A 70,647-nucleotide genomic window follows, 5' to 3' on the forward strand; every position below is an offset into this window, starting at 1 on the left:
AGACACTTTGCAAAAAGTACATACTGACAAAGGCTAATAAGCATACATCTAGAACATTTCCTAGAAAAACATTAAAAAATCAATAATCTGGAGAGTTTTTGTAAGATGTTTCTTCCATCAACCAACGAATAAACACATTGGTACTTTCCCATGATGAGTGAGTGCTTCAGGATCTCTTGCACTTACATGTGCAGCAGAGTACTGCAATGGAAGCATGCTGGACCCATAACCCAAAGGTAGGCAGATTGAAACTATCCTCTGCTATATGCATTTTTTTTTGTTAATTAAAGTAATCCAAAACTGGGATTGATATTTTGGCTCTTTTATTTTTACTTAAAGTACAATAACTTTTACCATTTTAATTTGTTTTAATAGTATATTGACAGTATTGTTTTCTTTCAAAAATCCACTTCATTTTCTTTACCCTATTATTAAAATGGTAATTGACAAAAACAAACTACATTGTCACCAGAAGAGCAATACAAAATGTACAAGTGATATATTAAAATCATCTTTCCAGCTTGAATTTCAATGATGCATTGGGGCAACGATTTTGTGAGAAACATCTTCACCCTTAAATAAAGATTTTCTTAATTCCTTACCTGTGTGCTAATTAGATATCACCTTGTTTTCACATTAAACAGACTTCCACATGAGAAAGCAGCAAGGATGCAGTGGCGTTAATGTTTCCTGGTGTCAACCTGTATTATTTCAGTAGACATTGAAATGAGGATGCATCTTGCTGCCTTTCCAATGAAGCAAGTTTAATTTAGTAATAGGTGAAAAACCATCCCTACAAAGGTGTTAATCAGAGACTTTGCTTTGTGGACACTTTTCAGAGAACAAATTTGTTAGCATAAAAATAAAGCCAGAAAATGAAGAGCTGTTTAATCACTCAATTGGATTTTTCTGCCAGCATATTTCTTTTTCTCTGCAACCCACTGCTAAATTGTGCTTCCTAGCTGTTTTTATAAAATCACTGAATCAAATCTAACTCTGATTACATCAGAGAAGGCCAGGTACCCTACACCATAACAGGGGGTTTGAAATTTTGACTTGTCTACTTAAAGATCACCAAAATCTGATAACAAGGTCAATTACGTACCTGGGTGGGATTGAACCACCAACCTTTTGGTTAATAGCCGTACACACTAACTAATTGCGCCACAGAGACACATTGCAAAAGTATATACCGACAAGGGCTAATAAGCATTCATCTAAAACGTTTCCTAGAAAAACTTTAAAAAGTCAATAATCTGGAGAGTTTTTGTAAGATGTTTCTTCCATCAACCAACGAAGAAACACATTGGTACTTTCCCATGATGAGTGAGTGCTTCAGGATCTCTTGCACTTACATGTGCAGCAGAGTACTGCAATGGAAGCATGCTGGGCCCATAACCCAGAGGTAGGCAGATTGAAACTATCCTCTGCTATATGCATTTTTTTTTTGTTAATTAAAGTAATCCAAAACTGGGATTGATATTTTGGCTCTTTTATTTTTACTTAAAGTACAATAACTTTTACCATTTTAATTTGTTTTAATAGTATATTGACAGTATTGTTTTCTTTCAAAAATCCACTTCATTTTCTTTACCCTATTATTAAAATGGTAATTGACAAAAACAAACTACATTGTCACCAGAAGAGCAATACAAAATGTACAAGTGATATATTAAAATCATCTTTCCAGCTTGAATTTCAATGATGCATTGGGGCAACGATTTTGTGAGAAACATCTTCACCCTAATATAAAGATTTTCTTAATTCCTTACCTGTGTGCTAATTAGATATCACCTTGTTTTCGCATTAAACAGACTTCCACATGAGAAAGCAGCAAGGATGCAGTGGCGTTAATGTTTCCTGGTGTCAACTTGTATTATTTCAGTAGACATTGAAATGAGGATGCATCTTGCTGCCTTTCCAATGAAGCAAGTTTAATTTAGTAATAGGTGAAAAACCATCCCTACAAAGGTGTTAATCAGAGACTTGGCTTTGTGGACACTTTTCAGAGAACAAATTTGTTAGCATAAAAATAAAGCCAGAAAATGAAGAGCTGTTTAATCACTCAATTGGATTTTTTTTGCCAGCATATTTTTTTTCTCTGCAACCCACTGCTAAATTGTGCTTCCTAGCTGTTTTTTTATAAAATCACTGAATCAAATCTAACTCTGATTACATCAGAGAAGGCCAGGTACCCTACACAATAAGAGGGGGTTTGAAATTTTGACTTGTCTACTTAAATATCACCAAAATCTGATCACAAGGTCAATTACGTTCCTGGGTGGGATTAAACCACCAACCTTTTGGTTAATAGCCTTACACACTAACCAATTGCACCACAGAGACACTTTGCAAAAAGTACATACTGACAAAGGCTAATAAGCATTCATCAAGAACGTTTCCTAGAAAAACTTTAAAAAGTCAATAATCTGGAGAGTTTTTGTAAGATGTTTCTTCCATCAACCAATGAAGAAACACATTGGTACTTTCCCATGATGAGTGAGTGCTTCAGGATCTCTTGCACTTACATGTGCAGCAGAGTACTGCAATGGAAGCATGCTGGGCCCATAACCCAGAGATAGGCAGATTGAAACTATCCTTTGCTATATGCATTTTTTTTGTTAATTAAAGTAATCCAAAACTGGGATTGATATTTTTGCTCTTTTATTTTTACTTAAAGTACAATAACTTTTACCATTTTAATTTGTTTTAATAGTATATTGACAGTATTGTTTTCTTTCAAAAATCCACTTAATTTTCTTTACCCTATTATTAAAATGGTAATTGACAAATACAAACTACATTGTCACCAGAAGAGCAATACAAAATGTACAAGTGATATATTAAAATCATCTTTCCAGCTTGAATTTCAATGATGCATTGGGGCAACGATTTTGTGAGAAACATCTTCACCCTTAAATAAAGATTTTCGTAATTCCTTACCTGTGTGCTAATTAGATATCACCTTGTTTTCACATTAAACAGACTTCCACATGAGAAAGCAGCAAGGATGCAGTGGCGTTAATGTTTCCTGGTGTCAACCTGTATTATTTCAGTAGACATTGAAATGAGGATGCATCTTGCTGCCTTTCCAATGAAGCAAGTTTAATTTAGTAATAGGTGAAAAACCATCCCTACAAAGGTGTTAATCAGAGACTTGGCTTTGTGGACACTTTTCAGAGAACAAATTTGTTAGCATAAAAATAAACCAGAAAATGAAGAGCTGTTTAATCACTCAATTGGATTTTTTTGCCAGCATATTTTTTTTCTCTGCAACCCACTGCTAAATTGTGCTTCCTAGCTGTTTTTTTATAAAATCACTGAATCAAATCTAACTCTGATAACATCAGAGAAGGCCAGGTACCCTACACAATAAGAGGGGGTTTGAAATTTTGACTTGTCTACTTAAATATCACCAAAATCTGATCACAAGGTCAATTACGTCCCTGGGTGGGATTGAACCACCAACCTTTTGGTTAATAGCCTTACACACTAACCAATTGCACCACAGAGACACTTTGCAAAAGTACATACTGACAAAGGCTAATAAGCATTCATCTAGAACGTTTCCTAGAAAAACTTTAAAAAGTCAATAATCTGGAGAGTTTTTGTAAGATGTTTCTTCCATCAACCAATGAAGAAACACATTGGTACTTTCCCATGATGAGTGAGTGCTTCAGGATCTCTTGCACTTACATGTGCAGCAGAGTACTGCAATGGAAGCATGCTGGGCCCATAACCCTGAGGTAGGCAGATTGAAACTATCCTTTGCTATATGCATTTTTTTTGTTAATTAAAGTAATCCAAAACTGGGATTGATATTTTTGCTCTTTTATTTTTACTTAAAGTACAATAACTTTTACCATTTTAATTTGTTTTGATAGTATATTGACAGTATTGTTTTCTTTCAAAAATCCACTTAATTTTCTTTACCCTATTATTAAAATGGTAATTGACAAAAACAAACTACATTGTCACCAGAAGAGCAATACAAAATGTACAAGTGATATATTAAAATCATCTTTCCAGCTTGAATTTCAATGATGCATTGGGGCAACGATTTTGTGAGAAACATCTTCACCCTTAAATAAAGATTTTCTTAATTCCTTACCTGTGTGCTAATTAGATATCACCTTGTTTTCACATTAAACAGACTTCCACATGAGAAAGCAGCAAGGATGCAGTGGCGTTAATGTTTCCTGGTGTCAACCTGTATTATTTCAGTAGACATTGAAATGAGGATGCATCTTGCTGCCTTTCCAATGAAGCAAGTTTAATTTAGTAATAGGTGAAAAACCATCCCTACAAAGGTGTTAATCAGAGACTTGGCTTTGTGGACACTTTTCAGAGAACAAATTTGTTAGCATAAAAATAAAGCCAGAAAATGAAGAGCTGTTTAATCACTCAATTGGATTTTTTTGCCAGCATATTTCTTTTTCTCTGCAACCCACTGCTAAATTGTGCTTCCTAGCTGTTTTTATAAAATCACTGAATCAAATCTAACTCTGATTACATCAGAGAAGGCCAGGTACCCTACACCATAACAGGGGGTTTGAAATTTTGACTTGTCTCCTTAAAGATCACCAAAATCTGATCACAAGGTCAATTACGTCCCTGGGTGTGATTGAATTACCAACCTTTTGGTTAGTAGCCGTACACACTAACTGATTGCGCCACAGAGACACTTTGCAGAAGTAAATACTGACAAAGGCTAATAAGCATTCATCTAAAACGTTTCCTAGAAAAACTTTAAAAAGTCAATAATCTGGAGAGTTTTTGTAAGATGTTTCTTCCATCAACCAACGAAGAAACACATTGGTACTTTCCCATGATGAGTGAGTGCTTCAGGATCTCTTGCACTTACATGTGCAGCAGAGTACAGCAATGGAAGCATGCTGGGCCCATAACCCAGAGGTAGGCAGATTGAAACTATCCTCTGCTATATGCATTTTTTTTTGTTAATTAAAGTAATCCAAAACTGGGATTGATATTTTGCCTCTTTTATTTTTACTTAAAGTACAATAACTTTTACCAATTAATTTGTTTTAATAGTATATTGACAGTATTGTTTTCTTTCAAAAATCCACTTAATTTTCTTTACCCTATTATTAAAATGGTAATTGACAAAAACAAACTACATTGTCACCAGAAGAGCAATACAAAATGTACAAGTGATACATTAAAATCATCTTTCCAGCTTGAATTTCAATGATGCATTGGGGCAACGATTTTGTGAGAAACATCTTCACCCTTAAATAAAGATTTTCTTAATTCCTTGCTTGTGTGCTAATTAGATATCACCTTGTTTTCACATTAAACAGACTTCCACATGAGAAAGCAGCAAGGATGCAGTGGCGTTAATGTTTCCTGGTGTCAACTTGTATTATTTCAGTAGACATTGAAATGAGGATGCATCTTGCTGCCTTTCCAATGAAGCAAGTTTAATTTAGTAATATGTGAAAAACCATCCCTACAAAGGTGTTAAACAGAGACTTGGCTTTGTGGACACTTTTCAGAGAACAAATTTGTTAGCATAAAAATAAAGCCAGAAATGAAGAGCTGTTTAATCACTCAATTGGATTTTTTTGCCAGCATATTTCTTTTTCTCTGCAACCCACTGCTAAATTGTGCTTCCTATCTGTTTTTATAAAATCACTGAATCAAATCTAACTCTGATTACATCAGAGAAGGCCAGGTACCCACACCATAACAGGGGGTTTGAAATTTTGACTTGTCTACTTAAATATCACCAAAATCTGATCACAAGGTCAATTACATCCCTGGGTGGGATTGAACCACCTACCTTTTGGTTAATAGCCGAACACACTAACCGATTGCGCCACAGAGACACTTTGCAAAAAGTTCATACTGACAAAGGCTAATAAGCATTCATCTAGAACGTTTCCTAGAAAAACTTTAAAAAGTCAATAATCTGGAGAGTTTTTGTAAGATGTTTCTTCCATCAACCAACGAAGAAACACATTGGTACTTTCCCATGATGAGTGAGTGCTTCAGGATCTCTTGCACTTACATGTGCAGCAGAGTACTGCAATGGAAGCATGCTGGGCCGATAACCCAGAGGTAGGCAGATTGAAACTATCCTCTGCTATATGCATTTTTTTTTAATTAAAGTAATCCAAAATTGGGATTGATATTTTAGCTCTTTTATTTTTACTTAAAGTACAATAACTTTTACCATTTTAATTTGTTTAATAGTATATTGACAGTATTGTTTTCTTTCAAAAATCCACTTAATTTTCTTTACCCTATTATTAAAATGGTAATTGACAAAAACAAACTACATTGTCACCAGAAGAGCAATACAAAATGTACAAGTGATATATTAAAATCATCTTTCCAGCTTGAATTTCAATGATGCATTGGGGCAACGATTTTGTGAGAAACATCTTCACCCTTAAATAATGATTTTCTTAATTCCTTACCTGTGTGCTAATTAGATATCACCTTGTTTTCACATTAAACAGACTTCCACATGAGAAAGCAGCAAGGATGCAGTGGCGTTAATGTTTCCTGGTGTCAACCTGTATTATTTCAGTAGATATTGAAATGACGATGCATCTTGCTGCCTTTCCAATGAAGCAAGTTTAATTTAGTAATAGGTGAAAAACCATCCCTACAAAGGTGTTAAACAGAGACTTGGCTTTGTGGACACTTTTCAGAGAACAAATTTGTTAGCATAAAAATAAAGCCAGAAAATGAAGAGCTGTTTAATCACTCAATTGGATTTTTTTGCCAGCATATTTCTTTTTCTCTGCAACCCACTGCTAAATTGTGCTTCCTATCTATTTTTATAAAATCACTGAATCAAATCTAACTCTGATTACATCAGAGAAGGCCAGGTACCCACACCATAACAGGGGGTTTGAAATTTTGACTTGTCTACTTAAATATCACCAAAATCTGATCACAAGGTCAATTACATCCCTGGGTGGGATTGAACCACCTACCTTTTGGTTAATAGCCGAACACACTAACCGATTGCGCCACAGAGACACTTTGCAAAAAGTTCATACTGACAAAGGCTAATAAGCATTCATCTAGAACGTTTCCTAGAAAAACTTTAAAAAGTCAATAATCTGGAGAGTTTTTGTAAGATGTTTCTTCCATCAACCAACGAAGAAACACATTGGTACTTTCCCATGATGAGTGAGTGCTTCAGGATCTCTTGCACTTACATGTGCAGCAGAGTACTGCAATGGAAGCATGCTGGGCCGATAACCCAGAGGTAGGCAGATTGAAACTATCCTCTGCTATATGCATTTTTTTTTAATTAAAGTAATCCAAAATTGGGATTGATATTTTAGCTCTTTTATTTTTACTTAAAGTACAATAACTTTTACCATTTTAATTTGTTTAATAGTATATTGACAGTATTGTTTTCTTTCAAAAATCCACTTAATTTTCTTTACCCTATTATTAAAATGGTAATTGACAAAAACAAACTACATTGTCACCAGAAGAGCAATACAAAATGTACAAGTGATATATTAAAATCATCTTTCCAGCTTGAATTTCAATGATGCATTGGGGCAACGATTTTGTGAGAAACATCTTCACCCTTAAATAATGATTTTCTTAATTCCTTACCTGTGTGCTAATTAGATATCACCTTGTTTTCACATTAAACAGACTTCCACATGAGAAAGCAGCAAGGATGCAGTGGCGTTAATGTTTCCTGGTGTCAACCTGTATTATTTCAGTAGATATTGAAATGACGATGCATCTTGCTGCCTTTCCAATGAAGCAAGTTTAATTTAGTAATAGGTGAAAAACCATCCCTACAAAGGTGTTAATCAGATACTTGGCTTTGTGGACACTTTTCAGAGAACAAATTTGTTAGCATAAAAATAAAGCCAGAAAATGAAGAGCTGTTTAATCACTCAATTGGATTTTTTTGCCAGCATATTTCTTTTTCTCTGCAACCCACTGCTAAATTGTGCTTCCTAGCTGTTTTTTTTATAAAATCACTTAATCAAATCTAACTCTGATTACATCAGAGAAGGCCAGGTACCCTACACCACAAGAGGGGGTTTGAAATTTTGACTTGTCTACTTAAAGATCACCAAAATCTGATAACAAGGTAAATTACGTCCCTGGGTGGGATTGAACCACCAATCTTTTGGATAATAACCGAACACACTAACTGATTGCGCCACAGTGACACTTTGCAAACGTACATTCTGACAAACGCTAATAAGCATTCATCTAGAACGTTTCCTAGAAAAACTTTAAAAAGTCAATAATCTGGAGAGTTTTTGTAAGATGTTTCTTCCATCAATCAACGAAGAACATTCAAGCTGATTTCTTGCAGCAGCTGGGCACTGTAACAGCTCCAGAGCTGCTCTGTAAGGCAACTAAAAGGGTGTGGGCCCTGCAGCACTACCTGTAGTTCGCATTGTGCGTTGGAAGGCACAAAGTAAGCAGACGGGAGAAGTCAGGATAGTGCGCAAGGGCATAGAAGGGAGCGGCTCAAGAAAAGAGAAGTGGAAACAGACAGCAAACTAGGCTGGAGAAAGACCTGAGACAAAGAGATCTGAATTATACGAGAGCCGACCAGGGGAAACACAAATTATGCAGTCGAGTTTCCCACATTTGGGGAAATCGCTGGAGCAGCACACACAGAGTGCAATGGGTGAGCCTTGCCCTGGGAGAAGCACCTTCATGATCATAGTATCTCACCTGGCAGGTAAGTAGGAGTTGGGCAAGAGCTGAGGAGGGTCGCTGCTCGGGCAAACCCCTGTCAAGTGAAGGAGATCCAACTGAGGCAGCACAAGAGAACTCTCGAAAGAAGAACAAGGCTAGAGGAAGATCTGAGACACAGAAATCTGGCTTTTGCCAGAGCTGACCAGAGGAAAGCACAAACACAGTCCCCCACTACCACAAATAATGCAGTCGAGTTTCCCACATTTGGGGAAATCACAGGGGTCAGCATACCCAGAATGCAATGAATGAACCTCACCCTGGGAGAACAATCTTCATGACCATGGTATCTCCTATGCAAAATAAGTATGATTTGGGATAGGGCTGGGGAGGGCCGCTGCTCAGGCACATCTCTGTCAAGTAAAGGAGATTCAACTGAGGCAGCACAAGGGAACTCTCATCTGGGGACAACAACTGCAGGTAGAACACATATTTTCAGATGAACATGGGAGGGCAGAAGGCTGCCTAATACTGAAGCACCCCCAAACAACAAACCAAATGCAACAACTAGTACAAGCATTCCTGGGGGAAGGCCTGCAGCAGATGGATTTGCATATGGTGATGTCATCCAAGCAGTGGGTCAAAGTTGGCTTCAACCCTCATCTGCATATGAAAAGAAAAAAGGGATGTGCAGGGCATGGCATCCTTTTGTGGCGCTTGGATGACCCTTAATTCGCATTAAACATCTCCACCCTCCTTCGGTGTGGGGCTCATGTTGGCTATGCCCCAGCCCCTGAAGCATTCAAGATGATTTCTTGCAGCAGCTGGGCACTGTAACAGCTCCAGAGCTGTTCTGTAAAGCATGTAAAAGGGTGTGGGCCCTGCAGCACTACCTGTAGTATGCATTGTGCGTTGGAAGGCACAAAGTAAGCAGACGGGAGAGGTCAGGATAGTGCGCAAGGGCATAGAAGGGAGCGGCTCAAGAAAAGAGAAGTGGAAACAGACAGCAAACTAGGCTGGAGAAAGACCTGAGACAAAGAGATCTGAATTATACGAGAGCCGACCAGAGGAAACACAAATTATGCAGTCAAGTTTCCCACATTTGGGGAAATCGCAGGAGCAGCACACCCAGAGTGCAATGGGTGAGCCTTTCCCTGGGAGAAGCACCTTCCTGATCATAGTATCTCACCTGGCAGGTAAGTAGGAGTTGGGCTAGAGCTAGGGAGGGTCGCTGCTCGGGCACCCCCCTGTCAAGTGAAGGAGATCCAACTGAGGCAGCTCAAGGGAACTCTCGAAAGAAGAACAAGGCTAGAGGAAGATCTGAGACAAAGAAATCTGACTTTTACCAGAGCTGAGCAGAGGAAAGCACAAACACAGTCCCCCACTACCACAAATAATGCAGTCGAGTTTCCCACATTTGGGGAAATCACAGGGGTCAGCATACCCAGAATGCAATGAATGAACCTCACCCTGGGAGAACAATCTTCATGACCATGGTATCTCCTATGCAAAATAAGTATGATTTGGGATAGGGCTGGGGAGGGCCGCTGCTCAGGCACATCTCTGTCAAGTAAAGGAGATTCAACTGAGGCAGCACAAGGGAACTCTCATCTGGGGACAACAACTGCAGGGAGAACACATATTTTCAGATGAACATGGGAGGGCAGAAGGCTGCCTAATACTGAAGCACCCCCAAACAACAAACCAAATGCAACAACTAGTGCAAGCATTCCTGGGGGAAGGCCTGCAGCAGATTGATTTGCATATGGTAATGCCATCCAAGCAGTGGGTCAAAGTTGGCTTCAACCCTCGTCTGCATATGAAAAGAGAAAAGGGGCGTGCAGGGCATGGCGGCCTTTTGCGGCGCTTGGGTGACCCTTAGTTCGCATTAAACACCCCCACCCTCCTTCGGTGTGGGGATCATGTTGGCAATGCCCCAGCCCCTGAAGCATTCAAGCTGATTTCTTGCAGCAGCTGGGCACTGTAACAGCTCCAGAGCTGCTCTGTGAGGCAAGTAAAAGGGTGTGGGCCCTGCAGCACTACCTGTAGTTTGCATTGTGTGTTGGAAGGCACAAAGTAAGCAGACGGGAGAAGTCAGGATAGTGCGCAAGGGCATAGAAGGGAGCGGCTCAAGAAAAGAGAAGTGGAAACAGACAGCAAACTAGGCTGGAGAGAGACCTGAGACAAAGAGATCTGAATTATACGAGAGCCGACCAGAGGAAACACAAATTATGCAGTCAAGTTTCCCACATTTGGGGAAATCACAGGGGCAGCACACCCAGAGTGCAATGGGTGAGCCTTGCCCTGGGAGAAGCACCTACATGATCATAGTATCTCACCTGGCAGGTAAGTAGGAGTTGGGCTAGAGCTGCGAAGGGTCGCTGCTCGGGTACCCCCCTGTCAAGTGAAGGAGATCCAACTGAGGCAGCACAAGGGAACTCTCGAAAGAGGAACAAGGCTAGAGGAAGATCTGAGACAAAGAAATCTGATTTTTACCAGAGTTGACCAGAAGAAAGCACAAACACAGTCCCCCACTACCACAAATAATGCAGTTGAGTTTCCCACATTTGGGGAAATCACAGGGGTCAGCATACCCAGAATGCAATGAATGAACCTCACCCTGGGAGAACAATCTTCATGACCATGGTATCTCCTATGCAAAATAAGTATGATTTGGGATAGGGCTGGGGAGGGCCGCTGCTCAGGCACATCTCTGTCAAGTAAAGGAGATTCAACTGAGGCAGCACAAGGGAACTCTCATCTGGGGACAACAACTGCAGGGAGAACACATATTTTCAGATGAACATGGGAGGGCAGAAGGCTGCCTAATACTGAAGCACCCCCAAACAACAAACCAAATGCAACAACTAGTGCAAGCATTCCTGGGGGAAGGCCTGCAGCAGATGGATTTGCATATGGTGATGTCATCCAAGCAGTGGGTCAAAGTTGGCTTCAACCCTCGTCTGCATATGAAAAGAAAAAAGGGATGTGCAGGGCATGGCGTCCTTTTGTGGCGCTTGGATGACCCCTAATTCGCATTAAACATCTCCACCCTCCTTCGGTGTGGGGCTCATGTTGGCTATGCCCCAGCCCCTGAAGCATTCAAGATGATTTCTTGCAGCAGCTGGGCACTGTAGCAGCTCCAGAGCTTCTCTGTAAAGCATGTAAAAGGGTGTGGGCCCTGCAGCACTACCTGTAGTATGCATTGTGCGTTGGAAGGCACAAAGTAAGCAGACGGGAGAGGTCAGGATAGTGCGCAAGGGCATAGAAGGGAGCGGCTCAAGAAAAGAGAAGTGGAAACAGACAGCAAACTAGGCTGGAGAAAGACCTGAGACAAAGAGATCTGAATTATATGAGAGCCGACCAGAGGAAACACAAATTATGCAGTCAAGTGTCCCACATTTGGGGAAATCGCAGGAGCAGCACACCCAGAGTGCAATGGGTGAGCCTTGCCCTGGGAGAAGCACCTTCCTGATCATAGTATCTCACCTGGCAGGTAAATAGGAGTTGGGCTAGAGCTGGGGAGGGTCGCTGCTCGTGCACCCCACTGTCAAGTGAAGGAGATCCAACTGAGGCAGCACAAGGGAACTCTCGAAAGAAGAACAAGGCTAGAGGAAGATCTGAGACAAAGAAATCTGACTTTTACCAGAGCTGACCAGAGGAAAGCACAAACACAGTCCCCCACTACCACAAATAATGCAGTTGAGTTTCCCACATTTGGGGAAATCACAGGGGTCAGCATACCCAGAATGCAATGAATGAACCTCACCCTGGGAGAACAATCTTCATGACCATGGTATCTCCTATGCAAAATAAGTATGATGTGGGATAGGGCTGGGGAGGGCCGCTGCTCAGACACATCTCTGTCAAGTAAAGGAGATTCAACTGAGGCAGCACAAGGGAACTCTCATCTGGGGACAACAACTGCAGGGAGAACACATATTTTCAGATGAACATGGGAGGGCAGAAGGCTGCCTAATACTGAAGCACCCCCAAACAACAAACCAAATGCAACAACTAGTGCAAGCAATCCTGGGGGAAGGCCTGCAGCAGATTGATTTGCATATGGTAATGCCATCCAAGCAGTGGGTCAAAGTTGGCTTCAACCCTCGTCTGCATATCAAAAAAGAGAAAAGGGGCGTGCAGGGCATGGCGGCCTTTTGCGGCGCTTGGATGACCCCTAGTTTGCATTAAACACCTCCACCCTCCTTCGGTGTGGGGCTCATGTTGGCTATGCCCCAGCCCCTGAAGCATTCAAGCTGATTTCTTGCAGCAGCTGGGCACTGTAACAGCTCAAGAGCTGCTCTGTAAGGCAAGTAAAAGGGTGTGGGCCCTGCAGCACTACCTGTAGTTTGCATTGTGCATTGGAAGGCACAAAGTAAGCAGACGGGAGAAGTCAGGATAGTGCGCAAGGGCATAGAAGGGAGCGGCTCAAGAAAAGAGAAGTGGAAACAGACAGCAAACTAGGCTGGAGAGAGACCTGAGACAAAGAGATCTGAATTATACGAGAGCCGACCAGGGGAAACACAAATTATGCAGTCAAGTGTCCCACATTTGGGGAAATTGCAGGAGCAGCACACCCAGAGTGCAATGGGTGAGCCTTGCCCTGGGAGTAGCACCTTCATGATCATAGTATCTCACCTGGCAGGTAAGTAGGAGTTGGGCTAGAGCTGGGGAGGGTCGCTGCTCGGGCACCCCCCTGTCAAGTGAAGGAGATCCAACTGAGGCAGCACAAGGGAACTCTTGAAAGAGGAACAAGGCTAGAGGAAGATCTGAGACAAAGAAATCTGACTTTTATCAGAGCTGACCAGAGGAAAGCACAAACACAGTCCCCCTCTACCACAAATAATGCAGTCGAGTTTCCCACATTTGGGGAAATCACAGGGGTCAGCATACCCAGAATGCAATGAATGAACCTCACCCTGGGAGAACAATCTTCATGACCATGGTATCTCCTATGCAAAATAAGTATGATTTGGGATAGGGCTGGGGAGGGCCGCTGCTCAGGCACATCTCTGTCAAGTAAAGGAGATTCAACTGAGGCAGCACAAGGGAACTCTCATCTGGGGACAACAACTGCAGGGAGAACACATATTTTCAGATGAACATGGGAGGGCAGAAGGCTGCCTAATACTGAAGCACCCCCAAACAACAAACCAAATGCAACAACTAGTACAAGCATTCCTGGGGGAAGGCCTGCAGCAGATGGATTTGTATAGGGTGATGTCATCCAAGCAGTGGGTCAAAGTTGGCTTCAACCCTCATCTGCATATGAAAAGAGAAAAGGGGCGTGCAGGGCATGGCGGCCTTTTGCGGCGCTTGGATGACCCCTAGTTCGCATTAAACACCTCCACCCTCATTCGGTGTGGGGCTCATGTTGGCTATGCCCCAGCCCCTGAAGCATTCAAGCTGATTTCTTGCAGCAGCTGGGCACTGTAACAGCTCCAGAGCTGCTCTGTAAGGCAAGTAAAAGGGTGTGGGCCCTGCAGCACTACCTGTAGTTCGCATTGTGCGTTGGAAGGCACAAAGTAAGCAGACGGGAGAAGTCAGGATAGTGCGCAAGGGCATAGAAGGGAGCGGCTCAAGAAAAGAGAAGTGGAAACAGACAGCAAACTAGGCTGGAGAGAGACCTGAGACAAAGAGATCTGAATTATATGAGAGCCGACCAAGGGAAACACAAATTATGCAGTCAAGTTTCCCACATTTGGGGAAATCAAAGGGGCAGCACACCCAGAGTGCAATAGGTGAGCCTTGCCCTGGGAGAAGCACCTACATGATCATAGTATCTCACCTGGCAGGTAAGTAGGAGTTGAGCTAGAGCTGGGGAGGGTCGCTGCTCGGGCACCCCCCTGTCAAGTGAAGGAGATCCAACTGAGGCAGCACAAGGGAACTCTCGAAAGAAGAACAAGGCTAGAGGAAGATCTGAGACAAAGAAATCTGACTTTTGCCAGAGCTGACCAGAGGAAAGCACAAACACAGTCCCCCTCTACCACAAATAATGCAGTCGAGTTTCCCACATTTGGGGAAATCACAGGGGTCATCATACCCAGAATGCAATGAATGAACCTCACCCTGGGAGAACAATCTTCATGACCATGATATCTCCTATGCAAAATAAGTATGATTTGGGATAGGGCTGGGGAGGGCCGCTGCTCAGGCACATCTCTGTCAAGTAAAGGCGATTCAACTGAGGCAGCACAAGGGAACTCTCATCTGGGGACAACAACTGCAGGGAGAACACATATTTTCAGATGAACATGGGAGGGCAGAAGGCTGCCTAATACTGAAGCACCCCCAAACAACAAACCAAATGCAACAACTAGTACAAGCATTCCTGGGGGAAGGCCTGCAGCAGATGGATTTGCATATGGTGATGTCATCCAAGCAGTGGGTCAAAGTTGGCTTCAACCCTCGTCTGCATATGAAAAGAAAAAAGGGATGTGCAGGGCATGGCGGCCTTTTGCGGCGCTTGCATGACCCCTAATTCGCATTAAACACCTCCACCCTCCTTCGGTGTGGGGCTCATGTTGGCTATGCCCCAGTACCTGAAGCATTCAAGCTGATTTCTTGCAGCAGCTGGGCACTGTAACAGCTCCAGAGCTGCTCTGTAAGGCATCTAAAAGGGTGTGGGCCCTGCAGCACTACCTGTAGTTCGCATTGTGCGTTGGAAGGCACAAAGTAAGCAGACGGGAGAAGTCAGGATAGTGCGCAAGGGCATAGAAGGGAGCGGTTCAAGAAAAGAGAAGTGGAAACAGACAGCAAACTAGGCTGGAGAGAGACCTGAGACAAAGAGATCTGAATTATACGAGAGCCGACCAGAGGAAACACAAATTATGCAGTCAAGTGTCCCACATTTGGGGAAATCGCAGGAGCAGCACACCCAGAGTGCAATGGGTGAGCCTTGCCCTGGGAGAAGCACCTTCCTGATCATAGTATCTCACCTGGCAGGTAAGTAGGAGTTGAGCTAGAGCTGGGGAGGGTCGCTGCTCGGGCACCCCCCTGTCAAGTGAAGGAGATCCAACTGAGGCAGCACAAGGGAACTCTCGAAAGAAGAACAAGGCTAGAGGAAGATCTGAGACAAAGAAATCTGACTTTTACCAGAGCTGACCAGAGGAAAGCACAAACACAGTCCCCCTCTACCACAAATAATGCAGTCGAGTTTCCCACATTTGGGGAAATCACAGGGGTCATCATACCCAGAATGCAATGAATGAACCTCACCCTGGGAGAACAATCTTCATGACCATGATATCTCCTATGCAAAATAAGTATGATTTGGGATAGGGCTGGGGAGGGCCGCTGCTCAGGCACATCTCTGTCAAGTAAAGGCGATTCAACTGAGGCAGCACAAGGGAACTCTCATCTGGGGACAACAACTGCAGGGAGAACACATATTTTCAGATGAACATGGGAGGGCAGAAGGCTGCCTAATACTGAAGCACCCCCAAACAACAAACCAAATGCAACAACTAGTACAAGCATTCCTGGGGGAAGGCCTGCAGCAGATGGATTTGCATATGGTGATGTCATCCAAGCAGTGGGTCAAAGTTGGCTTCAACCCTCGTCTGCATATGAAAAGAAAAAAGGGATGTGCAGGGCATGGCGTCCTTTTGTGGCGCTTGGATGACCCTTAATTCGCATTAAACATCTCCACCCTCCATCGGTGTGGGGCTCATGTTGGCTATGCCCCAGCCTCTGAAGCATTCAAGATGATTTCTTGCAGCAGCTGGGCACTGTAACAGCTCCAGAGCTGTTCTGTAAAGCATGTAAAAGGGTGTAGGCCCTGCAGCACTACCTGTAGTATGCATTGTGCGTTGGAAGGCACAAAGTAAGCAGACGGGAGAGGTCAGGATAGTGCGCAAGGGCATAGAAGGGAGCGGCTCAAGAAAAGAGAAGTGGAAACAGACAGCAAACTAGGCTGGAGAAAGACCTGAGACAAAGAGATCTGAATTATACGAGAGCCGACCAGAGGAAACACAAATTATGCAGTCAAGTTTCCCACATTTGGGGAAATCGCAGGAGCAGCACACCCAGAGTGCAATGGGTGAGCCTTGCCCTGGGAGAAGCACCTACATGATCATAGTATCTCACCTGGCAGGTAAGTAGGAGTTGGGCTAGAGCTGGGGAGGGTCGCTGCTCGGGCACCCCCCTGTCAAGTGAAGGAGATCCAACTGAGGCAGCACAAGGGAACTCTCGAAAGAAGAACAAGGCTAGAGGAAGATCTGAGACAAAGAAATCTGACTTTTACCAGAGCTGAGCAGAGGAAAGCACAAACACAGTCCCCCACTACCACAAATAATGCAGTCGAGTTTCCCACATTTGGGGAAATCACAGGGGTCAGCATACCCAGAATGCAATGAATGAACCTCACCCTGGGAGAACAATCTTCATGACCATGGTATCTCCTATGCAAAATAAGTATGATTTGGGATAGGGCTGGGGAGGGCCGCTGCTCAGGCACATCTCTGTCAAGTAAAGGAGATTCAACTCAGGCAGCACAAGGGAACTCTCATCTGGGGACAACAACTGCAGGGAGAACACATATTTTCAGATGAACATGGGAGGGCAGAAGGCTGCCTAATACTGAAGCACCCCCAAACAACAAACCAAATGCAACAACTAGTGCAAGCATTCCTGGGGGAAGGCCTGCAGCAGATTGATTTGCATATGGTAATGCCATCCAAGCAGTGGGTCAAAGTTGGCTTCAACCCTCGTCTGCATATGAAAAGAGAAAAGGGGCGTGCAGGGCATGGCGGCCTTTTGCGGCGCTTGGGTGACCCTTAGTTCGCATTAAACACCCCCACCCTCCTTCGGTGTGGGGCTCATGTTGGCAATGCCCCAGCCCCTGAAGCATTCAAGCTGATTTCTTGCAGCAGCTGGGTACTGTAACAGCTCCAGAGCTGCTCTGTAAGGCAAGTAAAAGGGTGTGGGCCCTGCAGCACTACCTGTAGTTTGCATTGTGTGTTGGAAGGCACAAAGTAAGCAGACGGGAGAAGTCAGGATAGTGCGCAAGGGCATAGAAGGGAGCGGCTCAAGAAAAGAGAAGTGGAAACAGACAGCAAACTAGGCTGGAGAGAGACCTGAGACAAAGAGATCTGAATTATACGAGAGACGACCAGGGGAAACACAAATTATGCAGTCAAGTTTCCCACATTTGGGGAAATCACAGGGGCAGCACACCCAGAGTGCAATGGGTGAGCCTTGCCCTGGGAGAAGCACCTACATGATCATAGTATCTCACCTGGCAGGTAAGTAGGAGTTGGGCTAGAGCTGGGGAGGGTCGCTGCTCGGGTACCCCCCTGTCAAGTGAAGGAGATCCAACTGAGGCAGCACAAGGGAACTCTCGAAAGAGGAACAAGGCTAGAGGAAGATCTGAGACAAAGAAATCTGATTTTTACCAGAGTTGACCAGAAGAAAGCACAAACACAGTCCCCCACTACCACAAATAATGCAGTCGAGTTTCCCACATTTGGGGAAATCACAGGGGTCAGCATACCCAGAATGCAATGAATGAACCTCACCCTGGGAGAACAATCTTCATGACCATGGTATCTCCTATGCAAAATAAGTATGATTTGGGATAGGGCTGGGGAGGGCCGCTGCTCAGGCACATCTCTGTCAAGTAAAGGAGAGTCAACTGAGGCAGCACAAGGGAACTCTCATCTGGGGACAACAACTGCAGGGAGAACACATATTTTCAGATGAACATGGGAGGGCAGAAGGCTGCCTAATACTGAAGCACCCCCAAACAACAAACCAAATGCAACAACTAGTGCAAGTATTCCTGGGGGAAGGCCTGCAGCAGATGGATTTGTATATGGTGATGTCATCCAAGCAGTGGGTCAAAGTTGGCTTCAACCCTCGTCTGCATATGAAAAGAAAAAAGGGATGTGCAGGGCATGGTGTCCTTTTGTGGCGCTTGGATGACCCCTCCTTCGGTGTGGGGCTCATGTTGGCTATGCCCCAGCCCCTGAAGCATTCAAGATGATTTCTTGCAGCAGCTGGGAACTGTAACAGCTCCAGAGTTGCTCTGTAAAGCATGTAAAAGGGTGTGGGCCCTGCAGCACTACCTGTAGTATGCATTGTGCGTTGGAAGGCACAAAGTAAGCAGACGGGAGAGGTCAGGATAGTGCGCAACTGCATAGAAGGGAGCGGCTCAAGAAAAGAGAAGTGGAAACAGACAGCAAACTAGGCTGGAGAAAGACCTGAGACAAAGAGATCTGAATTATATGAGAGACGACCAGAGGAAACACAAATTATGCAGTCAAGTGTCCCACATTTGGGGAAATCGCAGGAGCAGCACACCCAGAGTGCAATGGGTGAACCTTGCCCTGGGAGAAGCACCTTCCTGATCATAGTATCTCACCTGGCAGGTAAATAGGAGTTGGGCTAGAGCTGGGGAGGGTCGCTGCTCGTGCACCCCCCTGTCAAGTGAAGGAGATCCAACTGAGGCAGCACAAGGGAACTCTCGAAAGAAGAACAAGGTTAGAGGAAGATCTGAGACAAAGAAATCTGACTTTTACCAGAGCTGACCAGAGGAAAGCACAAACACAGTCCCCCACTACCACAAATAATGCAGTCGAGTTTCCCACATTTGGGGAAATCACAGGGGTCAGCATACCCAGAATGCAATGAATGAACCTCACCCTGGGAGAACAATCTTCATGACCATAGTATCTCCTATGCAAAATAAGTATGATTTGAGATAGGGCTGGGGAGGGCCGCTGCTCAGGCACATCTCTGTCAAGTAAAGGAGATTCAACTGAGGCAGCACAAGGGAACTCTCATCTGGGGACAACAACTGCAGGGAGAACACATATTTTCAGATGAACATGGGAGGGCAGAAGGCTGCCTAATACTGAAGCACCCCCAAACAACAAACCAAATGCAACAACTAGTACAAGCATTCCTGGGGGAAGGCCTGCAGCAGATTGATTTGCATATGGTAATGCCATCCAAGCAGTGGGTCAAAGTTGGCTTCAACCCTCGTCTGCATATGAAAAGAGAAAAGGGGCGTGCAGGGCATGGCGGCCTTTTGCGGCGCTTGGATGACCCCTAGTTCGCATTAAACACCTCCACCCTCCTTCGGTGTGGGGCTCATGTTGGCTATGCCCCAGCCCCTGAAGCATTCAAGCTGATTTCTTGCAGCAGCTGGGCACTGTAACAGCCCCAGAGCTGCTCTGTAAGGCAAGTAAAAGGGTGTGGGCCCTGCAGTACTACCTGTAGTTTGCATTGTGCATTGGAAAGCACAAAGTAAGCAGACGGGAGAAGTCAGGATAGTGCGCAAGGGCATAGAAGGGAGCGGCTCAAGAAAAGAGAAGTGGAAACAGACAGCAAACTAGGCTGGAGAGAGACCTGAGACAAAGAGATCTGAATTATACGAGAGCCGACCAGGGGAAACACAAATTATGCAGTCAAGTTTCCCACATTTGGGGAAATCGCAGGAGCAGCACACCCAGAGTGCAATGGGTGAGCCTTGCCCTGGGAGAAGCACCTTCATGATCATAGTATCTCACCTGGCAGGTAAGTAGGAGTTGGGCTAGAGCTGGGGAGGGTTGCTGCTCGGGTACCCCCCTGTCAAGTGAAGGAGATCCAACTGAGGCAGCACAAGGGAACTCTCATCTGGGGACAACAACTGCAGGGAGAACACATATTTTCAGATGAACATGGGAGGGCAGAAGGCTGCCTAATACTGAAGCACCCCCAAACAACAAACCAAATGCAACAACTAGTGCAAGCATTCCTGGGGGAAGGCCTGCAGCAGATGGATTTGCATATGGTGATGTCATCACATCAACCCTCGTCTGCATATGAAAAGAGAAAAGGGGCGTGCAGGGCATGGCGGCCTTTTGCGGCGCTTGGATGACCCCTAGTTCGCATTAAACACCTCCACCCTCCTTCGGTGTGGGGCTCATGTTGGCTATGCCCCAGCCGCTTAAGCATTCAAGCTGATTTCTTGCAGCAGCCGGGCACTGTAACAGCTCCAGAGCTGCTCTATAAGGCAAGTAAAAGGGTCTATGTGGCGCAATCAGTTAGTATGTACGGCTATTAACCAAAAGGTTGGTGGTTCAATCCCACCCAGGGACCTAATTGACCTTGTTATCAGATTTTGGTGATCTTTAAGTAGACAAGTCAAATTTCATACCCCCTGTTATGGTGTAGGGTACCTGGCCTTCTCTGATGTAATCAGAGTTAGATTTGATTCAGTGATTTTATAAAAACAAGTAGGAAGCACTATTTAGCAGTGGGTTGCAGAGAAAAAGAAATATGCTGGCAAAAAAATCAAATTGCGTGATTAAACAGCTCTTCATTTTCTGGCTTTATTTTTATGCTAACAAATTTGTTCTCTGAAAAGTGTCCACAAAGCCAAGTCTCTGATTAACACCTTTGTAGGGATGGTTTTTCACCTATTACTAAATTAAACTTGCTTCATTGGAAAGGCAGCAAGATGCATCCTCATTTCAATGTCTACTGAAATAATACAGGTTGACACCAGGAAACATTAACGCCACTGCATCCTTGCTGCTTTCTCATGTGGAAGTCTGTTTAATGTGAAAACAAGGTGATATCTAATTAGCACACAGGTAAGAAATTACGAAAATCTTTATTTAAGGGTGAAGAGGTTTCTCACAAAATTGTTGCCCCAATGCATCATTGAAATTCAAGCTGGAAAGATGATTTTAATATATCACTTGTACATTTTGTATTGCTCTTCTGGTGACAATGTAGTTTTTTTTGTCAATTACCATTTTAATAATAGGGTAAAGAAAATTAAGTGGATTTTTGAAAGAAAAGTATACTGTCAATATACTATTAAAACAAATTAAAATGGTAAAAGTTGTTGTACTTTAAGTAAAAATAAAAGAGCAAAAATATCAATCCCAGTTTTGATTACTTAAATTAACAAAAAAAAATGCATATAGCAAAGGATAGTTTCAATCTGCCTACCTCTGGGTTATGGGTCCAGCATGCTTCCATTGCAGTACTCTGCTGCACATGTAAGTGCAAGAGATCCTGAAGCACTCACTCATCATAGGAAAGTACCAATGTGTTTATTCATTGGTTGATGGAAGAAACATCTTACAAAAACTCTCCAGATTATTGATTTTTTAATGTTTTTCTAGGAAACGTTCTAGATGTATGCTTATTAGCCTTTGTCAGTATGTACTGTTTGCAAAGTGTCTCTGTGGCGCAATCGGTTAGTGTGTTCGGCTATTAACCAAAAGGTTGGTGGTTCAATCCCACCCAGGGACGTAATTGACCTTGTGATCAGATTTTGGTGATATTTAAGTAGACAAGTCAAAATTTCAAACCCCCTCTTATTGTGTAGGGTACCTGGCCTTCTCTGATGTAATCAGAGTTAGATTTGATTCAGTGATTTTATAAAAAACAGCTAGGAAGCACAATTTAGCAGTGGGTTGCAGAGAAAAAAAATATGCTGGCAGAAAAATCCAATTGAGTGATTAAACAGCTCTTCATTTTCTGGCTTTATTTTTATGCTAACAAATTTGTTCTCTGAAAAGTGTCCACAAAGCCAAGTCTCTGATTAACACCTTTGTAAGGATGGTTTTTCACCTATTACTAAATTAAACTTGCTTCATTGGAAAGGCAGCAAGATGCATCCTCATTTCAATGTGTACTGAAATAATACAAGTTGACACCAGGAAACATTAACGCCACTGCATCCTTGCTGCTTTCTCATGTGGAAGTCTGTTTAATGTGAAAACAAGGTGATATCTAATTAGCACACAGGTAAGGAATTAAGAAAATCTTTATTTAAGGGTGAAGATGTTTCTCACAAAATTGTTGACCCAATGCATCATTGAAATTCAAGCTGGAAAGATGAATTTAATATATCACTTGTACATTTTGTATTGCTCTTCTGGTGACAATGTAGTTTGTTTTTGTCAATTACCATTTTAATAATAGGGTAAAGAAAATGAAGTGGATTTTTGAAAGAAAACAATACTGTCAATATACTATTAAAACAAATTAAAATGGTAAACGTTATTGTACTTTAAGTAAAAATAAAAGAGACAAAATATCAATCCCAGTTTTGGATTACTTTAATTAACAAAAAAAAATGCATATAGCAGAGGATAGTTTCAATCTGCCTACCTCTGGTTTATGGGCCCAGCATGCTTCCATTGCAGTACTCTGCTGCACATGTAAGTGCAAGAGATCCTGAAGCACTCACTCATCATGGGAAAGTACCAATGTGTTTCTTCGTTGGTTGATGGAAGAAACATCTTACAAAAACTCTCCCGTTTATTGACTTTTTAAAGTTTTGCTAGGAAACGTTTTAGATGAATGCTTATTAGCCTTTGTCAGTATGGACTTTTGCAAAGTGTCTCTGTGGCGCAATCAGTTAGTATGTACGGCTATTAACCAAAAGGTTGGTGGTTCAATCCCACCCAGGGACCTAATTGACCTTGTTATCAGATTTTGGTGATCTTTAAGTAGACAAGTCAAAATTTCAAACCCCCTGTTATGGTGTAGGGTACTTGGCCTTCTCTGATGGAGTTAGATTTGATTCAGTGATTTTATAAAAACAGCTAGGAAGCACAATTTAGCAGTGGGTTGCAGAGAAAAAAAATATGCTGGCAGAAAAATCCAATTGAGTGATTAAACAGCTCTTTATTTTCTGGCTTTATTTTTATGCTAACAAAATTGTTCTCTGAAAAGTGTCCACAAAGCCAAGTCTCTGATTAACACCTTTGTAAGGATGGTTTTTCACCTATTACTAAATTAAACTTGCTTCATTGGAAAGGCAGCAAGATGCATCCTCATTTCAATGTGTACTGAAATAATACAGGTTGACACCAGGAAACATTAACGCCACTGCATCCTTGCTGCTTTCTCATGTGGAAGTCTGTTTAATATGAAAACAAGGTGATATCTAATTAGCACACAGGTAAGGAATTAAGAAAATCTTTATTTAAGGGTGAAGATGTTTCTCACAAAATCGTTGCCCCAATGCATCATTGAAATTCAAGCTGGAAAGATGATTTTAATATATCACTTGTACATTTTGTATTGCTCTTCTGGTGACAATGTAGTTTGTTTTTGTCAATTACCATTTTAATAATAGGGTAAAGAAAATGAAGTGGATTTTTGAAAGAAAACAATACTGTCAATATACTATTAAAACAAATTAAAATGGTAAAAGTTATTGTACTTTAAGAAAAAATAAAAGAGCCAAAATATCAATCCCAGTTTTGGATTACTTTAATTAACAAAAAAAAATGCATATAGCAGAGGATAGTTTCAATCTGCCTACCTCTGGGTTATGGGCCCAGCATGCTTCCATTGCAGTACTCTGCTGCACATGTAAGTGCAAGAGATCCTGAAGCACTCACTCATCATGGGAAAGTACCAATGTGTTTCTTCGTTGGTTGATGGAAGAAACATCTTACAAAAACTCTCCAGATTATTGACTTTTTAAAGTTTTTCTAGGAAACGTTTTAGATGAATGCTTATTAGCATTTGTCAGTATGTACTTTTGCAAAGTGTCTCTGTGGCGCAATCAGTTAGCGTGTACGGCTATTAACCAAAAGGTTGGTGGTTCAATCCCACCCAGGGACCTAATTGACCTTGTTATCAGATTTTGGTGATCTTTAAGTAGACAAGTCAAATTTCATACCCCCTGTTATGGTGTAGGGTACCTGGCCTTCTCTGATGTAATCAGAGTTAGATTTGATTCAGTGATTTTATAAAAACATATAGGAAGCACAATTTAGCAGTGGCTTGCAGAGAAAAAGAAATATGCTGGCAAAAAAATCAAATTGCGTGATTAAACAGCTCTTAATTTTCTGGCTTTATTTTTATGCTAACAAATTTGTTCTCTGAAAAGTGTCCACAAAGCCAAGTCTCTGATTAACACCTTTGTAGGGATGGTTTTTCACCTATTACTAAATTAAACTTGCTTCATTGGAAAGGCAGCAAGATGCATCCTCATTTCAATGTCTACTGAAATAATACAGGTTGACACCAGGAAACATTAACGCCACTGCATCCTTGCTGCTTTCTCATGTGGAAGTCTGTTTAATGTGAAAACAAGGTGATATCTAATTAGCACACAGGTAAGAAATTACGAAAATCTTTATTTAAGGGTGAAGATGTTTCTCACAAAATTGTTGCCCCAATGCATCATTGAAATTCAAGCTGGAAAGATGATTTTAATATATCACTTGTACATTTTGTATTGCTCTTCTGGTGACAATGTAGTTTTTTTTGTCAATTACCATTTTAATAATAGGGTAAAGAAAATTAAGTGGATTTTTGAAAGAAAACTATACTGTCAATATACTATTAAAACAAATTAAAATGGTAAAAGTTATTGTACTTTAAGTAAAAATAAAAGAGCAAAAATATCAATCCCAGTTTTGATTACTTAAATTAACAAAAAAAATGCATATAGCAAAGGATAGTTTCAATCTGCCTACCTCTGGGTTATGGGTCCAGCATGCTTCCATTGCAGTACTCTGCTGCACATGTAAGTGCAAGAGATCCTGAAGCACTCACTCATCATGGGAAAGTACCAATGTGTTTATTCGTTGGTTGATGGAAGAAACATCTTACAAAAACTCTCCAGATTATTGATTTTTTAATGTTTTTCTAGGAAACGTTCTAGATGTATGCTTATTAGCCTTTGTCAGTATGTACTTTTTCGCAAAGTGTCTCTGTGGCGCAATCGGTTAGTGTGTTTGGCTATTAACCAAAAGGTTGGTGGTTCAATCCCACCCAGGGACGTAATTAACCTTGTGATCAGATTTTGGTGATATTTAAGTAGACAAGTCAAAATTTCAAACCTCCTCTTATGGTGTAGGGTACATGGCCGTCTCTGATGTAATCAGAGTTAGATTTGATTCAGTGATTTTATAAAAAACAGCTAGGAAGCACAATTTAGCAGTGGGTTGCAGAGAAAAAAAATATGCTGGCAGAAAAATCCAATCGAGTGATTAAACAGCTCTTCATTTTCTGGCTTTATTTTTATGCTAACAAATTTGTTCTCTGAAAAGTGTCCACAAAGCCAAGTCTCTGATTAACACCTTTGTAAGGATGGTTTTTCACCTATTACTAAATTAAACTTGCTTCATTGGAAAGGCAGCAAGATGCATCCTCATTTCAATGTCTACTGAAATAATACAAGTTGACACCAGGAAACATAAACGCCACTGCATCCTTGCTGCTTTCTCATGTGGAAGTCTGTTTAATGTGAAAACAAGGTGATATCTAATTAGCACACAGGTAAGGAATTAAGAAAATCTTTATTTAAGGGTGAAGATGTTTCTCACAAAATTGTTGACCCAATGCATCATTGAAATTCAAGCTGGAAAGATGATTTTAATATATCACTTGTACATTTTGTATTGCTCTTCTGGTGACAATGTAGTTTGTTTTTGTCAATTACCATTTTAATAATAGGGTAAAGAAAATGAAGTGGATTTTTGAAAGAAAACAATACTGTCAATATACTATTAAAACAAATTAAAATGGTAACAGTTATTGTACTTTAAGTAAAAATAAAAGAGACAAAATATCAATCCCAGTTTTGGATTACTTTAATTAACAAAAAAAAAATGCATATAGCAGAGGATAGTTTCAATCTGCCTACCTCTGGGTTATGGGCCCAGCATGCTTCCATTGCAGTACTCTGCTGCACATGTAAGTTCAAGAGATCCTGAAGCACTCACTCATTATGGGAAAGTACCAATGTGTTTCTTCGTTGGTTGATGGAAGAAACATCTTACAAAAACTCTCCAGATTATTGACTTTTTAAAGTTTTTCTAGGAAACGTTTTAGATGAATGCTTATTAGCCTTTGTCAGTATGGACTTTTGCAAAGTGTCTCTGTGGCGCAATCAGTTAGTATGTATGACTATTAACCAAAAGGTTGGTGGTTCAATCCCACCCAGGGACCTAATTGACCTTGTTATCAGATTTTGGTGATCTTTAAGTAGACAAGTCAAAATTTCAAACCCCCTGTTATGGTGTAGGGTACCTGGCCTTCTCTGATGTAATCAGAGTTAGATTTGATTCAGTGATTTTATAAAAACAGCTAGGAAGCACAATTTAGCAGTGGGTTGCAGAGAAAAAAAATATGCTGGCAGAAAAATCCAATTGAGTGATTAAACAGCTCTTTATTTTCTGGCTTTATTTTTATGCTAACAAATTTGTTCTCTGAAAAGTGTCCACAAAGCCAAGTCTCTGATTAACACCTTTGTAAGGATGGTTTTTCACCTATTACTAAATTAAACTTGCTTCATTGGAAAGGCAGCAAGATGCATCCTCATTTCAATGTCTACTGAAATAATACAGGTTGACACCAGGAAACATTAACGCCACTGCATCCTTGCTGCTTTCTCATGTGGAAGTCTGTTTAATGTGAAAACAAGGTGATATCTAATTAGCACACAGGTAAGGAATTAAGAAAATCTTTATTTAAGGGTGAAGATGTTTCTCACAAAATCGTTGCCCCAATGCATCATTGAAATTCAAGCTGGAAAGATGATTTTAATATATCACTTGTACATTTTGTATTGCTCTTCTGGTGACAATGTAGTTTGTTTTTGTCAATTACCATTTTAATAATAGGGTAAAGAAATTTAAGTGGATTTTTGAAAGAAAACAATACTGTCAATATACTATTAAAACAAATTAAAATGGTAAAAGTTATTGTACTTTAAGTAAAAATAAAAGAGCCAAAATATCAATCCCAGTTTTGGATTACTTTAATTAACAAACAAAAAAATGCATATAGCAGAGGATAGTTTCAATCTGCCTACCTCTGGGTTATGGGCCCAGCATGCTTCCATTGCTGTACTCTGCTGCACATGTAAGTGCAAGAGATCCTGAAGCACTCACTCATCATGGGAAAGTACCAATGTGTTTCTTCGTTGGTTGATGGAAGAAACATCTTACAAAAACTCTCCAGATTATTGACTTTTTAAAGTTTTTCTAGGAAACGTTTTAGATGAATGCTTATTAGCCTTTGTCAGTATGAACTTTTGCAAAGTGTCTCTGTGGTGCAATCAGTTAGTATGTATGGCTATTAACCAAAAGGTTGGTGGTTTAATCCCACCCAGGGACCTAATTGACCTTGTTATCAGATTTTGGTGATCTTTAAGTAGACAAGTCAAATTTCATACCCCCTGTTATGGTGTAGGGTACCTGGCCTTCTCTGATGTAATCAGAGTTAGATTTGATTCAGTGATTTTATAAAAACATCTAGGAAGCACAATTTAGCAGTGGGTTGCAGAGAAAAAGAAATATGCTGGCAAAAAAATCAAATTGCGTGATTAAACAGCTCTTCATTTTCTGGCATTGTTTTTATGCTAACAAATTTGTTCTCTGAAAAGTGTCCACAAAGCCAAGTCTCTGATTAACACCTTTGTAGGGATGGTTTTTCACCTATTACTAAATTAAACTTGCTTCATTGGAAAGGCAGCAAGATGCATCCTCATTTCAATGTCTACTGAAATAATACAGGTTGACACCAGGAAACATTAACGCCACTGCATCCTTGCTGCTTTCTCATGTGGAAGTCTGTTTAATGTGAAAACAAGGTGATATCTAATTAGCACACAGGTAAGGAATTAAGAAAATCTTTATTTAAGGGTGAAGATGTTTCTCACAAAATCGTTGACCCAATGCATCATTGAAATTCAAGCTGGAAAGATGATTTTAATATATCACTTGTACATTTTGTATTGCTCTTCTGGTGACAATGTAGTTTGTTTTTGTCAATTACCATTTTAATAATAGGGTAAAGAAAATGAAGTGGATTTTTGAAAGAAAACAATACTGTCAATATACTATTAAAACAAATTAAAATGGTAAAAGTTATTGTACTTTAAGTAAAAATAAAAGAGACAAAATATCAATCCCAGTTTTGGATTACTTTAATTAACAAAAAAAAAATGCATATAGCAGAGGATAGTTTCAATCTGCCTACCTCTGGGTTATGGGCCCAGCATGCTTCCATTGCAGTACTCTGCTGCACATGTAAGTGCAAGAGATCCTGAAGCACTCACTCATCATGGGAAAGTACCAATGTGTTTCTTCGTTGGTTGATGGAAGAAACATCTTTCAAAAACTCTCCAGATTATTGACTTTTTAAAGTTTTTCTAGGAAACGTTTTAGATGAATGCTTATTAGCCTTTGTCAGTATGGACTTTTGCAAAGTGTCTCTGTGGCGCAATCAGTTAGTATGTATGGCTATTAACCAAAAGGTTGGTGGTTCAATCCCACCCAGGGACCTAATTGACCTTGTTATCAGATTTTGGTGATCTTTAAGTAGACAAGTCAAAATTTCAAACCTCCTGTTATGGTGTAGGGTACCTGGCCGTCTCTGATGTAATCAGAGTTAGATTTGATTCAGTGATTTTATAAAAACAGCTAGGAAGCACAATTTAGCAGTGGGTTGCAGAGAAAAAAAATATGCTGGCAGAAAAATCCAATTGAGTGATCAAACAGCTCTTTATTTTCTGGCTTTATTTTTATGCTAACAAATTTGTTCTCTGAAAAGTGTCCACAAAGCCAAGTCTCTGATTAACACCTTTGTAAGGATGGTTTTTCACCTATTACTAAATTAAACTTGCTTCATTGGAAAGGCAGCAAGATGCATCCTCATTTCAATGTCTACTGAAATAATACAGGTTGACACCAGGAAACATTAACGCCACTGCATCCTTGCTGCTTTCTCATGTGGAAGTCTGTTTAATGTGAAAACAAGGTGATATCTATTTAGCACACAGGTAAGGAATTAAGAAAATCTTTATTTAAGGGTGAAGATGTTTCTCACAAAATCGTTGCCCCAATGCATCATTGAAATTCAAGCTGGAAAGATGATTTTAATATATCACTTGTACATTTTGTATTGCTCTTCTGGTGACAATGTAGTTTGTTTTTGTCAATTACCATTTTAATAATAGGGTAAAGAAAATTAAGTGGATTTTTGAAAGAAAACAATACTGTCAATATACTATTAAAACAAATTAAAATGGTAAAAGTTATTGTACTTTAAGTAAAAATAAAAGAGCCAAAATATCAATCCCAGTTTTGGATTACTTTAATTAACAAACAAAAAAATGCATATAGCAGAGGATAGTTTCAATCTGCCTACCTCTGGGTTATGGGCCCAGCATGCTTCCATTGCTGTACTCTGCTGCACATGTAAGTGCAAGAGATCCTGAAGCACTCACTCATCATGGGAAAGTACCAATGTGTTTCTTCGTTGGTTGATAGAAGAAACATCTTACAAAAACTCTCCAGATTATTGATTTTTTAAGTTTTTCTAGGAAACGTTTTAGATGAATGCTTATTAGCCTTTGTCAGTATGAACTTTTGCAAAGTGTCTCTGTGGCGCAATCAGTTAGTATGTACGGCTATTAACCAAAAGGTTGGTGGTTCAATCCCACCCAGGGACCAAATTGACCTTGTTATCAGATTTTGGTGATCTTTAAGTAGACAAGTCAAATTTCATACCCCCTGTTATGGTGTAGGGTACCTGGCCTTCTCTGATGTAATTAGATTTGATTCAGTGATTTTATAAAAACATCTAGGAAGCACAATTTAGCAGTGGGTTGCAGAGAAAAAGAAATATGCTGGCAAAAAAATCAAATTGCGTGATTAAACAGCTCTTCATTTTCTGGCTTTATTTTTATGCTAACAAATTTGTTCTCTGAAAAGTGTCCACAAAGCCAAGTCTCTGATTAACACCTTTGTAGGGATGGTTTTTCACCTATTACTAAATTAAACTTGCTTCATTGGAAAGGCAGCAAGATGCATCCTCTTTTCAATGTCTACTGAAATAATACAGGTTGACACCAGGAAACATTAACGCCACTGCATCCTTGCTGCTTTCTCATGTGGAAGTCTGTTTAATGTGAAAACAAGGTGATATCTAATTAGCACACAGGTAAGGAATTAAGAAAATCTTTATTTAAGGGTGAAGATGTTTCTCACAAAATTGTTGCCCCAATGCATCATTGAAATTCAAGCTGGAAAGATGATTTTAATATATCACTTGTACATTTTGTATTGCTCTTCTGGTGACAATGTAGTTTTTTTTGTGAATTACCATTTTAATAATAGGGTAAAGAAAATTAAGTGGATTTTTGAAAGAAAACTATACTGTCAATATACTATTAAAACAAATTAAAATGGTAAAAGTTATTGTACTTTAAGTAAAAATAAAAGAGCAAAAATATCAATCCCAGTTTTGATTACTTAAATTAACAAAAAAAATGCATATAGCAAAGGATAGTTTCAATCTGCCTACCTCTGGGTTAAGGGTCCAGCATGCTTCCATTGCAGTACTCTGCTGCACATGTAAGTGCAAGAGATCCTGAAGCACTCACTCATCATGGGAAAATACCAATGTGTTTATTCATTGGTTGATGGAAGAAACATCTTACAAAAACTCTCCAGATTATTGATTTTTTAATGTTTTTCTAGGAAACGTTCTAGATGTATGCTTATTAGCCTTTGTCAGTATGTACTGTTTGCAAAGTGTCTCGGTGGCGCAATCGGTTAGTGTGTTCAGCTATTAACCAAAAGTTTGGTGGTTCAATCCCACCCAGGGACGTAATTGACCTTGTGATCAGATTTTGGTGATCTTTAAGTAGACAAGTCAAATTTCATACCCCCTGTTATGGTGTAGGGTACCTGGCCTTCTCTGATGTAATCAGAGTTAGATATGATTCAGTGATTTTATAAAAACATCTAGGAAGCACAATTTAGCAGTGGGTTGCAGAGAAAAAGAAATATGCTGGCAAAAAAACCAAATTGCGTGATTAAACAGCTCTTCATTTTCTAGCTTTATTTTTATGCTAACAAATTTGTTCTCTGAAAAGTGTCCACAAAGCCAAGTCTCTGATTAACACCTTTGTAGGGATGGTTTTTCACCTATTACTAAATTAAACTTGCTTCATTGGAAAGGCAGCAAGATGCATCCTCATTTCAATGTCTACTGAAATAATACAGGTTGACACCAGGAAACATTAACGCCACTGCATCCTTGCTGCTTTCTCATGTGGAAGTCTGTTTAATGTGAAAACAAGGTGATATCTAATTAGCACACAGGTAAGGAATTAAGAAAATCTTTATTTAAGGGTGAAGATGTTTCTCACAAAATCGTTGCCCCAATGCATCATTGAAATTCAAGCTGGAAAGATGATTTTAATATATCACTTGTACATTTTGTATTGCTCTTCTGGTGACAATGTAGTTTGTTTTTGTCAATTACCATTTTAATAATAGGGTAAAGAAAATTAAGTGGATTTTTGAAAGAAAACAATACTGTCAATATACTATTAAAACAAATTAAAATGGTAAAAGTTATTGTACTTTAAGTAAAAATAAAAGAGCCAAAATATCAATCCCAGTTTTGGATTACTTTAATTAACAAACAAAAAAATGCATATAGCAGAGGATAGTTTCAATCTGCCTACCTCTGGGTTATGGGCCCAGCATGCTTCCATTGCTGTACTCTTCTGCACATGTAAGTGCAAGAGATCCTGAAGCACTCACTCATCATGGGAAAGTACCAATGTGTTTCTTCGTTGGTTGATAGAAGAAACATCTTACAAAAACTCTCCAGATTATTGATTTTTTTAAGTTTTTCTAGGAAACGTTTTAGATGAATGCTTATTAGCATTTGTCAGTATGTACTTTTGCAAAGTGTCTCTGTGGCGCAATCAGTTAGCGTGTACGGCTATTAACCAAAAGGTTGGTGGTTCAATCCCACCCAGGGACGTAATTGACCTTGTTATCAGATTTTGGTGATCTTTAAGTAGACAAGTCAAATTTCATACCCCCTGTTATGGTGTAGGGTACCTGGCCTTCTCTGATGTAATCAGAGTTAGATTTGAATCAGTGATTTTATAAAAACATCTAGGAAGCACAATTTAGCAGTGGGTTGCAGAGAAAAAGAAATATGCTGGCAAAAAAATCAAATTGCGTGATTAAACAGCTCTTCATTTTCTGGCTTTATTTTTATGCTAACAAATTTGTTCTCTGAAAAGTGTCCACAAAGCCAAGTCTCTGATTAACACCTTTGTAGGGATGGTTTTTCACCTATTACTAAATTAAACTTGCTTCATTGGAAAGGCAGCAAGATGTATCCTCATTTCAATGTCTACTGAAATAATACAGGTTGACACCAGGAAACATTAACGCCACTGCATCCTTGCTGCTTTCTCATGTGGAAGTCTGTTTAATGTGAAAACAAGGTGATATCTAATTAGCACACAGGTAAGGAATTAAGAAAATCTTTATTTAAGGGTGAAGATGTTTCTCACAAAATTGTTGACCCAATGCATCATTGAAATTCAAGCTGGAAAGATGATTTTAATATATCACTTGTACATTTTGTATTGCTCTTCTGGTGACAATGTAGTTTGTTTTTGTCAATTACCATTTTAATAATAGGGTAAAGAAAATGAAGTGGATTTTTGAAAGAAAACAATACTGTCAATATACTATTAAAACAAATTAAAATGGTAAAAGTTATTGTACTTTAAGTAAAAATAAAAGAGACACAATATCAATCCCAGTTTTGGATTACTTTAATTAACAAAAAAAATGCATATAGCAGAGGATAGTTTCAATCTGCCTACCTCTGGGTTATGGGCCCAGCATGCTTCCATTGCAGTACTCTGCTGCACATGTAAGTGCAAGAGATCCTGAAGCACTCACTCATCATGGGAAAGTACCAATGTGTTTCTTCGTTGGTTGATGGAAGAAACATCTTACAAAAACTCTCCAGATTATTGACTTTTTAAAGTTTTTCTAGGAAACGTTTTAGATGAATGCTTATTAGCCTTTGTCAGTATGGACTTTTGCAAAGTGTCTCTGTGGCGCAATCGGTTAGTGTGTTTGGCTATTAACCAAAAGGTTGGTGGTTCAATCCCACCCAGGGATGTAATTAACCTTGTGATCAGATTTTGGTGATATTTAAGGAGACAAGTCAAAATTTCAAACCTCCTCTTATGGTGTAGGGTACATGGCCTTCTCTGATGTAATCAGAGTTAGATTTGATTCAGTGATTTTATAAAAAACAGCTAGGAAGCACAATTTAGCAGTGGGTTGCAGAGAAATAAAATATGCTGGCAGAAAAATCCAATCGAGTGATTAAACAGCTCTTCATTTTCTGGCTTTATTTTTATGCTAACAAATTTGTTCTCTGAAAAGTGTCCACAAAGCCAAGTCTCTGATTAACACCTTTGTAAGGATTGTTTTTCACCTATTACTAAATTAAACTTGATTCATTGGAAAGGCAGCAAGATGCATCCTCATTTCAATGTGTACTGAAATAATACAAGTTGACACCAGGAAACATTAACGCCACTGCATCCTTGCTGCTTTCTCATGTGGAAGTCTGTTTAATGTGAAAACAAGGTGATATCTAATTAGCACACAGGTAAGGAATTAAGAAAATCTTTATTTAAGGGTGAAGATGTTTCTCACAAAATTGTTGACCCAATGCAACATTGAAATTCAAGCTGGAAAGATGATTTTAATATATCACTTGTACATTTTGTATTGCTCTTCTGGTGACAATGTAGTTTGTTTTTGTCAATTACCATTTTAATAATAGGGTAAAGAAAATGAAGTGGATTTTTGAAAGAAAACAATACTGTCAATATACTATTAAAACAAATTAAAATGGTAAACGTTATTGTACTTTAAGTAAAAATAAAAGAGACAAAATATCAATCCCAGTTTTGGATTACTTTAACAAAAAAAAATGCATATAGCAGAGGATAGTTTCAATCTGCCTACCTCTCGGTTATGAGCCCAGCATGCTTCCATTGCAGTACTCTGCTGCACATGTAAGTTCAAGAGATCCTGAAGCACTCACTCATCATGGGAAAGTACCAATGTGTTTCTTCGTTGGTTGATGGAAGAAACATCTTACAAAAACTCTCCAGATTATTGACTTTTTAAAGTTTTTCTAGGAAACGTTTTAGATGAATGCTTATTAGCCTTTGTCAGTATGGACTTTTGCAAAGTGTCTCTGTGGTGCAATCAGTTAGCGTGTACGGCTATTAACCAAAAGGTTGGTGGTTCAATCCCACCCAGGGACCTAATTGACCTTGTTATCAGATTTTGGTGATCTTTAAGTAGACAAGTCAAATTTCATACCCCCTGTTATGGTGTAGGGTACCTGGCCTTCTCTGATGTAATCAGAGTTAGATTTGATTCAGTGATTTTATAAAAACATCTAGGAAGCACAATTTAGCAGTGGGTTGCAGAGAAAAAGAAATATGCTGGCAAAAAAATCAAATTGCGTGATTAAACAGCTCTTCATTTTCTGGCTTTATTTTTATGCTAACAAATTTGTTCTCTGAAAAGTGTCCACAAAGCCAAGTCTCTGATTAACACCTTTGTAGGGATGGTTTTTCACCTATTACTAAATTAAACTTGCTTCATTGGAAAGGCAGCAAGATGTATCCTCATTTCAATGTCTACTGAAATAATACAGGTTGACACCAGGAAACATTAACGCCACTGCATCCTTGCTGCTTTCTCATGTGGAAGTCTGTTTAATGTGAAAACAAGGTGATATCTAATTAGCACACAGGTAAGGAATTAAGAAAATCTTTATTTAAGGGTGAAGATGTTTCTCACAAAATTGTTGACCCAATGCATCATTGAAATTCAAGCTGGAAAGATGATTTTAATATATCACTTGTACATTTTGTATTGCTCTTCTGGTGACAATGTAGTTTGTTTTTGTCAATTACCATTTTAATAATAGGGTAAAGAAAATGAAGTGGATTTTTGAAAGAAAACAATACTGTCAATATACTATTAAAACAAATTAAAATGGTAAAAGTTATTGTACTTTAAGTAAAAATAAAAGAGACACAATATCAATCCCAGTTTTGGATTACTTTAATTAACAAAAAAAATGCATATAGCAGAGGATAGTTTCAATCTGCCTACCTCTGGGTTATGGGCCCAGCATGCTTCCATTGCAGTACTCTGCTGCACATGTAAGTGCAAGAGATCCTGAAGCACTCACTCATCATGGGAAAGTACCAATGTGTTTCTTCGTTGGTTGATGGAAGAAACATCTTACAAAAACTCTCCAGATTATTGACTTTTTAAAGTTTTTCTAGGAAACGTTTTAGATGAATGCTTATTAGCCTTTGTCAGTATGGACTTTTGCAAAGTGTCTCTGTGGCGCAATCGGTTAGTGTGTTTGGCTATTAATCAAAAGGTTGGTGGTTCAATCCCACCCAGGTAAATCTGTCAGAGGGACACAGAGGATTTTTCAGCTCACAATCCAGCGCCAAAAGTACACAGTCTGGGAAATAATAAACTCTATAGTGATAGACTTGTAATGCTCTAAAGATGTTCTGGTGAGGTGAGGAAGAAGCCCCGCCGCTGTAATGGCGCGTATCTGTCCCGCTCAGAAATAATTAATTACGCTAGCGGGGTAAGGACAGTGCCCAGGCACTAATGTCCACTTTTGCCAGCCTTTTGTGAGGAATTTATGCTGCCCAGGGTGCCCCCCCCCCACCCACCCACATGCCCTGCACCCTGCAGTGCCTGTGTTTGTGTGGAAGCATGGCGCACAGCATTCCGCTCGCTGCGTGGAACCTCAGAATGCCGTCACTGGAGAAGAAGTCTTCTGTTCTTCTGCTACTCGCCTGTCTTCTGACTTCTGGCTCTGTAAGGGGGTGATGGCAGGCTACGGGAGTGGGCATCTAGGCGTACCCAGCGATCAGCACCCTCAGGAGCTAATGGTGTCCTGTCAGCCAGAAGCAGAGCCATTGAACTCACTAGAAGTTGGTCATACTTCTCTCCCCTAAGTTCCACGAAGCAGGGAGACTGTTGCCAGCAGCCTCCCTGAAAATAAGAAAAACTAACATAAGTCTTTTCAGAGAAACTCAGTAGAGCTCCCCTGTAGTGCATCCAGTCTCACTGGGCACAATTCTAAAACTGGAGTCTGGAGGAGGGGCATAGAGGGAGGAGACAGTTCACACCCTTTGAAAGTCTTAAAGTGCCCATGTCTCCTGCGGATCCCGTCTATACCCCATGGTTCTTAATGTGATCCCAGCATCCTCTAGGACGTATGAGAAAACAAATAACGCACACACGAGGAGGAGAGAACAAAGGAAGCTATAAGGAGGGGAGGGGAGGGGGGGGGGGGGGTAAGGTAGTAAAGGGATATTGGATAAACTACAACCTTATACATATTCATTAATGTACCAGTAGTTAGAAGTAGAAGAGCTCTAACAGAAACCACAAAGCTTATCTAAAGCCACACCACGCTGGATATGCCCAATCTCATTTGATCTTTGAAGCAAAGCAGTATTGGACTTTGTTACTACCAAGCAGTCTCCCATCCATGTATTATCAGATTATTTAGGTGTTTTTAAACTACCAACACCCTTTTCTTGGTACTGTACATTTAATTTTTACACATATTCTTTTATGTACCAGAAGTTAGAAGTAGAAGAGCTCTAACAGAAACCACGAGGTCATCTACAGCCACAGCACACTGGATTTGCCCAATCTCTCCTGATCATGGAAGCTGAGCAGTGTTGGTCCTGGTTTTAGTACTTGGATGGGAGACCACCAGGAAATACCAGGAGCTGTGTGTATTTTTACAATACCAACACCGTTCTCTTGATGCATTCCATTTTGAAACATTGGGGCAGATCTATTAAGCCTGGTGAACTGATAAAGTGCAAGGTGATAAAGTACCAGCCAGTCAGCTCCTAACTGTCATTTTTCAAACCCAGCCTGTGACATGGCAATTAGGAGCTGATTGGCTGGTACTTTATCACCATGCAAATTATCATTTCACCAGGTTTAATAAATCAAAACAAAAGAAGTACAGATAGCGCTTGCAGATTTATTATTATAAATTTATTAATTAACTATTATCTCAATGATAATTCTTCACTAGTACTATTATAGTACCAAGGATATAGATTAATAAAAAAAAAAATATCTTTCCCTTGCCTTGACAACAAATTTACATATATAAAAAAACTAAAACCACATTGACATCAATTAATAATATATAAGAAAATGCTCTGCTCCACAAATTGGTTTAGCTAGCCCTCTTAGTACAGAAAGAGATACAATAGTTTCAATGAGTCCCAGTGTTTCACTTAACTGCTACAACTGCAACAGCTAAGTCCAATGTCTGGTTACTTAGTTTCATTTAGTTTACTGCTGTTTCCTTTCTTTGGTGATGGTAATCTTAGGATAGATGTTATAACGTTAGATAATGTATGATATATGGAATAGGGCTTGCTTTCAATCATATATAGTACGTATAGTATTTAGCAGCTTTTTTGTCCACTTTAAATGACGCTGATCAGATTAACAGCAATTTCATCGTGAAGCAGTAGGATTAATGGATATAGTCACAGTTTTTATAAGACATGGCCATGTTAAGTTTTAATTACCACTCCGCCTCAGGTTTCCGTCTTTGTAACCCTCCCGGCTCTGGTGCTAATTTACCGTTCCAAACGAGCCTTATCCGGAGATACGTCCAAAGTCCTCCTGATGCTCGGCGTGAGTGGTAGATTAGGTTGTCACTGGCAGGTGCAAATACAGTAGGTGTTTCTCAGGTTTAATAAATCGTCCGCTTATTCATTTATGTACGAGTAGTTAGAAGTAGAAGAACTCTAACAGAAACCACTAAGCTCATCTACAGCCACACCACACTGTATATGCCCAATATCACCTGATCTTAGGCCTGGTTTGTTCTTGGATGTGAGACCACCTGGGAATACCAGGTGCTGTAGGTAGTTTTATACTACCAACACCGTTCTCTTGATGCATTCTATTTTGAAACTTATTCATTGATGTAGAAGTTAGAAACAGCAAAAATCATCTACAGCCGCATCACACTGGATATGTCCAATCCAGTGGCGTAACTAGAAATTTTTCTCCCCCAAGCCAAAAAATTCTTCGGCGCCCCCCCCCCCCCCCCTTCATGCTCCATAATTGGGAGCAAGAAAGGGATAAATATGCGCGCGCCTAAGGCGCGCGCGGCAAAAAAAGGGGCGTGGTTTTGTTGGAGTGGGCGTGATTTCGCATAAAGGGGCGTGGCATTGCAGGAAAAGACTACCTTATACCCCAGTTTTGCAACCTGCACGCCCATACGTTGGCCACCACAGGAAAGAAAAATAATCCTGATTCATGCCCCTTACATTATTTGTCATTTTTCCTCCTTATAGTAATGCCCAGTATACATTATGCCACATACTGCAATGGCCCTTAGACATTATGCCGCACACAATAATGCACGACACAATATGCACACACTGTAATGCCCCCGACACATTATGCCACACACCGTAATGTCTGTGACACATTATGCCACACACCGTAATGCCTGTGACACATTATGACAGGAATCGCAATGCCCGTTATACATTATGCTACACACTGCAATGCCCCTGATACATTATAGCACATACAATGTCTGTGACACATTATGACACACACCGCAATGTCCGTGATACATTATGCCACACACTGCAATGCCCGATACATTATAGCACATACAATGCCTGTGACACATTATGCCACACACTGCAATGACCTTGAGACATTATACCACAATGCCCGTGATATAGTATACCATACACCGTAATGCCTGTGACACATACCGCAATGCCCTGCCCGTTATACCCTATGCCACACATCGCAATGCCCGTTATGTATTATGCCACACTGCAATGACCCTGAGACATTATACCACATACCACAATGCCGTGATATACTATACCACACACCGTAATGCCTGACACATTATGACACACACCGCAATGTCCGTGATACATTATGCCACACACTGCAATGACCCTGAGACATTATACCACATATCACAATGCCCGCGATATAGTATACCATACACCGTAATGCCTGCGACACATTATGACACACACCGCAATGTCCGTGATACATTATGCCACACACCGTAATGCCCATTACACATTAAGTCTACAGTAAGGCTTCTAATTACTTTTCAATTACCTGCTCGTTGTCAGGGGTTTCATGCACTGGGTGTCATGCTCGTTGCCAGGGGTTTCATGCTCTTGGTTCCATGCACGGTGCCAGGGGTTTTCATGCTCAGGGTGTCATGCTCGTTGCCAGGGGTTTCATGCACTGGGTGTCATGCTCGTTGCCAGGTGTTTCATGCACTGGGTGTCATGCTCGTTGCCAGATGTTTCATGCACTGGGTGTCATGCTCGTTGCTAGGAGGTAGTCTTTGTTGCTAGGGCAGTGCTCCCAGTGCCACATATGTCCCCAGTGCCAGATATTCCCCCACGGTGCCAGGTACTTACATGCCCCAGTGCCAAATATAGTCGTCCCCCCCATGTGCCAGGTACACATGTGCCCCCAGTGCCAGATATTCCCCCCCAGTGCCATATATGCCCCCAGTGCCAGATATTCCCCCCAGTGCCATATATGCCCCCCGTGCCATATATGCCCCCAGTGCCAGATACCCCCCCCCCAGTGCCATATATGCCCCCAGTGCCAGATATTCCCCCCCAGTGCCATATATGCCCCAGTGCCAGATATCCCCCCCAGTGCCAGATATGCCCCCAGTGCCAGATATTCCCCCCAGTGCCAGAAATGCCCCAGTGCCAGATATTCCTCCCCCCCGTGCCATATATGCCCCCAGTGCCAGATATTTACCCCCCCCCCCCGCCGTCGCTTTTTGGAGGGACACGGAGGGCACAGCTCGTCTCTCCTGTGTCCCTCCTGCTGCATCATCTCCGGCGGCCGCGGGTCTAATAGGGGGAAGTGCCGGTTCGTGAGCCAATTAGAGCTCACGGACGGCACTTCCCCCTATTAGACCCGCGGCCGCCGGAGATGATGCAGCAGGAGGGACACAGGGAGGCACGCTGTGTGCCCTCCGTGTCCCTCCAAAAAGCGGCGGAGGGAAGGAGACTGCAGACTGACATGCGGACGCTCGTCCGCATGTCAGTCTGCTGTAAATCAGTGGCGCCCCCGCAGCCCCTCGCCCCCAAGCCACCGCGAGGACTGCGGGGGCAGTAGTTACGCCACTGGTCCAATCTCATCTGATGATGGAAGCTAAGCAGTGTTGTGCCTGGTTTGTTTTTGGATTTCAAGTCCTGCCTTCTGGTTTGGCCACGGCACCTCGGATATTCACCAAGGTCATGGCCGTGATGACGACCCTTCACCATCAGAGAATCAGGATCCTGACAAATCTGGACGACTTGCTGATCCTGGTGAACTCCCAAGAGGTTCTCCACAGTTATCTGGAACTGGCGGTCCAATTCCTAAAAGTCCACGGGTGGCTATTCAACTGCAAAAAGTCCTCGCTGGTCCCTGCTCGGAACATTGTGCACCTAGGGGCACTGCTGGACACACACAGCCAACAATTGTTTCTGTCTCCAGAGAAAGTCCTGAAAATTCAGGACAGTATCGTCCTCTCTCGCCCAAGAGTGTTGATACACACGGCGATGCAAGTACTAGACCTCATGGTGTCGGCTTTCGATATGGTAGAGTACGCTCAATTTCATTACCGCCCTCTGCAGAGGTTAATCCTCTCCAAGTGGGACGGCCTGCCTCATCGGATGATGTCTCAAATGATCTCCTTGACTCCGGAGGTTCGTCTGACACTGAGCTGGTGGCTACAGGACCAACAGTTGAGCAGGGGCCATCCCTTCTGGATCTCCAACTGTGTCCTCCTGACAATGGATGCCAGTCTTTTGGGCTGGGCCATGGTGTTGGAGCAACACTTTCTCCAGGGTCGGTGGACCAGGGAGGAATCTCTCCTCCTGATATACATTCTGGAATTGCAGGCAGTGTTCAATTAATTGACACTGGCCCTGCCTCTAGTACAGAACAGGGCTGTTCAAGTACAATCTGACAACGCCACCACGGTAGTGTACACAAATCATCAAGGCGGCACTCGAAACTGCATGGCAAAGCTGGAAGTATCAAAAATCCTCCGTTGGGTAGAAAGTCATCTGACAGCAATATCGGCAGTGTTCATTCCAGGAGTCCTCAACTAGGAAGCGGATTTCCTCAGTCGTCAGGACGTTCACGCTGGAGAGTGGAGAGGCCGCAGCAGAAATGTCTGCACTGGTGTCAGTAGGTGACTGAGGCAGGGATGACTGGGAGATAGTGGGTGACTGAAGCATGTATGAGTGGGAGATAGTGGGTGACTGAGGCCGGGGTGACTGGGAGATAGTGGGTGACAGGGAGATAGTGGGTTACTGAGGGAGGGGTGATAGGAAGGGGTTGGGTAAGTATGGGAAGAAAGTGGGTGACAGGTATAATAAATGACTAAGGCAGGGGTGATAGGGAGATAGTGGATGACTGTGGCAGGGGTGACAGGGACAGTAAGAGACTGAGGCAGGGGTGACAGGGATAGTGGCTGACTGAGGCAGGGGTGACTGGGAGATAGTGGGTGACTGAGGCAGGGTTGACAGGGATAGTGGGTGACTGAAGCAGGGGTGATAGGGTGACAGTGGGTGACTAAAGCAGGGGTGACTGGTATAGTGGGTGACTGAGGCAGGGATCGCAGATATAGTGGTTGACTGAGGCAGCGGTGACTGGGAGATAGTGGGTAACTGAGGCAGGGGTGACAGGGAAAGTGTGTGACTCAGGCAGGGGTGATAGGGAGATAGTGGGCTGCATATCTCTGCCTCACTGCAGCAGCACATTCCTGCTTCAATGACAGCAGCACATCCCTACCTCACTTATAGCAGCACATCCCTGCCTCGCTGACAGCAGCACATCCCTGCCTCGCTGACAGCAGCACATCCCTGCCTCGCTGACAGCAGCACATCCCTGCTTCGCTGACAGCAGCACATCCCTGCTTCGCTGACAGCAGCACATCCCTGCTTCGCTGACAGCAGCACATCCCTGCCTCGCTGACAGCAGCACATCCCTGTCTCGCTGACAGCAGCACAGCACTGCTTCGCTGACAGCAGCACATCACTGCTTCACTACCAGCAGCACATCCCTGCCTCACTGGCAGCAGCACATCCCTGCCTTACTGACAGCTGTATATAGGGCCTAATTCAGACCTGATCCCTGCTGTGCATATTCACACAACAGGAGATCAGGTCTGAAGTGCGTGTGTGCTGGTGCCGCAGTGCACCGGCACATGCCAGAGATGCGATCAGCATCTCTGCCCAGTGAGCGCCTCTGCCTGATTGACAGGCAGAGGCGGTCACTGGGCAGGAGGAGTCGGGCCAGCGGCGTTGTGCCGCCATTTTGGGGGCACAGTCAGGACAACGCAGACATGACCGGACCGTATGGGGGCGGGCCGTGACGGCTGCGTGACCCGGACAGCAACGGGCCTTATTTACTAAAATCTCAGATAAATTTTATGGCATTTATGTGCAGTCTAGTTTGCACAGTTGATAGAGTGTTGATCTTGGACTATCAATGTAAGCCTCACATAGGTTTGATACACATGTAAGTTTGTTTTTATTTTACTACATTGTGGTTTGTGGCTCTATACCATGTAATGCATGTCTTTTAACAGTAGTCAAGTCTTCCAATGTGCTTGTTAGTGAAACCCAATAGATAGCTTTATTTTATTTTGTTTCTTCAAATATTGAATGCATATGTCTTATAACTTTTTTTTTTTTTTCAATATACAGGTTGAGTATCTGTATATACATTTTTATTATAAGATTTTCAATGACACAAGTACATCCAAGTTGCAGATTATGGATTGTGAAGGACAAATCAACCATATAAACAATTTAAGCAATTTAAATTGCATGCAGGTAGTAGAATATCAAACTCCTTGGATGAGAGTTGGTCGTAATAAACTAGGATAGAAAAGAATAAAGTAGAAAATAAGATTTTAAACCTACCGGTAAATCTTTTTCTCGTAGTCCGTAGAGGATGCTGGGGACTCCGTAAGGACCATGGGGATAGACGGGCTCCACAGGAGACATGGGCACTTTAAGAAAGACTTTAGTTCTGGGTGTGCACTGGCTCCTCCCTCTATGCCACAGTTAGAGAAACTGTGCCCAGAGGAGACGGACAGTATGAGGAAAGGATTTTGTTAATCCAGGGCAAGATTCATACCAGCCACACCAATCACACCGTATAACTTGTGATAAACTACCCAGTTATCAGTATGAAAAAACAACATAGCATCAGTGCAGGACCGATGCAACTATAACATAACCCTTATTGAAGCAATAACTATATACAAGTATTGCAGAAGTAGTCCGCACTTGGGACGGGCGCCCAGCATCCTCTACGGACTACGAGAAAAAGATTTACCAGTAGGTTTAAAATCTTATTTTCTCTAACGTCCTAGAGGATGCTGGGGACTCCGTAAGGACCATGGGGATTATACCAATGCTCCAAAACGGGCGGGAGAGTGCGGATGACTCTGCAGCACCGATTGAGCAAACATGAGTTCCTCCTCAGCCAGGGTATCAAACTTATAGTATTTTGCAAAGGTGTGTGAACCCGACCAAGTAGCAGCTTGACACAGCTGTAGTGCCGAGACCCCTCGGGCAGCCGCCCAAGAAGAGCCCACTTTCCTCGTGGAATGGGCCTTGACCGATTTCAGTAACTGCAATCCAGCCATAGAATGCGCTTGCTGAATCGTGTTACAAATCCGGCGAGCAATAGCCTGCTTTGAAGCAGGGGCACCAATCTTGTTGGTTGCATACAGGACAAACAGCGCTTCAGTTTTCCTGACTCTAGCCGTCCTGGCCACGTAAATTTTCAAAGCCCTAACCACATCAAGTAACTCGGAATCCTCCAAGTCACGCGTAGCCACAGGCACCACAATAGGTTGGTTCATATGAAAAGATGAGACCACTTTTGGTAGGAATTGAGGACGGGTCTGCAATTCCGCTCTATCCACATGGAATACCAAATATGGGCTTTTATGTGACAAAGCCGCTAATTCCGACACTCGCCTAGCCGAAGCCAAGGCTAATAACATGACCACCTTCCATGTGAGATATTTTAACTCCACTGTTTTAAGTGGTTCAAACCAGTGTAATTTTAGAAAACTTAACACCACGTTAAGGTCCTAAGGTGCCACCGGAGGCACAAAAGGAGGCTGAATATGCAGCACTCCTTTTACAAAAGTCTGAACTTCTGGAAGAGAAGCCAATTCTTTTTGAAAGAAAATGGATAAGGCCGAAATCTGGACCTTAATAGAGCCTAATTTTAGGCCCAAATTCACTCCAGTTTGTAGGAAGTGAAGGAAACGGCCCAGATGGAATTCTTCCGTAGGAGCATTCCTGGCCTCACACCAAGAAACATAATTTCGCCATATACGGTGTAATGTTTTAACGTTACATCCTTCCTAGCCTTTATCAGCGTAGGGATGACCTCAACCGGAATGCTAGGATCCGGCATTCAACCGCCATGCCGTCAAACGCAGCCGCGGTAAGTCTTGGAACAGACAGGGCCCCTGATGCAACAGGTCCTGTCTTAGAGGGAGAGGCCACAGATCTTCTGTGAGCATTTCCTGCAGATCCGGATACCTGGTCCTCCGTGGCCAATCTGGAACAATGAGGATTGTTCTCACTCCTCTTTGTCTTATTATCCTCAACACCTTGGGTATGAGAGGAAGAGGAGGAAATACATAGACCGACCGGAACACCCACGGTGTCACTAGGGCGTCTACAGCTACTGCCTGAGGGTCTCTTGACCTTGCGCAATACCTCTGTAGCTTTTTGTTGAGCCGGGACGGCATCATGTCTATCTGTGGCAGTTCCCACCGACTTGTAATCTGTGCAAAGACTTCCTGATGAAGTCCCCACTCTCCCGGATGTAGGTCGTGTCTGCTGAGGATGTCTGCTTCCCAGTTGTCCACTCCCGGAATGAACACTGCTGACAGTGCGCTTGCGTGATTCTCCACCCAGCGAAGAATTCTGGTGGCTTGTGCCATCGCCACTCTGCTTCTTGTGCCGCCTTGGCGGTTTACATGAGCCACTGCGGTGACGTTGTCTGACTGGATCAGAACCGGTTGGTCGCAAAGTAAGGTCTCCGCTTGACGTAGGGCATTGTATATGGCCCTTAGTTCCAGGATGTTGATGTGAAGACAAGTCTCTTGACTTGACCAAAGACCTTGGAAATTTCTTCCCTGTGTGACTGCTCCCCAACCTTGGAGGCTTGCGTCTGTGGTCACCAGGATCCAGCCCTGAATGCTGAATCTGCGTCCCTCGAGAAGGTGAGCACTCTGCAGCCACCACAAGAGTGATACCCTGACCCTGGGGGACAGGGTGATCAACCAGTGCATCTGTAAATGTGACCCGGACCACTTGTCCAGTAGGTCCCATTGGAAAGTCCTCGCATGGAACCTGCCGATTGGAATGGCCTCGTATGATGCCACCATCTTTCCCAGGACTCGAGTGCAGTGATGCACTGACACCTGTTTTGGTTTCAATAGGTTCCTGACAAGAGTCATGAGTTCCTGGGCCTTTTCTATCAGGAGATAAACCCTCTTCTGGTCTGTGTCCAGAATCATGCCCAAGAAAGACAGACGAGTAGTAGGAATCAACTGCGACTTCGGGATATTGAGAATCCAGCCGTGTTGCTGTAACACATTCAGTGAAAGTGATACGCTGTTCAGCAACTGCTCTCTTGATCTCACTTTTATGAGATCGCCCAAGTACGGGATAATTGTGACACCTTGCTTGCACAGGAGCACCATCATTTCCGCCATTACCTTGGTGAAAATTCTCAGGGCCATGGAGAGACCAAACAGCAACGTCTGAAATTGGCAATGACAGTCCTGTACCGCAAATCTGAGTTACGCCTGATGAGGTGGATAAATGGGGACATGAAGGTATGCATCCTGTACACAAATGCGGACAACAGGTGTCAAGCCGTGTGTTGCCTTTGTCAAGCTGTAATAAGTAGGGATAAGGACGTTAACCACCTCGGAACATCCTCCCTTATATGTCACCTGCAGCGCATTCATCATAAGTCAGTGACAAGTTCAAAAACTTTGGATGACAGCGGAAGCAGTCCACTAACCACTAAATCCCTTCCTCTTGTAACCAAGCTCCTGCAAACCACACCACCAACTCCCTCAGTGTCAATTTCCTCCTTAGACAGGAGAGCCAATAGTCCTGCAGGCCATGTCACTGGCAACTCTGACGAGTCCTCTCCTGCCTGGGATTCCTCCGATGCATCCTTGAGTGTAACGCCTACTGCTGCTGGCGCTGCTGTTGTTGCTGCTGGGAGTCGATCGTCATCCCAGAGGGGAAGTCGGAAGACCACTTGTACTTCTTCCAGTAAGCAATTGACTGTCCAACAGTCCTTTGCGAGGAAGATGAAATATCACAGCAGTCATCCTGCTGCAAAGCGGATAACTCAGGTCTGGGTGGTGAGAAACGTGGTTCCGGTATCCATCGTTAATTTAGAGGCAACTAGAGACTTGATTGAGGTACTGTGTCCCCGGTACCAAATACCCTCTAGGTTCCATTTCTCTAGGCAGGCGATACCGAAAATGTACACAGACCTCAGAAAAAGAGTCACCAGTGTCCTAAAAAATGCAGTTGTACCCAATGTCCACTTGTCTGTGGTTAAGTGGAGCAGGGCAGACTCAGGACTATATGACTGTGACAGCCCACTGGGTAGATGTATTGCCTCCCGCAGCAAGAACAGCAGCGGCGGCACCAGTAGCAGCATCTCGCAATTGCCAACTCGTTCCTAGGCAGGCTACGCTTTGTATCACCGCTTTCCATAAGAGGCACACAGCTGACAACCTCTTACGGAAACTGAGGAACATCATCGCAGAATGGCTTACCCCAATTGAACTCTCCTGGGGATTTGTGACATCGGACAACGCCACCAATATTGTGCGTGCATTACATCTGGGCAAATTCCAGCACGTCCCATGTTTTGCACATACATTGAACTTGGTGGTGCAGAATTATTTAAAAAACGGCAGGGTCGTGCAAGAGATGCTGTCGGTGGCCCGAAGAATTGCGGGCCACTTTCTGCCTTCAGCCACCGCATGCCGAAGACTGGAGCACCACCAAACATTCCTGAACCTGCCCTGCCATCATCTGAAGCAAGAGGTGGTAACGAGGTGGAATTCAACCCTCTACAGATGTAGCCACCTTTATCTTGAGTGGCCGCGGCGTTTGTCCCGTTCGACCATACGCAGCGTACTGTGGCGTAGCGAGGCGCGCCTAGCCACAGAGAGGCTATCTAATCGCACGGAGACAGACATTTGACGTTTGGCGTTACCTTTACGTGTAATACCTGCGATCAGCCACCAGATGTCGCTTTTTACAATCACCACTGCGCATGCGTGTGGTCTCCCGTAAAATACAATACTGACATACATAATAAGGACTACTTTACTAAGGCGTCTCATTACGCTGCATACAGTAAATACTGTACTCATTACGCTGCATTATTTAATACAGTACTGTATATACAGTACGACACCGACGCAAATAGTACAGCATACAGTATATGATCCATCTACAATACTTTATGAATACTGTATGTGAGCGTCCAAGTCCCGCAGACAAAACACAGTACTGTAAAACCAGTAGCGTACACTGTCGCAAATGGATGTGTGTTACAAGTTCACTATTGCCTCTCAAGATTAGGAATTTTCTACAGTATGTTATCGTCCTAATCCCGTAGCCATTACAGCATAATCAAAACCAACGGATTTATACATTTGTCTGCGGCGAAGTGGTGAAGTGTTTCGCTTCCTATACTCAGAGTCCAGGGTTCGATTCCTTAAGTACGAATGCATGTTACTGTAGTTTTTTTCAGACACTTTATTATTTTTTTTATTCACATACTGTAAACCAGGGCATACAGTAGCTGCATGAGCGGTTCTATGCGATCGAGTCCGGTGTACCATAATGTGCAGGTTCTATGCAGGTTAAGGTTCTATGCTCCGTACACAGTACACATACAATTCTGTAGCTGGGCAGACTGAATAGAAATGGCTACCACCTATGACTCCTTGCCCCACAGAGGCCCTAGGCTACGGAGCAAGTAATAGTCCAGATTGTACAGACTATGGGGCAATGCTGAAGGAGCGTCACAATCCCCTAGCTAAAATACACAGTATGCATATTATGGTACACCGGACTCGATGACATACTGTAGCACACTGGCAAAATGGCCGCCGCCCCTGAACCCTTGTGCAGGTTATGGGGCAATGCTGAAGGAGCGTCACAATCCCCTAGCCAAAATACACAGGGGAGGGATAAGCTACTGTAGGATTGCATACAGTATTACGGTACACCGGACTCAATCGCATAGCACACTGTCAAAACGACCACTACCCATGAACCCCCACCTCCTGAACCCCCACCTCGTGGCAGGCAGCAGTTGGGTATGGAATGAGAAATGGCATAAGCTGTGCAGGCTACGGGGCGATGCTGAAGGAGCGTCACAATCCCCTAGCCAAAATACACAGAGATACTGTAAGCGAGGTCTATGCACATTACAGTACTGTACGTTACACCGGGCTCGGTCGCATAGCAAACTGACAAAACACAAGTTTTACAGTACATACAGTAAAGCAGGCCAAAGCTGCAGGAGAGTTTCTACTGTAAAGGTTCTATGCACCGTACGGTAATGTACACATACCTGTACAATTCTATAGCAGGGCAGACTCAATTGAAATGGCTACCGCCTGTGACTCCTAGCTCATAGGAGGCACTCAGCTATGGAGCAAATAACAGCACAGATTTTGCAGGCTACGGGGCAATGCTGAAGGAGCGTCACAATCCCCTAGCTACAATACACAGGGGTGATAGAGATAATCGAGTGGCTGGAGGGGGGTCCCCTTGATTTAAGGGGCCCCCACTCCTCCAGGGTACTCCGGCCAGGTGTGACTAGTTGGGTATTTAATTCCATGGCCGCAGGGACCGGTATAAAAGTCTCCCCCGGCTGTGCATTATCTGTCCAGCTAGTGGAGCCCAGTGCTGATTCAAAAAATATGGGGAACCCCTACGCTTTTTTTGTCCCCCTTATTTTTTGCACCAGGACCAGGCGCAGAGCCCGGTGCTGGTTCTAAAAAGATGGGGGATCCCGTGTCCATTTTTTCCGTATTCCTGCCGGAATTCGACTGCAATTGCATATACAGTACTGTACCCCTTAATGTCACTGCTTACAGTATACAGTATTTAGACATGAGCTTGTGTACAGTATCTGTCATGAGGTGCTTTTTTCACTGACACTATAACTTTTTTCTATTGTGATATACTGTACAGAGGCGGCAAACTAGCCAAACGGGAATAATCAGCTTCTGCAGAATAAAATGAGATGCTACAGTACATGCCTATATTCTGTGAGTGACTGCGGCTCTATGAAATTAAATCAGAAAATTTAAATATGAAATGCATTACTAATGTGTGGCATTACTGTACTGTATGTGTATAAGGTGTACTACAATATTTTCTGGTGTAACATAAGGAAAGGGCACTACTGCATGGTCTAATGCAGTGGTTCTCAAACTTGGTCCTCAGGACCCCACACAGTGCATGTTTTGCAGGTAAACCAGCAAGTGCACAGATGTATTCATTACTAACTGACACATTTTAGAAGGTCCATACAGTAGGTGGAGCTAATTTTTTCACTTGTGATTCTGTGAGACCTGCAAAACCTGCACTGTGTGGGGTCCTGAGGACTGAGTTTGAGAACCTGTGGTCTAATGTAAATAAAGATGAATGTGGTGGGGTGTAATGTGAATAAGGGGCATTACTGTTAGGAGTAATGTGGTACTATGATATGATGTCATGAGAATAAGAGACACCACTGCATGATATAATGTGAATAAAGTTGCAGTACTGTGTTGTGTCATTTCATCTTCGGGTATTATTGTGTTACCATGCCCCTTCCCAGCAAGAACATACTGTACACTGTTTTGGGCTGGCACTAAATGTGCACATTGTTCTTATTTAGATTATAGGGGGTAGGAGCGCCAAAATGGGTGATGGTGCTGGGAAAGGGGTGCAGGGTTAGAGGCGGAACTACGTAGCATCTGTGCAAGAGGGCATCAGCCAAAATCTAGCCTAGGGCATCATGTTGGTCAGGTTTGGCTCTGATAATACTGTATACTGTACTCTTACTGTACTTTGCATTCAATACAGATACTGTTTGCACACAGGTTTTACATGAATCATTGGCAATGCTGCAGGAGTGTCTCATTAGGCAATCTAAAATATACCACGACTATGGGTGGGGATACAGTAGGGAAGTTCTGTCACCATAAGCTGTCTGCTGTGTATAGCATATTTCCATCTGAGATGCATTTGTGTGTTTGTAATAAGAAAAAAACATTTTACTGTACATTTAGTGGATACAGTATTTCTCCCCCATAATGACGTATCATACTGTACAGGTACCCTCATGTACTGTACCGTACCATACTGTAAAATTGAATATTTATTGGAAAAACATCAATATTAATGTAAAAATAAAGTATTACAACATCCGATTCCATGTACTGCACTGATCAAAATGTACAGTACTCTTATTCAGGACTTATAAAACTGAAAATAACTGTTCATACAGTACACATCAATAACATTACTACTGTATAATATTCTACATTAGTTTATGCAATAATCAGACAAAGGCAATTTTATCATTTTTTTTAATAATGCACCAATTTAAAATTTTAAACAGAAAATACAGAACTACATATTTGTGGCTTGACCATTTCTTTCAACTACAACAGGTAATACTTTATACAGGTGATTTATATAATTATTACAATGTTCAGGTGTGAGTACTTCTAGCCAAAATTTCTTTATCCCATCCACCAGTTGCTGTTTTGTTGTTGGCTTTGCAACACTCCTAACGTACCTCTTCAATTGAGCCCACACTAATTCGATTGGGTTCATGTCTGGTGATCTATATAAAAATAAAAAAAAAGCGTATAGAAAAAATTAATTACATTACAGTAAATAGAGAAAATTAAACATACAATATTGTACTGTTTATTAAACAAAAAATTTTTTTACAGTACTAGAGTGCTATCCAAAATTTTACTTGTACACTGTTGAAAGAATACTCACTCTGGTGGTGTGCGTTCCCAATTCATACCTTTCTCTTCCATAAATTTGGCTGAGGCGGAGTGTTTAGGATCATTGTCTTGGAATATCCTATGGTGAGTTGGGTAATATTTATTCACAAATGGCACCATACATTTCTCTACTATTGTTTCTTGGAAAAATTTCTTATCCATGATTCCTACAGAAATCAAAAAATGTTGTTCATTAATAAGCAACTCCTTTTATTGTGCAGTTACACGTACTCTACAGTACAACATGTATTTTTACAGAACACAGGCACAGAATAAAGTATAGTACTGTACCTTCGAAAAATAATAGGGGACCAGCTCCTAATCGTGATATGCCTCCCCATACATGGACTTTCAATGGATGCTTTGGGCGTGGTTTTAAAGAGATATGGTTACGTTTCCTGAATGACATTCTGGAGAACCGCTCAAGGGCAACAGACGATTCATCTGTGAAAATGACATCATCAAATGTTTCACCACTCTCAATCCATCGCCGTGCCTGTTCCACTCTCTTTTCTTTATTCACATCTCTTATCATTGGAGATATCCTGTGAAGAGCCAAAAATAATGAAATCAGATACAGTTATGAAATTACAGATTTACAGATTACTGTATATACAGTAGACTGTATGTGCAGTATACTGTATTATATACCTACTGTATACATTAAACTGTACATACAGTACATTAAGTTACATACAGAGTAATATATATATACATACTGTACATACACACAAACACACACACACAGTATACAGTATGTAATCATCACAATAAGCCGGCAATGCTTCATTGCTGTCTCTGAGTGCCTATACAGTAGGTATCTCTTTTGGGATAGAATATATACAGTATATACACACACACATACTGTATATAGTATAAAGTACACACTCTGTATAATGATTTATGGCATTATTATATCACGTATCAAGGGATTATTAACAGTGCATTTACTGTATGGTTTATACTGCTTTCAGTATTTTACCTTGTTGCGCCAAAGGTCCATCCCATTTTCCGTCGCATCCTTCTGATGCTGGTGGCCGATATGTCCTGGTCATACTTGGAATGGAGAATTCGTTTTATTTGCAGAGCAGTACGCTCATCATCCTCACGAGTTAGTTCCTCCACAATTTGTTGCACTCTCCTACAGTACAATACAGTATGAAAAATATGAATTCATGAACAGCACAATCACAGTTACAATTGATGAAGTTTTTATTTTATTTCAAAAAAATTGTTTATGGTATAAAGCAAGTCATTTAAACATTACAGTAGTGTACAGTACGTACCATGTGCATTTTGTAGGAAATACAAATCTGGGCGTTGTTCTCTCGAATGCATGATAGCGCACCGTTTCTAAAGTGACTATAATGCCACTTTCCTTGAGCCATGCATGGATCTCTTTGATGGTTTTATTTTCTTTTTTCATGTTGGCGATTATCTTGCTCATCGTTTTGTTGATAGTTACTGGCATGTTGTCCAACTATAATTCCTGTATGGAGAGAAAACATTTGTGAATACTGTAGTCTAAAATTTACACATCTGAAAATGCATAAGAGTTTTATGATAGAAGTTAATACTGTACATGTTTACTATCCAGTACCTGATGTTCAAATTTAGAGGACTCGGACGCTCGCATTTGTAAAGCACGGTGTTTTCCTCCGCCTCCGGCTAGCCTGTTGCCCTTCCCCCATGGGAGCCTGCACAGATCATGCAGTAGACAGGGAGGGAATGCAAATGCTGGTCATGTGCAATACACAAACGCCCACTGTAGTACTGTTTTGCTCACTTACAGTACTGTACTGTAGGTTGCATTTAGCGTAGAGAATCGCTCCTGCAGATGTACTTTGATTTACTGTATGTGAAACCTGTGTGCATCCTTCCATTGGATGTACTGTATTGGAGAGAAATTTTTTTTTTTTAAAGTGAATGTCACGGGAACACATTAAAAATAAGGTTGGCACTTCCTTCCCATTGGTGTTGGTTTACAGTATGCCGTAGTGTACTCGGACGCTCATGTAATTGCATTTCAAAGGCACAGTATTTTCCATCGTCTCCCCCCTACCCCCATCGCCCTTCCCCCCTGGGGGCCTGCACAGGGAGGAAATTCAGGTCCTGTGCAATACACAAACGCTGAAGATCTACAGTACTGTTTTGCTCAGTTGGTAGCGTCAGAATACACTCATTTCATTCCCGCTGTTTAGGTGCATTTAGCGTAAAGAATCGCTCCTGCAGATGTACTTTGATTTATGTGAAATCTGTGTGCATCCTTCCATTGACTGTCTTACAGTGTAAATAAAATAATACAGTGCATTATTACAGAAAAAAAAAAAAAAGAAAGAAAGAAAGCACATCAGGTCTCGAACCCTGGACCCCCAGCGAGGGAGGTGGGAGCCTTCACCCCTAGCCCACGACGCCTCATGAGAGATTTCCAATTTCATGTGTGAAAGTACTGCAAACAGCGGCCGGCCCCCGCCCCATTGCTGTTGGTTTATGCCTTAGAGGACTCGGACGCTCGCATTTGTAAAGCACGGTGTTTTCCTCCGCCTCCGGCTAGCCTGTTGCCCTTCCCCCATGGGAGCCTGCACAGATCATGCAGTAGACAGGGAGGGAATGCAAATGCTGGTCATGTGCAATACACAAACGCCCACTGTAGTACTGTTTTGCTCACTTACAGTACTGTACTGTAGGTTGCATTTAGCGTAAAGAATCGCTCCTGCAGATGTACTTTGATTTACTGTATGTGAAACCTGTGTGCATCCTTCCATTGGATGTACTGTATTGGAGAGAAATTTTTTTTTTTTAAAGTGAATGTCACGGGAACACATTAAAAATAAGGTTGGCACTTCCTTCCCATTGGTGTTGGTTTACAGTATGCCGTAGTGTACTCGGACGCTCATGTAATTGCATTTCAAAGGCACAGTATTTTCCATCGTCTCCCCCCTACCCCCATCGCCCTTCCCCCCTGGGGGCCTGCACAGGGAGGAAATTCAGGTCCTGTGCAATACACAAACGCTGAAGATCTACAGTACTGTTTTGCTCAGTTGGTAGCGTCAGAATACACTCATTTCATTCCCGCTGTTTAGGTGCATTTAGCGTAAAGAATCGCTCCTGCAGATGTACTTTGATTTATGTGAAATCTGTGTGCATCCTTCCATTGACTGTCTTACAGTGTAAATAAAATAATACAGTGCATTATTACAGAAAAAAAAAAAAAAAGAAAGAAAGAAAGCACATCAGGTCTCGAACCCTGGACCCCCAGCGAGGGAGGTGGGAGCCTTCACCCCTAGCCCACGACACCTCATGAGAGATTTCCAATTTCATGTGTGAAAGTACTGCAAACAGCGGCCGGCCCCCGCCCCATTGCTGTTGGTTTATGACTTAGAGGACTCGGACGCTCGCATTTGTAAAGCACGGTGTTTTCCTCCGCCTCCTGCTAGTCCTCCATTCCGATTATGCATTAGCGAACTCAGACGCTCATATATTTTAAAAGCACGGTGTTTATACATTGTACTGTACATTCTTCCTTTTACACAATTACTGTAGTTGCGTCTCCATACACATACTGTACAGTACTCCATACTTTTTCCACCGCCTCCCGTTACGCCTACAGTATTGCCAGAGCTGTAGATCAATCCGCCGCTATACTGTACGATCGAAAGTACTGGATTAGTGGAGCATTAGCGACACAGTGGTGGAGATGTGTAATGCATGATGAGTATCTAGATCGCCTCAACGCGCCTGCCTGTGATGAAACTCAGCTATCGCATTAGCGTGACTAAACGCCCGTCTCGGCGGAGAAACAGTCAAGATAAAGGTGGCTACATCTGTATATGCTTCAGAGGATGGAGGAGCAGCAAAAGGCCATTCAAGCCTATACATCTGCCACCGATATAGGCAAAGGAGGGGGAATGCACCTGACTCAAGCGCAGTGGAGAATGATTTCAACGTTGTGCAAGGTTCTGCAACCCTTTGAACTTTCCACACGTGAAGTCAGTTCAGACACTGCCAGCCTGAGTCAGGTTATTCCCCTCATCAGGCTTTTGCAGAAGAAGCTGGAGACATTGAAGGAGGAGCTAAAACAGAGCGATTCAACTAGGCATGTGGGACTTGTGGATGGAGCCCTTAATTTGCTTAACCAGGATTCAATCTGTTGAAATCAGAGCACTACATTTTGGCAGCCGTGCTCGATCCTAGATTTAAAACCTACATTGTATCTCTCTTTCCGGCAGACACAAGTCTGCAGAGGTTCAAAGACCTGCTGGTGAGAAAATTGTCAAGTCAAGCGGAACGTGACCCGTCAACAGCTCCTCCTTCACATTCTCCCGCAACTGGGGGTGCGAGGAAAAGGCTAAGAATTCCGAGCCCACCCGCTGGCGGTGATGCAGGGCAGTCTGGAGTGAGTGCTGACATCTGGTCCAGACTGAAGGACCTGGCAACGATTACTGACATGTCGTCTACTGTCACTGCATATGATTCTGTCACCTTTGAAAGAATGGTGGAGAAAAAGAGGCAATTTGGAGGCCCTTGCACAAACTGGCTTTATTCTACTTAAGTTGCCCTCCCTCCAGTGTGTACTCCGAAAGAGTGTTTAGTGCGGCCGCTCACCTTGTCAGCAATCGGCGTACAAGGTTACTTCCAGAAAATGTGGAGAAGATGATGATCATCAAAATTAATTATAATCAATTCCTCCGTGGAGACATTCACCAGCAATTGCCTCAAGAAAGTACACAGGGATCTGAGATGGTGGATTCCAGTGGGGACGAATTAATAATCTGTGAGGAGGGGGATGTACACAGTGAAAGGGGTGAGGAATCGGAGGATGATGAGGTGGACATCTTGCCTCTGTAGAGCCAGTTTGTGCAAGGAGAGATTGATTGATTCTTTTTTGGTGGGGGCCCAAACCAACCAGTCATTTCAGTCAGTCGTGTGGCAGACCCTGTCGCTGAAATGATGGGTTCGTCAATGTTTTTCATTTCAATCTAAGCCCCTGCAGTTTTCTGTAAGCATCTGCTTCGCTATGATGATCAACAAGTCACAAGGGAAAACACTCAGGGCTGGAGGCGTAGATCTTAGGACCAGCTGCTACAAGCATGGCAGAGGTGTCACTATCACTGGTGACACCCAGAGAGGCGGCGAGGGAGATTGTAATGCAGTGCGCGCAGATAAGCAGCGCAATGGTAAAAAGGAGGCATGGTCTCATAGGTAGGGGCGTGGCCTGAATCACCATTTTGTTGCTGCGGGTATCCCGGGGGTTGGGGGCTGTACCCGGGGACTAGTGTGTGAGTGGTGCTGGCTCCTGCACAGTGACAGAAACTGGGTGTTGCACGTAATGTCACAGTGAAACACCCATATTCTATCACTGAAGAAGAGCCGGCACTTTGGTGTCACCCCACTTGGCGGGTGACACTCGGGTGTGTGCCGCAACCCCGTTGTGATGCCACTGACCCATGGGAAGCTTTACGTGGCTTACCCATGTGTTAGTAGCCCCAAGCATCTTTTGTGTTAGTCCCTGAAGAAAAACTTCAAATATTGTTTACAATTTTGTAATCAATGGCCTAATTCAGTAAGGATTGCAAATTCTGCTAAGTAACAGAATTTGCAATCCTTTGGTTCGCATGCTGGGGCCACCCATCACAGGGCATGGCCACCCAGCATGCCGCCTCCCTTCTTGACCACGCTGAAATTGCAGTCTCAGTGCAGTTCAGCGTGATCATAAAAAATGGGTTAGCCTCCTGTTGGTGCAGACTGTACGTGTGCGCAGGAAGCCGCCACCATTTTTGTGATCGCAACGCCTGCATGTGATGTCATGCAGCCGCTCTGACCACGCCTCCTGTTTCTCCGTTGAAGCCCTGCCCCCGCACCGCTCCATCTCCGACTTTGAAATGGAGTGTTGCTGACCCCCCCCCCCACACCGATTGACAGTCACAGAAAATGCAGGCGCATGCGTATGCTCTTAGCAATTTTTGCAGTTGGATTGCTTATTGTGATTGCAATCCAACCTGAATCAGGCTCTATTACCTATCACAATGCACTGCAGGTAGTACAAAATGGGGTTAATATAGGAGAAAAACCCCCAGAGCTGTGCTCCTTAACTGTCCCTGGTGGCTAGTGGAGCGGCTGCCCAGTAATCAGTGTCCACGCCAGTGCGCACACGGCCCGCCCCCTACTGCCACGCTGGATCACGGTATAGTGTGGGCACAGAAGCCCCTTACCTCCCTTTCATCAGCGGCCTCGTGATCCCGGAGGGCGGTGTGTGTGTGACTGACCTTAGGAAGAAACCGGAGCCTCCGCTGCAGTGACCCAGCAACCAGGGCACGGGAGTATACTGCGCCGCTGGGAGTGATGGAGCTGCAGTAAAGATGTCTATTAGACCTAGCCTGCTGCAGCCCTTGTACATTCTTATAAAAAAAGTTCTTCTTTTCTTGTCAAAATTAATAGCTAAGTATAGGCTGCCTGAGGCAGCCCCCTGTTAAGTGTCCTGCTACTGAAGGCACCAACTACAAACTGAGCTCCCTGTTCATGGAAGCGAGGTTATAGAGCAGGGGGCGCTGAGCATCTTGGGAACAGTCAAAAGCTTTGAGCCTGTTGGTGCCTCAGATCAAGATCCTACTCTACACCCCAATGTGAATCCTTGTGGAGTCCAGTGTACCCCACAGAAGAAATGAATGTGTCACACCCATTGGCAGCAACATTAGAATAGCTGCTGATGGGCACAATTGAGAAAGGAAGGGGGGAAAACATTTGAATCCAGCACATATATGTAATTTGAATATGTAATTTGTACCTTCCTACTTTAAAATGTAATGGATGAACCTCACCCTGTGAGAACTATCTTCATGAACAAGAGATCTCATATGCAAGATAAGTATGTGTTGGCAGAGGCGCTCACTGGGCAGCGATGCTGATCGCATCTCTGGCATGTGCCGGTGCACTGCGGCACCAGCACACACACACACACTTCAGACCTGATCTCCTGTTGTGTGAATATGCACAGCAGAGATCAGGTCTGAATTAGGCCCTATATACAGCTGTCAGTAAGGCAGGGATCTGCTGCTGCCAGTGAGGCAGGGATGTGCTGCTGTCAGTGAAGCAGTGATCTGCTGCTGCCAGTGAGGCAGGGATCTGCTGCTGCCAGTGAGGCAGGGATGTGCTGCTATAAGTGAGGCAGGTATGTGCTGCTGTCAATGAGGCAGGGATGTGCTGCTGTCAGTGAAGCAGGGATGTGCTGCTGTCAGCGAGGCAGTGATCTGCTGCCCACTATCTCCCTATCACCCCTGCCTGAGTCACACACTTTCCCTGTCACCCCTGCCCCAGTTACCCACTATCTCCCAGTCACCGCTGCCTCAGTTAACCACTATACCTGCGACCCCTGCCTCAGTCACCCACTATACCAGTCACCCCTGCTTTAGTCACCCACTATCTCTGTCACCCCTGCCTCAGTCAACCACTATCTCCATATCACCCCTACCTCAGTCACCCACTATCCCTGTCACCTCTGCCTCAGTCACCCACTGTCACCCTATCACCCCTGCCTCAGTCACCCACTATCCCTGTCACCCCTGCCTCAGTCTCCTACTGTCCCTGTCACCCCTGCCACAGTCATCCACTATATCCCTATCACCCCTGCCTTAGTCACTGACTATCTCCCAGTCACCCCGGCCTCAGTCACCCACTATCTCCCAGTCATACATGCTTCAGTCACCCACTATCTCCCAGTCATCCCTGCCTCAGTCACCTACTGACACCAGTGCAGACATTTCGGCTGCGGCCTCTCCACTCTCCAGCGTGAACGTACTGACGACTGAGGAAATCCGCTTCCCAGTTGAGGACTCCGGGAATGAACACTGCCGATATTGCTGGCAGATGACGTTCTACCCAACTGAGGATTTTTGATACTTCCAGCTTTGCCAAGCAATTTCGAGTGCCGCCTTGATGATTTGTGTACACTACCGTGGTGTCGTTGTCCGATTGTACTTGCACAGGCCTGTTCTGTACTAGAGGCAGGGCCAGTGTCAATGAATTGAACACTGCCCGCAATTCCAGAATGTTTATCGGGAGGAGAGATTCCTCCCTGGTCCACCGATGGTGAAGGGTCGTCATCACGGCCATGACCTTGGTGAATTTCCGAGGTGCCGTGGCCAAACCAGAAGGCAGGACCTGAAATCCAAAAACTAACCAGGCACAACACTGCTTAGCTTCCAACATCAGATGAGATTGGACATATCCAGTGTGATGCGGCTGTAGATGATTTTTGCTGTTTCTAACTTCTACTTCTAACTACTGGTACATCAATGAATAAGTTTCAAAATATAATGCATCAAGAGAACGGTGTTGGTAGTATAAAACTACCTACAGCACCTGGTATTCCCAGGTGGTCTCACATCCAAGAACAAACCAGGCCTAAAATCAGGTGATATTGGGCATATACAGTGTGGTGTGGCTGTAGATGAGCTTAGTGGTTTCTGTTAGAGTTCTTCTACTTCTAACTACTCGTACATAAATGAGTAAGCAGCCGATTTATTAAACCTGGTGAAATGATAATTTGCATGGTGATAAAGTACCAGCCAATCAGCTCCTAATTGCCATGTCACAGGCTGGGTTTGAAAAATGACAGTTAGGAGCTGACTGGCTGGTACTTTATCACCTTGCACTTTATCAGTTCACCAGGCTTAATAGATCTGCCCCAATGTTTCAAAATGGAATGCATCAAGAGAACGGTGTTAGTATTGTAAAAATACACACAGCTCCTGGTATTTCCTTGTGGTCTCCCATCCAAGTACTAAAACCAGGACCAACACTGCTCAGCTTCCATGATCAGGAGAGATTGGGCAAATCCAGTGTGCTGTAGCTGTAGATGAGCTGGTGGTTTCTGTTACAGCTCTTCTACTTCTAACTTCTGGTACATAAAAGAATACATGTAAAAATTAAATGTACCAAGAAAATGGTGTTGGTAGTTTAAAAACACCTAAAGAATCTGATACTACCAAGCAGTCTCCCATCCATGTATTAACAAAGTCCAATACTGCTTTGCTTCAAAAATCAAATGAGATTGGGCATATCCAGTGTGGTGTGGCTTTAGATAAGCTTTGTGGTTTCTGTTAGAGCTCTTCTACTTCTAACTACTGGTACATTAATGAATATGTATAAGGTTGTAGTTTATCCAATATGCCTTTACTACCTTACCTTTCAACCCCCCCTCCCTCCCCTCTTCTCCTTATAGCTTCCTTAGTTCTCTCCTCCTCGTGTGTGCGTTATTTGTTTTCTCATACGTCCTAGAGGATGCTGGGGTCACATTAAGAACCATGGGGTATAGACGGGATCCGCAGGAGACATGGGCACTTTAAGACTTTCAAAGGGTGTGAACTGTCTCCTCCCTCTATGCCCCTCCTCCAGACTCCAGTTTTAGTATTGTGCGCAGTGATACTGGATGCACTACAGGGGAGCTCTACTGAGTTTCTCTGAAAAGACTTGTTAGTTTTTTTTATTTTCAGGGAGGCTGCTGGCAACAGTCTCCCTGCTTCGTGGGACTTAGGGGAGAGAAGTATGACCAACTTCTAGTGAGTTCAATGGCTCTGCTTCAGGCTGACAGGACACCATTAGCTCCTGAGGGTGCTGATCGCTGGGTACGCCTAGATGCACACTCCCGCAGCCTGCCGTCACCCCCTTACAGAGCCAGAAGACATGTGAGTAGCAGAAGAACAGAAGACTTCTTCTTCAGTGACGGCATTCTGAGGTACCGAGCAGCGAGCGGAACGCTGCGCGCCATGCTCCCACACAAACACAGGCACTGCAGGGTGCAGGGCACGGGGGGGGGCACCATGGGCAGCATAAATTCCTCACAAAAGGCTGGAAAAAGTGGACATTAGTGCCTGGGCACTGTCCTTACCCCGCTAGCGTAATTAATTATTTCTGAGCGGGACAGATACGCGCCATTACAGCGGCGGGGCTTCTTCCTCACCTCACCAGAACATCTTTAGAGCATTACAAGTCTATCACTATAGAGTTTATTATTTCCCAGACTGTGTACTTTTGGCGCTGGATTGTGAGCTGAAAAATCCTCTGTGTCCCTCTGACAGATTTACTGACGGTCTGTCCCCCATAAGCCGGTGTGTCTGTGGGTACTTGGTATATGTGTGTCAACATGTCGGTGGCTGAATGTTTTTCCCAAGAGGAAACTATATTAGGAATGCAGACATATGATGGTGGCCCTGTTGGCACCACCAATAACTGACTGGGTAAATGTTTCAGTAATATCAGAGTAAGGTTGGATAAATCTGTGTCCCAGACACAGATGTAGAGAATAGATGTGATATTCATGGCTATGTTTCTTTTCCCTCAGGCCCCGCTGGGTCGCAAAAATGTTATTTTGCCCAGTTACTACACACTGATACTGACACGGATACTGATACTTATGTCGACCATAATGTTTCCTGATTAGATCCAATATTGGCAAGGAGCATTCAGTACATGATTGTGGATATTAAGGACATATTAAAATCACTGAAGACCCTGCTGTTCCTGACAAAGGGGTCTATATGTATGTATATATAGATATATAATGAAAGCTGATGTAACGTTCCTCCATCTCTGTTTGAGAAAGTCTGGGCCAGCTCGACAAGATGGTTTCAAATCCCCAAAAGGATTCTGGTTGTTTATTCATTTCCCGCCGCGGACAGAATAAAGTGGGAGTCACCCCCTGTTCTGCACGGGGCCCTGTCACAAATCCAGCGGATCGTATGCAGGAAGCTACATTATTTCTAGTTATGTAACCACGGGTACATTACTTAGACCTGCCATTACATGTGCATGGGTGAGTAGTAGTATTCAAGAATTGGTCGAATACCTTGTCATCCGATATAGATACCCTGGAGAGATGGGATACTCCTTACGTTGTATCATATCAAGGACACTGCAGCATACTTACGTGAGACTGCAAGGGATATAGGACTCTTGAGTTCACGGGCCAATTTCATGGCAGTGTCGGATAGGAGGGCATTGTGGATTCACCAAGAGAATGCTGATGCTGACTCCAAGAAGAAAGGGAGTCTCTTCCCTATGAAGGTGAAGCCTTGTTTGGTGACTGCCTAGTTAATTTGATCTCGGCAGCTCCCGCAGGTAAGTCAACCTTCTTGCCCTATGTTCCCTCCCAACGGATGAAGACGCATCATTATCTGATGCAGTCATTTCGGCCCAATAGATATGCAAGAAGTTAAGATTCCCCTTTCTTTGCAGGTAGAGGAAGGAGAAGAGAGAAGAGGTCTGCATCCTCTTCAAGATCGCAGGAGCAGAGATCATCCTCTGCTTCTGCCAAATCCACTGCATGACGCTGGGGCTCTCTTGCAGGAGCCCGCACCAGTGGGGGCACGTCTAAAACTCTTCAGTCAGTTCTGGATTCATTCGGACATGGACTCGTGTGTTTTACAAATAGTGTCCCAAGGGTACAAACTGGGGTTTCAAGATGTTCCCCCTCACCGATTGTTCAAACATTAAGTTACTGTGCTATTCCTGGGTTATATAGCGCTGGGGTATGTGCTGGCATACTCTCTCTCTGTCTCTCCAAAGGGCCTTGTGGGGGAAATGTCTTCAGTAAAAGTATTCCCTGTGTGTGTGGTGTGTCGGTACGCGTGTGTCGACATGTCTGAGGAAGAAGGCTATATTAGAGAGGAGCGGGAGCAAATGAACGTGGTGTCTCCGCCGACACCTGATTGGATGGATATGTGGAATGTTTTAAATGCTAGTGTAAACTCATTGCACAAAAGATTAGACAAGGCAGAAGCTTTGGGACAGTCAGGGTCTCAACCAATGCCTAATCCTATGTCGCAGGGACTGTCAGGGTCTCATAAGCGCCCACTATCCAGATTGTTGACACAGATACCGACACGGATTCTGACTCCAGTGTCGATTACGATGATGCAAAGTTACAGCCAAAATTGGCAAAATACATTTGATATATGATTATGGCAATAAAAGATGTTTTGCACATCACAGAGGAGCCCCCTATCCCTGACAAGAGGGTACATATGTACAAGGGAAAGAAGCCTGAGGTAACCTTTCCCCCCTCACACGAGCTGAACGAGTTATGTGAAAAAGCTTGGGAATCTCCTGCAGATTTCCAAAAGGATTCCCCTTTCCCATCAACGGATAGGTTACGATGGGAATCCTCCCCTTGGGTGGACAAAGCATTAACACGCTTATCCAAGAAGGTAGCCCTCCCGTCCCAGGATACGGCTACCCTCAAAGAGTCTGCTGACCGCAAACAGGAGATTACCCTGAAGTCCATTTATACACATTCAGGTACCTTACTCAGACCGGCAATTGCGTCGGCCTGGGTGTGTAGTGCTGTAGCGGCATGGACGGATACCCTAGATAAGGCTACTATTTTATTGCCCCTGGGGCATATAAGAGATGCTGTCCTATATATGTGTGTATGCAAACTACAGGTGGTGCTGCAGGGCTCACACCCTTTTACTTGTCTTGTAGAGCAACTCTGGAGCTGTTACTGGGTCCAGCTGCTGCAAGAAATCAGCTTGAATGCTTCAGGGGCTTGGGCATGGCCAACATGAGCCCCACACTGATGGGGGTGTATAAAGCGATCTAGGGGTCATCCAAGCGCAACCCCACAAAGGCCGCCATGCCCTGCGTGACCATTTTCTCTTTTCATATGCAGACGAGGGTTGCAGCCAACTATGCCCATTGCTTGGATGACATCACCGTATGCAAATCCGTCTGCTGCAGACCTTTCCCCAGGAATGCTTGTACTAGTTGTTGCATATGGTTTGATGTTTGAGGGTGCTTCAGTATTAGGCAGCCTTCCGCCCTCTCATGTTCATCTGAAAATATGTGGTCTCCCTGCAGTTCCCTTGTGCTTCCTCAGTTGAATCTCCTTAACTTGACGGGTGTGTGCCCGAGCAGCCGCCCTCCACAGCCCTATCCCAGCACATGCTTTTCTTGCGTATGAGATCTCTTGATCATGAAGATAGTTCTCACAGGGTGAGGTTCATCCATTACATTTTAAAGTAGGAAGGTACAAATTACATATTCAAATTACATATATGTGCTGGATTCAAATGTTTTCCCCCCTTCCTTTCTCAATTGTGCCCATCAGCAGCTATTCTAATGTTGCTGCCAATGGGTGTGACACATTCATTTCTTCTGTGGGGTACACTGGACTCCACAAGGATTCACATTAGGGTGTAGAGTAGGATCTTGATCTGAGGCACCAACAGGCTCAAAGCTTTTGACTGTTCCCAAGATGCTCAGCGCCCCCTCCTCTATAACCTCGCTTCCATGAACAGGGAGCTCAGTTTGTAGTTGGTGCCTTCAGTAGCAGGCCACTTAAGAGGGGGCTGCCTCAGGCAGCCTTTTCTTAGCTATTAATTTTGACAAGAAAAGAAGAACTTTTTTTTATAAGAATCTACAAGGGCTGCAGCAGGCTAGGTCTAATAGACATCTTTACTGCAGCTCCATCACTCCCAGCGGCGCAGTATACTCCCGCGCCCTGGTTGCTGGGTCACTGCAGCGGAGGCTCCGGTTTCTTCCTAAGGTCAGTCACACACACACCGCCCTCCGGGATCACGAGGCCGCTGATGAAAGGGAGGTAAGGGACTTCTATGCCCACACTATACCGTGATCCAGCGTGGCTGTAGGGGGCGGGCCATGTGCGCACTGGCGTGGACACTGATTACTGGGCAGCTGCTCCACTAGCCACCAGGGACAGTTAAGGAGCACAGCTCTGGGGGGTTTTCTCTTATATTAACCCCATTTTGTACTACCCGCAGTGCATTGTGATAGGTAATAGAGCCTGATTCAGGTTGGATTGCAATCGCAATAAGCAGTCCAACTGCAAAAATTGCTAAGAGCATACGCATGCGCCTGCATTTTCTGTGGCACCCCGCAGTTAATGCGATCGCCTCTGACTGTCAATCGGTGCTGGGGGGGGGGGGTCAGCAACACTCCATTTCCAAGTCGGAGATGGAGCGGTGCGTGGGCAGGGCTTCAAAATGGGGTCGGCAACGGAGAAACAGGAGGCGTGGTCAGAGCGGTTGCATGACATCACATGCAGCAGCTGCAATCACAAAAATGGTGGCGGCTTCCTGCGCACACATACAGTCTGCACCAACAGGAGGCTAACCCATTTTTTATGATCACGCTGAACTGCACTGCGACTGCAATTTCAGCGTGGTCAAGAAGGGAGGCGGCATGCTGGGTGGCCCCAGCATGCGAACCAAAGGATTGCAAATTCTGTTACTTAGCAGAATTTGCAATCCTTACTGAATTAGGCCATTGATTACAAAATTGTAAACAATATTTGAAGTTTTTCTTCAGGGACTAACACAAAAGATGCTTGGGGCTACTAACACATGGGTAAGCCACGTAAAGCTTCCCATGGGTCAGTGGCATCACAACGGGGTTGCGGCCCACACCCGAGTGTCACCCGCCAAGGGGGGTGACACCAAAGTGCCGGCTCCTCTTCAGTGACAGAATATGGGTGTTTCACTGTGACATTACGTGCAACACCCAGTTTCTGTCACTGTGCAGGAGCCAGCACCACTCACACACTAGTCCCCGGGTGCAGCACTCAACCCCCGGGATACCCGGAGCAACAAAATGGAGATTCAGGCCAACAGGCCACACCCCTACCTATGAGACCATGCCTCCATTTTACCATTGCGCTGCTTATCTGCGCGCACTGCATTACAATCTCCCTCGCTTCCTCTCTGGGTGTCACAAATGATAGTGACACCTTTGCCATGCTTGTAGCAGCTGGTCCTAAGATCTACGCCTCCAGCCCTGAGTGTTTGCCCTTGTGACTTGTTGATCATCATAGCGAAGCAGATTCTTACAGAAAACTGCAGGGGCTTAGATTGAAAAGAAAAACATTGACGAACCCATCATTTCAGCAACAGGGTCTGCCACACGGCTGACTGAAATGACTGGTTGGTTTGGACCCCCACCAAAAAAGAAGCAATCAATCTCTCCTTGCACAAACTGGCTCTACAGAGGCAAGATGTCCACCTCATCATCCTCCGATTCCTCACCCCTTTCACTGTGTACATCGCCCTCCTCATAGATTATTAATTCGTCCCCACTGGAATCCACCATCTCAGATCCCTGTGTACTTTCTGGAGGCAATTGCTGGTGAATGTCTCCACGGAGGAATTGATTATAATTCATTTTGATGATCATCATCTTCTCCACATTTTCTGGAAGTAACCTCGTACGCCGATTGCTGACAAGGTGAGCGGCTGCACTAAACACTCTTTTGGAGTACACACTGGAGGGAGGGCAACTTAGGTAGAATAAAGCCAGTTTGTGCAAGGGCCTCCAAATTGCCTCTTTTTCCTGCCAGTATACATACGGACTGTCTGACGTGCCTACCTGGATGCGGTCACTCATATAATCCTCCACCATTCTTTCAAAGGTGACAGAATCATATGCAGTGACAGTAGACGACATGTCAGTAATCGTTGCCAGGTCCTTCAGTCCGGACCAGATGTCAGCACTCACTCCAGACTGCCCTGCATCACCGCCAGCGGGTGGGCTCGGAATTCTTAGCCTTTTCCTCGCACCCCCAGTTGCGGGAGAATGTGAAGGAGGAGCTGTTGACGGGTCACGTTCCGCTTGACTTGACAATTTTCTCACCAGCAGGTCTTTGAACCTCTGCAGACTTGTGTCTGCAGGAAAGAGAGATACAATGTAGGTTTTAAATCTAGGATCGAGCACGGTGGCCAAAATTTATTGCTCTGATTTCAACAGATTGAATCCTGGTTAAGCGAAATAAGGGCTCCATCCACAAGTCCCACATGCCTAGCGGAATCGCTCTGTTTTAGCTCCTCCTTCAATGTCTCCAGCTTCTTCTGCAAAAGCCTGATGAGGGGAATGACCTGACTCAGGTTGGCAGTGTCTGAACTGACTTCACGTGTGGCAAGTTCAAAGGATTGCAGAACCTTGCACAACGTTGAAATCATTCTCCACTGCGCTTGAGTCAGGTGCATTCCCCCTCCTTTGCCTATATCGTGGGTAGATGTATAGGCTTGAATGGCCTTTTGCTGCTCCTCCATCCTCTGAAGCATATAGAGGGTTGAATTCCACCTCGTTACCACCTCTTGCTTCAGAGGATGGCAGGGCAGGTTCAGGAATGTTTGGTGGTGCTCCAGTCTTCGGCACGCGGTGGCTGAATGCAGAAAGTGGCCCGCAATTCTTCGGGCCACCGACAGCATCTCTTGCACGCCCCTGTCGTTTTTTAAATAATTCTGCACCACCAAATTCAATGTATGTGCAAAACATGGGACGTGCTGGAATTTGCCCAGATGTAATGCACGCACAATATTGGTGGCGTTGTCCGATGTCACAAATCCCCAGGAGAGTCAAATTGGGGTAAGCCATTCTGCGATGATGTTCCTCAGTTTCCGTAAGAGGTTGTCAGCTGTGTGCCTCTTATGGAAAGCGGTGATACAAAGCGTAGCCTGCCTAGGAACGAGTTGGCATTTGCGAGATGCTGCTACTGGTGCCGCCGCTGCTGTTCTTGCTGCGGGAGGCAATACATCTACCCAGTGGGCTGTCACAGTCATATAGTCCTGAGTCTGCCCTGCTCCACTTAACCACGGACATGTGGACTAGTGGACATTGGGTACAACTGCATTTTTTAGGACACTGGTGACTCTTTTTCTGAGGTCTTTGTACATTTTCGGTATCGCCTGCCTAGAGAAATGGAACCTAGATGGCATTTGGTACCGGGGACACAGTACCTCAATCAAGTCTCTAGTTGCCTCTGAATTAACGATGGATACCGGAACCACGTTTCTCACCACCCAGGCTGACAAGACCTGAGTTATCCGCTTTGCAGCAGGATGACTGCTGTGATATTTCATCTTCCTCGCAAAGGACTGTTGGACAGTCAATTGCCTACTGGAAGTAGTACAAGTGGTCTTCCGACTTCCCCTCTGGGATGACGATCGACTCCCAGCAGCAACAACAGCAGCGCCAGCAGCAGTAGGCGTTACACTCAAGGATGCATCGGAGGAATCCCAGGCAGGAGAGGACTCGTCAGACTTGCCAGTGACATGGCCTGCAGGACTATTGGCTCTCCTGTCTAAGAAGGAAATTGACACTGAGGGAGTTGGTGGTGTGGTTTGCAGGAGCTTGGTTACAAGAGGAAGGGATTTAGTGGTCAGTGGACTGCTTCCGCTGTCATCCAAAGTTTTTGAACTTGTCACTGACTTATGATTAATGCGCTGCAGGTGACGTATAAGGGAGGATGTTCTGAGGTGGTTAACATCCTTACCCCTACTTATTACAGCTTGACAAAGGCAACACACGGCTTGACACCTGTTGTCCGCATTTGTGTACAGGATGCATACCTTCATGTCCAAATTTATCCATCTCATCAGTCGTACCTCAGATTTGCGGTACAGGACTGTCATTGCCAATTTCAGACGTTGCTGTTTGGTCTCTCCACTGCCCAGAGAATTTTCACCAAGGTAATGGTGGAAATGATGGTTCTCCTGCGCAAGCAATGTGTCACAATTATCCCGTACTTGAGCGATCTCATAAAAGCGAGATCAAGAGAGCAGTTGCTGAACAGCGTATCACTTTCACTGAAAGTGTTACAGCAACACGGCTGGATTTTCAATATCCCAAAGTCGCAGTTGGTTCCTACGACTCGTCTGTCTTTCTTGGGCATGATTCTGGACACAGACCAGAAGAGGGTTTATCTCCCGATAGAAAAGGCCCAGGAACTCATGACTCTTGTCAGGAACCTATTGAAACCAAAACTTGTGTCAGTGCATCACTGCACTCGAGTCCTGGGAAAGATGGTGGCATCATACAAAGCCATTCCATTCGGCAGGTTCCATGCGAGGACTTTCCAATGGGACCTACTGGACAAGTGGTCTGGGTCACATTTACAGATGCATTGGTTGATCACCCTGTCCCCCAGGGTCAGGGTATCACTCCTGTGGTGGCTGCAGAGTGCTCACCTTCTCGAGTGACGCAGATTCGGCATTCAGGACTGGATCCTGGTGACCACAGATGCAAGCCTCCAAGGTTGGGGAGCAGTCACACAGGGAAGAAATTTCCAAGGTCTTTGGTCAAGTCAAGAGACTTGTCTTCACATCAACATCCTGAAACTAGGGGCCATATACAATGCCCTACGTCAAGCGGAGACCTTACTTTGCGACCAACCGGTTCTGATCCAGTCAGACAACGTCACCGCAGTGGCTCATGTAAACCGCCAAGGCGGCACAAGGAGCAGAGTGGCGATGGCACAAGCTGCCTTTGCATTTTTCTCCCAAACGAAGGACACTAGAATGAAAATTTTAAAGCCTCCTGTTAGTGCTTCATCTACACGGTATAGCCCTGAATTTTCCAATGCGTAGCTCTTTGCAAAAGAGAGATATTGGCAAGGAAAAGCTGTCTTGTACCTTTGCATTTTTCTCCCAAACGAAGGACACTAGAAAGAAAATTTTAAAGCCTCCTGATAGGCCATCAGCTACACGGCATAGCCCTGAATTTTCCAATGCGTAGCTCTTTGCAAAAGAGAGATATTGGCAAGGAAAAGCTGTCTTGTACCTTTGCATTTTTCTCCCAAACGAAGGACACTAGAAAGAAAATTTTAAAGCCTCCTGTTAGGCCATCATCTACACGGCATAGCCCTGAATTTTCCAATGTGCAGCTCTTTGCAAAAGAGAGATATTGGCAAGGAAAAGCTGTCTTGTACCTTTGCATTTTTCTCCCAAACGAAGGAAACTAGAATGAAAATTTTAAAGCCTCCTGTTAGTGCTTCATCTACACGGTATAGCCCTGAATTTTCCAATGCGTAGCTCTTTGCAAAAGAGAGATATTGGCAAGGAAAAGCTGTCTTTCAACTCTTCCACAACTGAAAAACAGATAGTGTTCCCAAGCCTTCCATCCTGTAATATCTTCAGTCTCTCGTCAATGAAGAAAACAATCCCTCCAGCA

The 70,647-nt window shown here is 43.6% G+C and overlaps 22 non-coding genes and 1 pseudogene across 22 annotated transcripts; 2 read left to right on the forward strand and 21 right to left on the reverse strand.

The window, feature by feature from the left end:
* Window positions 1-8,552: 8,552 nt before the first annotated feature.
* On the reverse strand, window positions 8,553-8,715 carry LOC134994256 (U1 spliceosomal RNA). The gene has a single exon (XR_010197424.1). It is a non-coding gene; the product is annotated as a U1 spliceosomal RNA (small nuclear RNA).
* A 152-nt stretch (window positions 8,716-8,867) lies between these two features.
* Window positions 8,868-9,031, reverse strand: LOC134994227 (U1 spliceosomal RNA). Its single transcript, XR_010197396.1, has one exon. It is a non-coding gene; the product is annotated as a U1 spliceosomal RNA (small nuclear RNA).
* A 671-nt stretch (window positions 9,032-9,702) lies between these two features.
* On the reverse strand, window positions 9,703-9,865 carry LOC134994244 (U1 spliceosomal RNA). Its single transcript, XR_010197412.1, has one exon. It is a non-coding gene; the product is annotated as a U1 spliceosomal RNA (small nuclear RNA).
* A 152-nt stretch (window positions 9,866-10,017) lies between these two features.
* On the reverse strand, window positions 10,018-10,181 carry LOC134994228 (U1 spliceosomal RNA). Its single transcript, XR_010197397.1, has one exon. It is a non-coding gene; the product is annotated as a U1 spliceosomal RNA (small nuclear RNA).
* Window positions 10,182-10,852: 671 nt separating this feature from the next.
* LOC134994252 (U1 spliceosomal RNA) lies at window positions 10,853-11,015 on the reverse strand. Its single transcript, XR_010197420.1, has one exon. It is a non-coding gene; the product is annotated as a U1 spliceosomal RNA (small nuclear RNA).
* Window positions 11,016-11,167: 152 nt separating this feature from the next.
* LOC134994236 (U1 spliceosomal RNA) lies at window positions 11,168-11,331 on the reverse strand. Its single transcript, XR_010197404.1, has one exon. It is a non-coding gene; the product is annotated as a U1 spliceosomal RNA (small nuclear RNA).
* Window positions 11,332-12,002: 671 nt separating this feature from the next.
* On the reverse strand, window positions 12,003-12,165 carry LOC134994258 (U1 spliceosomal RNA). The gene has a single exon (XR_010197426.1). It is a non-coding gene; the product is annotated as a U1 spliceosomal RNA (small nuclear RNA).
* A 152-nt stretch (window positions 12,166-12,317) lies between these two features.
* On the reverse strand, window positions 12,318-12,481 carry LOC134994223 (U1 spliceosomal RNA). Its single transcript, XR_010197392.1, has one exon. It is a non-coding gene; the product is annotated as a U1 spliceosomal RNA (small nuclear RNA).
* Window positions 12,482-13,154: 673 nt separating this feature from the next.
* Window positions 13,155-13,317, reverse strand: LOC134994254 (U1 spliceosomal RNA). Its single transcript, XR_010197422.1, has one exon. It is a non-coding gene; the product is annotated as a U1 spliceosomal RNA (small nuclear RNA).
* Window positions 13,318-13,469: 152 nt separating this feature from the next.
* On the reverse strand, window positions 13,470-13,633 carry LOC134994233 (U1 spliceosomal RNA). Its single transcript, XR_010197402.1, has one exon. It is a non-coding gene; the product is annotated as a U1 spliceosomal RNA (small nuclear RNA).
* A 698-nt stretch (window positions 13,634-14,331) lies between these two features.
* Window positions 14,332-14,467, reverse strand: LOC134994266 (U1 spliceosomal RNA; annotated as a pseudogene).
* Window positions 14,468-14,619: 152 nt separating this feature from the next.
* Window positions 14,620-14,783, reverse strand: LOC134994240 (U1 spliceosomal RNA). The gene has a single exon (XR_010197408.1). It is a non-coding gene; the product is annotated as a U1 spliceosomal RNA (small nuclear RNA).
* Window positions 14,784-15,454: 671 nt separating this feature from the next.
* On the reverse strand, window positions 15,455-15,617 carry LOC134994248 (U1 spliceosomal RNA). Its single transcript, XR_010197416.1, has one exon. It is a non-coding gene; the product is annotated as a U1 spliceosomal RNA (small nuclear RNA).
* A 152-nt stretch (window positions 15,618-15,769) lies between these two features.
* LOC134994241 (U1 spliceosomal RNA) lies at window positions 15,770-15,933 on the reverse strand. Its single transcript, XR_010197409.1, has one exon. It is a non-coding gene; the product is annotated as a U1 spliceosomal RNA (small nuclear RNA).
* Window positions 15,934-16,604: 671 nt separating this feature from the next.
* Window positions 16,605-16,767, reverse strand: LOC134994250 (U1 spliceosomal RNA). Its single transcript, XR_010197418.1, has one exon. It is a non-coding gene; the product is annotated as a U1 spliceosomal RNA (small nuclear RNA).
* A 152-nt stretch (window positions 16,768-16,919) lies between these two features.
* On the reverse strand, window positions 16,920-17,083 carry LOC134994229 (U1 spliceosomal RNA). Its single transcript, XR_010197398.1, has one exon. It is a non-coding gene; the product is annotated as a U1 spliceosomal RNA (small nuclear RNA).
* A 671-nt stretch (window positions 17,084-17,754) lies between these two features.
* LOC134994260 (U1 spliceosomal RNA) lies at window positions 17,755-17,917 on the reverse strand. Its single transcript, XR_010197428.1, has one exon. It is a non-coding gene; the product is annotated as a U1 spliceosomal RNA (small nuclear RNA).
* Window positions 17,918-18,069: 152 nt separating this feature from the next.
* LOC134994238 (U1 spliceosomal RNA) lies at window positions 18,070-18,233 on the reverse strand. Its single transcript, XR_010197406.1, has one exon. It is a non-coding gene; the product is annotated as a U1 spliceosomal RNA (small nuclear RNA).
* Window positions 18,234-18,879: 646 nt separating this feature from the next.
* Window positions 18,880-19,042, reverse strand: LOC134994264 (U1 spliceosomal RNA). The gene has a single exon (XR_010197430.1). It is a non-coding gene; the product is annotated as a U1 spliceosomal RNA (small nuclear RNA).
* Window positions 19,043-19,194: 152 nt separating this feature from the next.
* Window positions 19,195-19,358, reverse strand: LOC134994225 (U1 spliceosomal RNA). The gene has a single exon (XR_010197394.1). It is a non-coding gene; the product is annotated as a U1 spliceosomal RNA (small nuclear RNA).
* Window positions 19,359-20,029: 671 nt separating this feature from the next.
* On the reverse strand, window positions 20,030-20,192 carry LOC134994246 (U1 spliceosomal RNA). Its single transcript, XR_010197414.1, has one exon. It is a non-coding gene; the product is annotated as a U1 spliceosomal RNA (small nuclear RNA).
* Window positions 20,193-25,339: 5,147 nt separating this feature from the next.
* On the forward strand, window positions 25,340-25,413 carry TRNAN-AUU (transfer RNA asparagine (anticodon AUU)). The gene has a single exon. It is a non-coding gene; the product is annotated as a tRNA-Asn (tRNA).
* An 8,101-nt stretch (window positions 25,414-33,514) lies between these two features.
* TRNAN-AUU (transfer RNA asparagine (anticodon AUU)) lies at window positions 33,515-33,588 on the forward strand. The gene has a single exon. It is a non-coding gene; the product is annotated as a tRNA-Asn (tRNA).
* Window positions 33,589-70,647: the final 37,059 nt, after the last annotated feature.

This window comes from Pseudophryne corroboree, unplaced genomic scaffold (genome assembly GCF_028390025.1).
Source record: "Pseudophryne corroboree isolate aPseCor3 unplaced genomic scaffold, aPseCor3.hap2 scaffold_1291, whole genome shotgun sequence".
NCBI classification, from domain to species: Eukaryota; Metazoa; Chordata; class Amphibia; order Anura; family Myobatrachidae; genus Pseudophryne; species Pseudophryne corroboree.